Here is a 72089-nt window from a genome sequence, read left to right on the forward strand (position 1 = left end):
GTTTAGCACCGGAAGACTATAAATGGGCTTGCGCTGATATTAAACGCATTAACTCTACCCCAAAGTTTGTGTTATAAAGCATTCTCCCGGGTCTTCCTCGCCTCTGTGCACGCTGAAAAAGAGGAGTAGCAATGCCTGATATCTCTTCCATCTTCAATTCTGTCCTCAAAAGGTCAGACTAGGAATGTCAATTTCTGATTGTATCGCGCAAATTGGGGAATTTGGATGTTACTCTGGCTAATGTTTTTGCCACAAATAATGTCAGATTTTTTTTTTTTAAGTCTTTCAAAATTTTCATGATGCCAAAAGTAAACCTAATAACCTAGGCGAGGACTTTAACACCGTTCAGAATCAGTGCCTGGACAGGTCAAGACCACAGGATACTCCCATCTGTGTTATTGAAGTGAAGAGTGATATTACATTTGATTTAAGTGTAGCCGAGTACCCCTGGCTACTAATTTCTCTGGCCCCAATATTGTAAGTCCCGGTAAGGAGCAGGCAGTTTTGGGGTTAGATCCTTCATGGTCTAGCTCAGCGGTACTCAAACAGGGGGGCGGAGATTCATCTAAGGGGGCGTGGGCAGTTGCAGTGGCCCCGCTCTCTTCCCCCAGGCATTTAATGCCAGGGGATCGCATTAGGCCCCTGCAACACTCCACTTACCTTGTTTCAGCCGGCTGTGTGACGCGTCGCCGTGGCAACACGGCGTCAAATGACACCGTAGGGCCATGTGACGTAACGTCACTTGCGTCAAACGACGCCGCTGGCCACGTGATATGATGTCACATGAACCCGCAGCATCATTTGACGCATCATTAGATACAAGGGGGGGGGGGGCGCGACCGAGAAGGGAGAAGGTAGGGGGGCGTGGGGAGTTTGTGCACCGCTGATCTAGCTCATGTGATGCACCTGAGGATGTTAATTAATACAGTTCAGGATTAGCCTGATAGTACATGTGCCTATGCCTGGCAGGAGGCCGGCTTACAAGCCCCTCCCCTGAGAGGGCTGGGTTTCCTTTAGAGTTAAGTGGTTGTGAGGGAGTTCTGTGTTCCTCTCCCTGCGTGGAGGGAGCATGAGCAAGGCTTCTCCTGGACAGGAGTGGGCTGAACCCTTACCCTGTTAGGGGGTGAGGGAGCTGAGGAGGGATCTCTGCCTCAAGCCTCGGGGATCTACTTCAGGGAAATGGAGAAGAGACTACAGTATACCATCAGTGATGAATAAAGTTCAGTTATATCCTAACCGGAGTGGTCATTGTGAGAAAGAGTTGCCTGTGAGGACCATCCTGGCTACACAAGTATCCTCATGGGATGGAGGCGCTGCGCTGAAGGAAGAACAACCAGCTGAAAGCCTGACCTGATGTCTCACCACAACATCGCGGAGCCCTCAGGCCTTCTGTCACACCAACAGCTATGCACCAGCACCAGAGTACACCAAAGGTAGCTACTACATGATGTACCCGTAAGGGGGGTAACAAGTGCTACATAAGGGAATTTCAAAGCATCTCACTAGTTTCTGCTCGGAGAAACTTGTTCCCTAGGTACTTCCCACCACGACAAAAAGCATATTCTCACATTGATCTTGGTTGAGGCCCAGCTTATATCTGAGGGTGCTAAAATACACCGAATCACTTAGTCAGACCATGGAATGGTTGGGGTTTTATTTGGCTATATAGTAAGATAGTCGTAAATTGAATTGGAAACTTAATGACTCCATTTTGAAGGTGTCAGAATTTGTGTCTGCCCTTGATGACGAGTTGCAATGTTACTTTTTACTAAATAAATGTGAATGCATTTCCCCCTTCTACCCAATTGGATGCCCACAAGGCGGTTTTTAGAGGCGTTATAATTATACTGTGATCCCAAAGCCTGCCAGCAAAATATTATTTTCCTCACAAATCAAATAGCAAAGCTTAGAAAGATCCAGAAGCGAGATCATTTTGAGGGGAGCTAAATCTATGGCTTCTTGATAAGGTTGAAAAGGCGATGTGCTGGACCAAGCAAACATACTATGAATTGAGCAATAAAGCGGGCAGTCTTTTGGCTAAAGATAAAGAGATAAACTATCCACTGGTAATATCTGCTCTATTTGTTCTAACAATGGCGAGGTGACACATGACCCAACTCTAATCTCTAAGGAACTCACTTACTACTATTCTATCCTACATGACGAGTAAAGGGTTTCTGATGCTTCTAAACTTAAACACTCCCTAGTGGAATTTTTGGGGTCTTGCAGTTTACCTACGTTAAGTGAAGAGTCACTTGGATCTCTAAACCAGGTGATTGCTTCTGATGAGGCGGTATTAATCATGAAGGGCCTTCTAAATCGGTTCTCGAATGTTTGGCCGCCACCAAACCACCGCCGGTGCCCCGCCACCACGCATGGTGCCACTGGGACAAGTCACCGCAGTGACAACTCGCCGCTTCACATTTCTCCGCTGCTGCGCCGATCGCCCGACGCTTGATCTTTAAATGTCTCCGCTCAGATGTCCCGCGCACCCGCCCTCCATCTTTGTATGTCCCTGCTCCAATGTCCCGCACGCCTGCTGCTCCGACGCGCCATCTTTAAATGTTCCGTGCAGGGGCAAGGTTCCGTGCGCGGGACTTTTAAAGATGGTGTGGCAGGCGCTCGAAGGGGATCTTCAAAGAGGGAGCGACAGAAACGCAGGACATTGGAGCGGCAGTGACGGCAAAATGTGAAGTGGCGAGATGTCCTGCGGCAAGGTGCCCTGGCGGTGACATGCATGGCGGCGGATCACCGGCGGTGGTTTGGTGGCAGCCCAACGTTCCATTCCGCCTTGGCAATGTCATAAAAAAGATCCGAACTTCGGCACAATTTTGAGCTACCTTAAATATTTAAGATCGATTGATTCCATTTACTCATAGTCATTACCTATCTGTATTTGTTGATTTTACCCAAGAGCAAAATGTTGACATATTTTAAGACCATTAAAGATTTGAGTACATTTCTGCTATCCGCTCACCCTTTTATTTTCTTACCGCAACCCTTTTTAGTCAATAATTTCCAAACATGCAGTGGTATTTTCCCTTTGTATACCAACAAAATGCATAAATAAACTGTTAAAAAAAGTACTGATGTTTCCCACATCAGAGATGCCAGACAGAATCCCAGATGTGGAAATCAATGCTGCAGATTGAGGCATTAGCATAACATAGGTACTGAAGGCGCTTACACGAAGAGGAAATAATCAGCAGATCGCTTGAGATCCCGTCTGGAAATGGAAGGCACTTGATATTTGATAACAACGAGATCCTTTTAAGCTGAATACATTTGGTGCACTCATTTCAAAATACTCATTGGCGGAAGCCATCCTCCAGGCCAGGGGTGCGCAAACGGGGGCGGCAGCGGCAGAGGCCCCGCGCTCTTCCCCAAGGCATTTAAATTAAATGCCAGGGGGGATTGCGTGAAGCCTCGGCAACTATCCTTACCTTGTCTTCGGCGTCGCCATGGCAACGCGGCGTCAAATGACGCTGCGGGGTCCACGTGACGTCATTTGACGCCGGAGACAAGGTGGGGGGGGGGAGGGGCGCAAGCAGGGAGGCGGGCGCAGCGAGGAAAGATTGCTCATTGACTGCACCACTGTTTGAGCCACCTGTGCTGAAGCAGGGATATCCTTAAAAGCTGACCTGTCGGTGTCCCTTGAGGAGTGGAGTTGGCCGCCCCTGCTGTAGTCTCCCAAAAGCACATACTGTATCTGAAGATGTTTATACTGTGAAAGTTTAGCCTCATGTCCCCTCTTTTGCTGCTTCGAAAAGATCAAGCCCCAACTTTCGTGCAAATTTCTCCCAATTCTGGCAGCAAATGGGTTCAAGTGAAAGCTTAACAAATAGTTGAACAAAGAAGATATTTGTCAAACTTGTTTCCCAATGCAAGTGTAGCTCTGAACAAAATCTATTCGTTAACTTTCATTTGACCTTTTGCCGTTTTTTTTCCCCCTCTCTACAATTTCTCCATTCTACGGGTTAACCCCCTCTGAAAACCTAATTTTTGTTGATTGTACATAATGACTTCTTGTTAATGAAATAAGGCACTCGGTCATCGAGAAACAAATCAAGTAATACTGCCAAAGGTGCTTAACTGTTTCAGCACTGGAGAAGACACACATGCAGGAAACTGTATATCACAGATATAGATTGCAGGTGCCTCTAGCATTTCATTTTAAAGCAATAGCATCTCCAAAATGTGAATCACTGTATGGTGTAAAGACACTGATTTTTCATCTGTATGCCATAAAAACACTTTTAGTGGGGTACAGAAAAGGAAAAGGGGAGACAAGGGGATAGGTATAATAGTCATCTTAGTACGTTTGCAATTTCATTCAGGTAATGATATTTAGCATTATGTAGCCGGGGGGAGGTAGAAAGACAACACTGGGGGAGGAGGGGAGGGGTATGGCTGGTCTCCTCGCCTACAACACCATGAGGAACCACCCAACAAGGTCCTCACCAAACCCAAGGCACACGTCAACTCGAACCCGCTGCTGCCAAACATAGCATCAGGGCCGCACCATGGCCCGGTCCTGTCACCCCTTCAGCTATCAGCCATGGTCCTCATATTACTGAAAATGTGTGGGTATTGCCCCTTTTAATAAGGCTGTGATTCGTTCCATGCACATTCCAGGCACATGCCACACCTTGCTCTTGATAACGTTAATATCGGGCACTACCTGTTGTCTCCAGAGAGCCGCTATCACACACCTCGTTGCCAGGAGGATCTGGTTTTCCAGTTTGACTGACATTCCAGGCAGGTCAGGCAGGGGCCCACCCAGCAGGGCAAACTACGGCCAGGAGTGACATGCTCATCTAGAAGTGAGCTAACCAGTGTGAATCTTTGTCTCCAAACTCATGATCAGTGGGCAGGACCACCACGTATATGAGGAGCTATTTTGGCCACAGCCCCGAAAGCATTGAGGGAATACAGAGGGGTTAATCGCATGTAACCAAACTGGGGTCAAGTACCACCGGAACAGCCGTTTGTAGGAGTTTTCCTTCAAGGTTGTGCATATAGAACTCGTGGCCACTGCCTTCCATATCTTTAGCCATTCCTCTATTTCAAGAGCATCACCCAATTCCAGCATATATGTACATTTACAATTGAGTTCAACATTTAGAAGCATCTGAGAGATCTGGCTCCCTTCCAAGTACTTTGACCTGTACATTAGTTTGAAATAAGTAGATATGGAGGGAGATCTTTTGGTGTGGATGGTCATAGCAAAATGTTTGACCTGTAAATATCTAAAGATTTCGTCAGACTCAGTTTCGCAAAGCTCTTGATATTCACACCAGACAATAGTTTCTCAATCCTGGTGATCCTCACCCTAAGCCAGATTTCAAAAGTACCTCTAGATAGTCCTGGAGCAAAATGTGAATTTCCCCAAAGGGTGATCATACCCGAGTTTTCAGAGCTGAATTTACACTTAAATTTAAGTCTGTTCCATAGAGATATTACAGCTTTGATAGTCGGAAATTCCAGAGAGATTTTGGGCCCATTGACATGAGAAATCCAGAGGAGAGAGTCCACACTGACTGGGGAACATATGCTGTCTTATGTGTCAACCCAACTCTTGGTATAATCTTTTGAGTTCCAGAATATAGTCTGCTCCAACCTCGCCGCCTGAAAATACTTGGTTAGAGACAGCTGGACCCCCATCCTGGGGGCCTCTCGAGTACCACACCCTTAACCCTTGGGCGTTTGCCACCCCATACAAAGCGGGAGATGTAGGATTGCAGTTCCTTAATATCCCCAACCTTGACCCACGATATGCAGTCTTTATTCCAGGATTCTAAATCTTTCTTAAGGTCCAGAATAGTTTGGGGGTAATTAGATTTGTAGATGGAGTTGAATGACTTTGTGAGATAAATCCCCAAGTAGGGAAGGAAGTTCACTTGGCAGGAGAAATTGAAGTTCTCCTTTAGGAGTTTCAGCAGCCCCACAGCGAGGTTGATGTTCAGCGATAGTGATTTGGACCGATTTATTTTGAATTCTGAAACGTCACCAAAATGATCTGTTTGGAATACATTTTGGAGTGAGATCAATGGTTTAGAAAGGCTCAATAGAACGTCATCCGCAAAAAGCAAAATGTTATATTCTTTACTCCCCACAGGAGTTCTCGAAATAATAATGTTACTTTTAAGAATGTTGTTTTTATTCTTGGGGGTGACATAGGGAGGGGGAGGTGAGAGAACATCAGCGTCTCTTGATGAGAATGACATTACTGATTGTGACAGGATCGTTCCATACCAGAAGCGTTAGCCAGAAGTCTGACTGTCATACAGAAAACTTTGCAAAGCTGCCAATGGCATTTCCCACAACAAAATGTCTCTACTAATACATTTCAGATTCTTTCATGTGTACACCCAGGCTTAGAAAAGGCAGAATAAAGGCAGAGTGAAGATTTTGATGGAAAAAATAAAGATTACTTTAAAGTTATGACAACGAAGCCGTTAATACTTTACTTCCCCTTCCCTCATAAAACTTCATTTTGATAGACTCCATTCAAGTTTGCTGTGCCTTTCTCTTTTTTACACTGCAATGGTTTGTTCCCTAATGCAGCGGGTCTCAACCTTTAGTGAGTAGGGGCGCCACTGGTGGATTCTCTAAATCTCGGGGCACTCCTGTGATTCAGATTTCATTCGCCCCTTCTCGCTTGCTAGTGCAGTCTCCCACGCACCTATAGCCTCCCCAACACTCTACATTGAGGTAGCGCCCGGGCACTTTTCCATTGTATTGTCCCACACACTTCTAACAGGCCAGCCGCATAGCAGGTATAACCCGCGCTGTATGGAGACACGGAGGCTGCGATCCGCCTCTCCTCTCTTCCGGCCTCGGAGAGGCGGATCGCGGCCTCTCTGTTTCCTGACGGTTCGTGATGTGTCCGCTGAGAAGCTGTTAAAATGTCTATCCCGGGGGCTGCTGCACCCTTGGCAGAGGATTGCAGCACACCTAGAGAATCGCTGCCCTAACACTTTAGCATGTTAGAGATACCTGTATTTAAGGGTTTGGGGAGTGTTAAAAAGTCAAAATATCTTCTTTCTTTTTTTCCTCTGCTGTGATTTCTATTCAGAAATGTAACAAAATAAAAAACTGTAACAAAATACTGAGGTGCATTGACTTGAATGGCAGTTTTCTGAGCATATAGAACCCCCCCCTAAGTGCTAAGTAGTTTAAATAGTGCTTCTATCTCTTCCCTAGGCAGGGGGGGGGGGGGGGGAGTGAGAGATGCACCTTTAATGAATCACTTTATAGCTGTTTGCCACATTTCAGAATGGGAGGTTTACCAACTAATCCAAAAAGTACGTTAAATAACATAAGTCATATTTTAGCCTAAATTATATTCGTCCTTATTCGGCACCACTGAGGCAATTGAGCCACTTGGCATAAAAAAAAGGTTAACTACAATTTTGCTTCAACAAAGCATTGATATTGTGGGAACTAGGACACATTAGATACAATGTTTTTGGGCTACAAGACAGGTGCTGTTTATGAATTAACAGCACCCATCTTGTAGACCAAAAAACATGGTATCTACTGTATCCTGGTTCCCACAATACAAATACTTTGCTGAAGCAAAATAATTATTTAACAATCATTTTGTGCTGGCTCTCTGCTCACTGGACAAAAATCCATATATTTATTTGTGCTAGTGTGGAGTCCACCTGCTGTTGTTTTTAGGGATATGAAGCAACTTCAATTCTGTTGCTGCACCTTGTAGTTACCATATTACAGATACATTTTTTTAACATCTCCCAAAAAAAAGGAAAGAAAAAACCTACTGATCAGATTGTCACATTTTGGAGGAGATTCCCTCTTGTCTTTGTTCTCCCCTAATAATATAATATACGTGTCATTACTGCTGTCACGTAGGTTACAAGATGCAAAGAGCCGGGATCTTTTAGTAAAATTCAGATCGTTTGCAACTATTCCATTTAGTACTATTATCCTTTATATTCCAAAGATAGGGCTGACATATTCCACACACAGCACAATGCGGGGAAAAACAATAACATCAAAATCTATACAAAATAATGCCAAGTGAAGACACCGTGGTATAATAGTTTCCCATAAAATACATATTATCGTTTCCTTTTCGGGGTCTTTCCCCAGCCCCTAAACCCCCATAGCCCCTGAATAGGACATTAGAACCCCAGCCCACTCTCTCGTGCTTGGTTAAAGCGCTTTATAAAATAGAAGCAGCAGTGTGTGGAGAGGCAGACAGGAGACATCACACGCAGCCAGCTCACTAGTACTGTGCATGGGGGTGGGGCGGGGCACACGAGGGGCGGGGAGAAATACACCACTGCTTCACAGACACTTCCCAGAAAGGCTAATTGCTTCGCGAAGTGCAGAGCTTCATCACACAGACACTTACAGTGCATGCAAAGCACAACAGGCTCTAATACACAGGTCCAAAGGAGGTGCCGAAGAGGAACATGATACAAGAAGCCCTCCTCCGAGCTGTAGGCAGAAGCTCAGCACCGCTTGTCATCCAACCTGCCCCATTGCAAAGCGGGCTCTGACTTTTCCCAGGGGTCGGGTCATAGACCATCTCGTTAACTCCAATGCTGATGGCTATTTAACCTGGCAAGGTTTCTAAAATCCCGTTCATTTGTTGCTGGAACTATTTGAACCTACTTTGTTCTTGCACCTGGAGACTGGAAATCCAGGTCAGCGTGGCCAGACTCTAACCAACGTCCAGCTGGGTCCTCTAACCCCTCTGAAAAAAAAACCTCCAGATTTTGGCTTGCCATCTTGATCTCCCTCCAGCTTCTCATGGGCTCAGAAGGTTTTGGGCTTGTGATGCTTGAAGCGATGCCTTGGGAGTGACAGCTGAAAACATCCAACCTGAAGCTGAGGATAAGGATGCTTGGAGCTAGCTGTGTTGTGTAGGAGGCTTGGCTGGTTCTTTCCAACATGAGGTCCTTGGGGATCGTCCTGCTCATCGCAGGGGCTGGTAAATGTCTACCTTAAATAATTAGCCATAGCCAAGATACATAGCGTTAGACTGCTGCACGCAAACTTAATATGTACAACATGAACCTTTTTGTTGATGGGATGGACCAAAAGTAAATGTTCCTCTTGAAGAACAGGACAATCTGGAATAGCAAATGATGCAATTACCCGGGTGGGATATAGAGAAATATGAGATATATTTTAACCTTCTAAGAGGGTTGATGTAAATCTTACCTTCTGAGATATAGGAATATCCTAGATGTTGAGGCACCGCCAGCACTGAAGGGGACTAGAACCGGGCTAGACAGTTTAGGTGTCGCCACATCTTTGCCCAACTATTTGTTGATTTGCTTGGAACGGGATTTCCAGTAATCCGATTTATACTGGGGAAAACTGGATACTTTACATGCTGTAATATTTCTTATTTGAATCACAAGGAAATTCTTCCTAGATTGTCACTTAGCTAGAGCGTACATCAAGACCCTTATGGGTCCAAGTCAGCGTGTGTGTCTGTGTGTACACAAAATTACAATTACGCCTTTAAACACTTCTAGTGCCCCCAAAAGCAACGTTGGTAATTATATGCTATGATGCAAATAGAGATCCTTCAGGGTATTAACTGAGGATATCCTCAGTGTATCTTATTGCACTAACACGGGTTACAGTTGAAGTGAGTATAAGTTCACTATTTTTTAAGGAATGCCTTGATCTTCATTTGGTGTATGTTCTGATACCTGTTGTTGTGCATTTTGGTCACCCAGCACATTGGTTGCTTTTTGCAATCACATATTGCAGGGGTAGCCAACTCCAGCCCTCAAGGGCTAACAGGTCAGGTTTTCAGGCTATTCCTGCTTCAGCACAGGGACTACGCCCCCTGTGCTGAAGCAGGGATATTCTGAAAACCTGACCTATTTGGTGGCCCTTGAGGACTGGAATTGGCCACCGCTGACATATTGGTTGATTAAAAGGGAGTGTGTGGTCACAGCTATGCAATCCTAGTCGAATTTGGCAGTGCTCTTTGTACTAAGTCCCGGTCTGATTCTCCCAAGGGCTCGTTCCAAAAGATGCTCAAGATTCCATGGAACCCCATAGATAGAATGCTCTCGGTTACTCCATGGAACCCCATAGATAGAATGCTCTCGGTTACTCCATGAAACCCCATAGGTGGAATGTTCTCGGTTACTCTGTTGTTGAGATGACAATGTGGGGAGCATGCTGCCTTCCCCGGGCCAATGTTTGGTTATGGATTGACAGACCACATTAACCCCTTCAGTGTCAGAGGTCCAAGCAATGTATTTTTTTTAGTGAGCAACGAATTAAGACCCCCGGGACACTCAGAGTTAAGGATCTGGGTCTTACTCACTGGATTACAAGGAAAGTGAGTATACAATGTATGCCATTACATCACAAATCATTGCACATTAACCCGTGGCTGGCTGCAATCCTGTAAATTGAAAATAGTACAAAGAGTAATTTCCCAAGTGGTGCAATTAATGACTAATGGGGGGGAGGAGGGGGTCACTAATGTGGGGGTTTAAAAAAAACCCAAACCTTTTATTTACTCTTTTAGGAGTTTTCACCCCATTTTTCTTTGCTAGTTGGTTTGTGGCATTATATGGACGATAAACACTGAAATAGTTGGTACAAAGAGAAAACATTTAGTTAAAAAGCTTACATGAAGAGGATGTTTGTTATTAACTATTTAGTAACTGGGTAGGTTTGCCGGACAAGGCAGAATAATGCTCTTTCTGTAACGCAAACAAGGGGATGTGTGTCAAATCTAATGCTAGAAACAAAGAAGTCCAGAGCAACATCCAATGTGACAAAAATACACAGTGAAATACCTATATATCTCTTGAAAAAAAGGGTCATTTAGTTAACCCTTTGGCCAAAGCGTATAATCCTGCGAGCCACTTTCTAATGCTGACAGCTTTTCCTTTGCACTGTAGCAGTCAGTATACCTTTTAGGATAAATATGTCCAGGTTGTAATAAAAAGAGGCTGCAGCAGCTTTGGGGTGACCTCGGAGTATAGGGGCTTTTTAAATATAAAACAACTGGCAATGAAGTCCTGAGTGCAGCACTTTATACATAGTAATTGCCATTGCTGACGGTAATCGCAGTAAATGCACGTTATCGGTAGCAGAGTGTAGCACCGGAGAGAGAAGGGGGATGTTTCACTCCATTAAAAGGATGAGCTCTATCATTTGTGTTTGGCTACAAAAAAAGTTAGGTGCAATCCTGCCGATTTGTCTTCAAATAAGCCCCGGGGAATCTTAGGACCCTGTTTGCATTTGTGTAATCCCTCCCCCCTCAAATCATAGAAGGCCAATGTAATCGATTAAACAGCAAAACCATATGTTCTGAACATGGCAGCCATTTTATATGGCCCCATAACAAATCCAAGGGGATATCAAGTGCTATAGCGTGAAAGGAAAGACTCACTGTAGGCAGCAGAACAAAGACTTGTTAAAAGGCACCGTGAGCAATGGATTACCAAGTATCATTGATTATTTCTGAGGCGTGGTTTCAAAATAGGGCGATTGAGCTAATAGAAAAGCGCCGCTTTGCATGTCCCTCTGGCAGCAAAAGGTTTAATGAGGAATTCATGGGACGTGGAACAGGTGGCTTAAAATGAGACGAAGCGGAGACAACAAGAGGTGCAGGCGTGCCAGGCGCACCGCCCGACTACACGTACCATTCACATCTCTGGAGATGTCTGCTATTAATATTTGATTCCATTATGTTTTCTTATACTGCTGAATCTTGTGCACCTCCTAGTGGGATATTTCTGGATTAAAAGTAATCGGAGGAATGCAAAAAAAAAATAAAGTGCAGTATTGTATGTAGGAAAATAGGAGAGAAATAGCCACGCAGCAGCATCCCGTCAAAATTGAAGACGAGGGTGACCAAATTGTTCAAGAAATACTTGGTTTATTGAAACATGTAGTACTGTACATAGGAAAATGACCAACTGTACATGTTTTGCACTACGCGCTTGTTCACGGTCTCACAGTGCACAAACATGTAGTGCAAAATATGTAGGTGGTTTCCCTATGTACAGTACTACATGTTTCAATAAACCAGGTATTTTTTGAACATTGTGGTTACCCTCTTCTACAATTTTGACGGGATGGTGCTGCATGGCTATTTCTCTCTTATTTTCCTGCATCTACTCAGCGGGAGTATTCCTGCCTTCAGTTTAATCCTCAGAACACCGTTCCCACGGAAGAGGTGAGTAAAAGATTGCTCCTTTTTGGCATATTTATGCATTAACCCAAGAGAAGGGGGAAAGCTGCATGTGCAAAGGTTTAGGCTGCGTCCATGCTAGCGCTGAGCGCGCAGCACTTGTCGAGTTTAGTTTCTGCAATTTAAATTGTCCTGTCCCCGCTCACGCGGTGCGCGGAAACGCTTGCTCTCCCAAGCTTGGCGCGACAAAAAAAAAGAGAGTTTGACGCACGCTCAACATGCCCCCAATGTTCCCCGCGTGCGCTTGCAAAATACACAGGACACCCGGCGCTCATGCTTGGAGAGCTGTTGATGTCACAGCTCTCAAGTGTCAGCGCGGTCAGCGTCAGCGGAGAAAACTTGTGCACCTTTATATCAAATGCTTGGTATTATCTGTTTGTTCAAACATTCTAATCAGGTGCTATCTCCAATTTAACCAGCCCCTTTTTTCACTGTGATGATTACATACTAAAGGAATACTTCATCCATTTATTGGCTTAAGGAGATTTATTAGATATATGGTGTTTAAGCATTTTTTGGAGCCCCAGGTAGCCTTTTCCGGACTGTTATCTACACAGTATTGTATATTTTTATTTATATAGCGCCATTTATGTGCATAGCGCTTCACAGCAGTGATACACGCGACATAATAATATAACACAGTGGGAATAAGCGCTTCAGACATGACAGTAACAATAGGAAGGGGTCCCTGCCCTGAAGAGCTTACAATCTAAGTGGTAAGTAGGGAGAACTTACAGAGATAGTAGGAGGGTTTTGTGGTAAGAGCGTCTGCAAGGGGCCAAGATCAGTGTATATGAGATGTGTAGCATCAGCCAGCGGAACTACCCAGATGCTTCATTAAAGAGGTGCGTTTTTAGATAGTTCTTAAAGGTGGAGAGAGAGGGTGCCAGTCAGATATTGAAGGGAAGGGCATTCCTGACGTGTGGGGCAGTTTTTAGAAAGGTTTAAGGCGGGAGAGGGCTTTAGATACAAAAGGGGTAGACAGAAGATATCCTTGAGCAGAACGCAAGGGGGAGCAGGGATGTAGCGAGAAATTAGGGCTGAGATGTAAGGAGGAGCAGGAGAGTGTAACGCTTTAAAAGTGAGGAGAAGAATTTGTGATTAGATAGGAAGCCAGGAGAGAGATTTCAGCAGGAGAGACGCTGAGAGAGATTTAGGAAAGAGTAAAGTGATTCTAGCAGCAGCATTAAGAATAGATTGTAGGGGAGACAGGTGAGAGGCAGGAAGGTCGGACAGCAGGAGGTTACAGTAGTCGGGACGGGAGAGAATGAGGGTCTGCTTTAGAGGTAACTTTGCAACACAGCGTATAACACCAGTGTAACGGAAGCAGATTCGTTTGAAGAAATTAGATTGTAACATCTTCTGTATAGAGAATCTTTTTTTCACATTGTTTGCATTTACAAACTTATACAGTTGTGTACACTAGTAACTGCCAAGTGAAATCGCACTTCCCAAAACACTTTCTAGTGTTCAGGATACATCATTATGTATCGTTAATGCATTTTTATAAATAGTAATTCTATTGCATGCTGTAAATAGTAGAATTCATAGAACAGAACTGAAGACCATCATCGAAATCCGAATCCATTATACTAGTCTTCGTAAAAGGGCTTTAGGGACAAGGGGTGTCATAATATCCTATAGGCGTGTACGGCAGGAAAATATTTAGGGCAAATTAGAAATCTGCCTGCGTATTTCAAATTAAAAGAAAGAAATCGGTAAAATGTTTACTAAACGCAGCGATTGCACGGAAAACCACGATGTAAAGGAATTAAGGTTGTCACGTGGATTCCTAAAATCGGCTCAGAGTGGCCTTTTGCAAAAACATTTGAGGACTGCGACATTACGCTGATGTTCAAGAGCATAGAGGGGATGGCCAACTCCCGACCTTAAGGGCCACCAACAGGCCAGGTTTTCAGTCTATCCCTGCTACAGCAAAGGTGGCTCAATCAGTGGCTCAGTCAGAATGACTGTGCTGAAGTGGGGATGTCCTGAAACCTGACCTGTTGCTGGACCTACAGGGCAGGATTTGGCCGCCCCTGGCATAGAAGGTAAGCTACACGCAGAGTTGGTGCGAGTGGCACCGGTAACATACTTCCATGTGCACATCAGTCGTGGGGATCTCTCACTTTAGATGCCAACTTCTTTCCCCCTCCTAATGTATCTCTCTGATCTGCTGCACAATTACTCAATGGTTTTATTATTATTATTATTATTAGACTTTCCATTACAGTAACAATTCAGAAGCGAATGTAAAAAAGAAAACAAAAAGAAATGTAGTGCTGTGATTTATGGCACAAATCTCACACCCACTGACTTCAGAACGCCGAGTAATCTCCATGTGTTTATAGCTCAGAACGTTTGGTTGCGATGTATTGGATATAAATACTGTATTCATTATAATATTGATCCCCAAGTTCCACCAACAGGCCAAGGTGACATGTACTTAAGCATTACTTATATCAGTAATAATAAAAGAGGCTAATTGGTGAATTAATTTTTAATTAGTCAGAACCTGGTCTGTTGGTTGCTCTTGAGGACTGTATTCAAGGAGCATTATAAGAGGGTAGAAAACATTTGTTATTATTATGGATCTGTCTTTTAAGTTGCCTCTAAAGCACAGGTGCTCAACTCTAGTCCTCAAGCCCCCCCAACAGGTCAGGTGTTCAGGATATCCCTGCTTCAGTACAGGTGGCTCAATCAGTCCCAGCTTGAGCACAGGTGGCTCAATCAGTCACCGCTTCAGCACAGGTGGCTCAATCACAGGCTCAGTTTTTGACTGAGCCCCTGATTGAGCCACCTGTGCTGAAGCTGGGATATCCTGAAAACCTGACCTGTTGGTGTGGCTTGAGGACTGGAGTTGAGCCCCCCTGCCCTAAAGCATCAAACGTTTTACTGCCTTTTACCTGCTGTCCGGCAGCTCATCCCTGCAGCGCCATGTGACGTCACGTTCCCATGGCAACACGTTGTCATTTGCCATAACGCCGCATTGTCATGGCGACGCGTCAGGAGAAGCATTCTCCACTGGCAATCAATGTAAATGTTGTGGGGAAGAGTGCGGGGCCTCTGTATGCGCGGCAATCCCCTTAGGCCTGGGACATGGTGCAGGGAGCGGCGCTGGGCAGCGCTGACGCTCACCTGCTCACGCAGGAGATTTTTCTTGTCCCTGCATGAGTATCAGCGAGCGCGCTTGTGTGCCGGGCTGGGCTAGGGCGTCACGGCGCCGACGTCACGGACTGCCATTGGCTTCTGGCAGTCACGTGACCGGCCCTGCGCTTGCATGAGCGGCAAAATGTAAACTTGCCTGTCTCCTGCATTTCCACACGCCTCCGCACGCCTGCGGAAGCGCCGTCTAAAGCCGCGCTGATAGGGATAATGTTTCCCCTCAGCACGGTCTTTTTGACCATGTCCGAGGCCTTAGAAAATGTTACGTACCTCCCCCGCCCACCCGTTTGCGCACCCTTTCTCTAAGGGAACTATGGAGGGTGGAAAGCCCAAGAATCACAATTTTGTAAGGTCAATGAGTGCTGAAGTTTTAATATAATGAGGTGTTTTACTACCCGATATGCAGTCACTGTGCTGCATTTATTATAGCATTGTCAAAATAATCTTTTGTGAAGAATGTAACCATCTAAATAACCTTCAACATATGTAACTGTGCTAAAAACAAAGATTGGCCTGCGTCTGTTTCTCTGGAAATGAATTACAAATCGACTTCTTGTGGGAGTATTCGTCAATCAAGTTATTAGAGCCACTGACTGAGCCATCTGCGCTGAAGCAGGGATATCCTTAAAACTTGACCTGTTGGCGGCCCTTGAGGACTGGAGTTGGCCGCCCCTGCTCTAGTTCTTGAGGTCCCTCACAGAGGAAGGTGCTACCGGTTTCTTTCTGGTTGTTTAAAGCCGTATGCGGTGCGGGCCAATCAGAAATTGAGATGGATGATGTTGTGGCTTCCATTGGGCCTCATAACGCAAAATATTTCATCTCCATTTTGTTTCTCCTGGAGTGGATGCTTCTGGCGGGTATCTCGGGAATCAGGGAGTCCTTGGAGCTGAAATAACACAGCTCAGCTCTGTAGAGAGGGCCACCGATAGGGGGGGGAGAGCCGGGACACGTGGCCCGATGGCTGTGGGGGGTCTTGCCGGCCGGCACTGGAAGTTGCAACTTTTGTGTCCAGCTGCCGAGCCTCTGGTTGCCGCCGCCTGCTCTCCCTAGCTGCTGCCGCCTCTTCCCACACCGGACCTGCCTCTATCTCCTGCCGAGCTTTCGGTGCGCACAGTTGCCGGAGAGACAGGCCTGGCATGGGAAGACGCGGAAACCGCTGGGAAGAGCCGGGGTCCGGCGGCAACCAGAGGTAAGTGTGTGTGTGTCTATGTGGGGGGATTGTATTTTGTGTGTGGGGGGGGGAGTACTGTATTTTGGATGTGGGGGGGGGGTATTGTGTGGGGATAGGGGGTAATTAAGGTATAGAAGAGGGGGGTAGAGAAATTCATGGGGAGAGGAGGAGGTGCGAGAGAGGAGGCTAGAGAACGGGGCTCGTGAGGGGGGCTTGCAAGGCCTCCGATGTGGGGAGTAGGGGGCCCTGGTCAATACTCCAGTGTTGGGCCCCGGGAAATCGGTCTGCGGCCCTGTCCGTAGATACCCTGCTTCCCACCCAAGTTTTAAAAAAAACTGCGCAGAAGGAACTTCCCCTTTAAACACGTTTCTAAAAGCCCAGCGAGCAATCAGTGTCAGAATTGCAATAATTAAAACACTCAACTTTGATTCCCCCCCCCCCCCACAGCTTTCAGGGAAAGACAAACAGGAGTGCACAGACAGATCTCTGAAAGGCCATGCCACGTGGCCGTACATTTTGGTAGCCCCAACAAAAATAAAAACCAATAAGCAGTAGAGATCAAATCTCAAATTGGCGAGTAACATGTGAAAACATGATTTTCCAAGTAGCCGGGGCTGCCCCTTTAACAAGCTTCTCACAGTTGATGCAGCTGCCGTGAAAAAGTAAATAAATAAAGAAATTGCTGCTGTCGAAGTAGACTTTACTTTGTTTTAGTGCAAATAAAACACAGTGTATTGTGTCAACCTGCCAATCGTGCACAGCTTTTGCCGGGCGAGCCATATAACAGAATATTCACAGTGCAAATGTGGGCAACAAGAAACGAACTCTAATCTGTTACTCAAAGGGCCCTATCAGCAAAGGTCACTTTCCCCCAAGTACACGACAAGTATGCACAGCGCGCAGATCACAGGTTATAAATTAACCCTATTGTTTTCCTGATAAGGGCAGTTTAACCAATATGTTCTAACGCTAACAGCCGATTCGTGTTTAAGTAAACGAAAGCGTCTCCATCTGGAGTGATGGTGCTGAATGATCCTCCCATCTGGCCCTGTGCGCAGGAGGCCCGGTGTGAGATAGGAATATCGCAGAAAGGACCACAGTTCAAGTAACATAAGGCTGCAGCAGAGAACGTGGCAGGTGCGTGTCAACCTATCACGTAGCACATAGCTATTAGGCAAAGGTGACGTCCTCCTGGCTCGCAACTTCCAGTCTTAAAATAGTGATATCTCATAAACCATACATACGTTTGAAAGCACTCTTCATCGTTACAATCACCTTATTGTTTTAATTACATTTTTATTGCAAGTTTGATGCAATAACAATGAACTAAACAGAGAAAAAAAAGTATGGGTGATGTTAGTTTAAACAAGGTTATGAAAGAGATGGAAACAAAGCTTTGAAATATAATTGAGTCCTTGAGTACGTATCTTAGCAAAGTATCTGTTCTTTCTCCTGTGGTTTGTTTAACAGGAGATTTATGCTTTCTCACAGCACATGACCTTGTTGTACAGGAGCCACAGAAGGGTATAAGATAGTTGCAAGAAACGAATCGGGCCTGAACTATAGTATTTGGATCTTTGAGCATTTGCACAGATTGCTTATTACGTACTACGCCCTCTTTTTAATAACTCTGACTTCCCTGACTGAGGTCCCATTAAAGCCCCAGGAGATTACTGTATCAATGCTGAGAATTAGTTAGACCAGGGGTGCTTAACTGCAGTCCTCAAGCCCCCATAACAGGTCAGTTTTTCAAGCTATCCCAGCTTCAGCACAGGTGGCTCAATTAGTCTTCGACTGAGCCTCTGATTGAGTCCCCTGTGCTGAAGCTGGGATATCCTGAAAGCCCCCCCAACAGGAGTTGAGCACCCCTGAGTTCGACTAACGTCCCTGTGAGCGAGAATGGACAGGTCTGCGTGAATCCAGTCCTCTGTTTCTTACGTGTGAGTAGTGACTTTGCTTCTCTTTTGTTACAGTTGGCTTTTTGTCTGCTCTGGCGCCCGTACTAACTGACTGCATAGAAGCAGAGCAGCATTGCTTGGAAGATTCCCTGTGTAATTCCAGTTACCGCATCTTCGAGCATTGCTCCCATGGAGCTACGCTGGGGCAAGTGGACGAGTCTGAGTGCCGGGAGGCTGCCCTGGGTCTACAGCACAGCTCCCTACTGCACTGCAAGTGTCAGCGTCGTATGAGAAGAGAGGAGCACTGCCTGAAGATATACTGGACTGTCCATCCTGTCTATGTACAGGGTGAGCTTTGTGTTACTGTGTTGTGTTTCGCCATCTTAATACAGCCCCGACACCTTTCTTCCCTTCACAAGAAATAAAGCTTAAAATAACCCCAATAAATATACCTTTGCCAGGTCTGCTGTCTCGGTTTTGTGACGGAACCAGCCACTGCTGAGCACTGGTCTAGAGTCCCAAACACTTCCCTCATTAACGTTGTGTGGAGGTGGTAATTAGGACCAGGAATGAGGTTCAGAATTGAAGGTCCTGATAAAGTTCTTCTCATGAAATGGCGACACCGCATTGAAATGTATAGTCATTCTCTGCTTGTCTCTACATTGCAGCATGTTGATTTTCAGAAGGTCAGAAAATTGAAGCGCTAACTAATACAAGTACTGTAGGTGATTCCTTTTTTTATATTTTTATCACCTGCAACATAAATAGTTTATATACTGTCACTTAAGAAGGTGAGCGGGAGAGTTGTCACATAAACTATTTCGTTTTTGGGGGATTGCTTAAATGATGATTTCTGCCCTAAAGACAACGTTTTACAAGATCACTTGTTCCCCCTCCTGCAGGAATGAATGTCAGTGGGCTCATCATATCACTGTGTGGGCCCCTTTTTTAGTGCCCTGGCTTTGCTTAAAATAAAACAATACGTGTAAAAGTGGAAAGAGGGGCGTGGAGGGGAACTGCAGAAGAAAAATAAATGGTCACCTACAGAGGAGGGACCCACAAATTCTATTTTCATCACAGCTAAAGTAAATGCTACACTGGTGCCTATAAAACTGGGAGCTATGCTCAGTGATAGCTCTTTCCTTTGCTGGGTGGATTGTTAGATATAGGCACCACAGCACATTTTGTGGAATAATCCTAGAATTCAACTTTCCTGGCTTTTGATTCAGTCTCAAATCCATCAAACTATTGCCTATGACTGAGCCTTGAATCCCTGTACAGATCTCCTAGGCCTTCCAACCCAGTGGTTTATAACACCCAAGAAATATTTGGCACCACGTGCTTATATACTATACAGTAGCTGCTGGCTGTAGTACAGCTAATGCCTGGAAGAGAACATAAACTACTTATAGAGATAGAAAAGACTAGAGTAGACTAAGGGTTGCTGATTTACAAGGACAAATCAAGTCATTTTCAGTTCAAAATTCCCATAGATTTCAATGGGGAATTTTGGATGAACACCGTGCCATTTTGTTAAATTTAGAATAAGGCAAAGATCTTGTTTCACAACCCCAAATGCTTTTTTACAGGCTTGGAACTGCAGTTCCCCCCCGGATCTGAACTGCCCTATTTTCAGCTCTAGGACGCCCCCACCCCCGTTCCTGAGATACCTACTAGTAAAGTTGCCTGTACAGGCAGTCCTCGGTTATCCGACACAATGCGTTACTCAAAATGGCGTTGTAAAGCGAAACGTCTTAAAGCGAAACACGTTTTCCCATAGGAACACTGTTTAAATGAAAGGTTCTGTTCCTGAAGGCATTTTTAACACTAAAATACACTAAATATTTTATGCAGGCAATAAGATACGCAGCACACACATAAATTATATAGTGTATGTACTGTATTTTGTATGTGTGTATATATATATATATATATATATATATATATATATATATATATAATATAACATAAAATATAATAATATAATATACAAACAACTTTGCAAAGCGTTGTAAGAGCGTTGGATAAGTTGTTTTGGCTTTGTAAAAATAACATAGGTATGCATTGCATAGCGTTGGATAAGCCATTCGTTGTAAAGCGAAGCGTTGTAAAACGAGGACTGCCTGTATTCCTTCCTGGTTTCGTGTGGGGGTTAAATGGCTGTCTAATTGTAAGCCTCAACCAATGATGTTGCAGCTTCCTATTGGCCTGTGGTTTAGCAACCATTTTGTTTCCCCTGGAGGGAAATTTAAATACAGTAAATATATTTGGAATTGTGGACTCATTTAGGCTGAAAATATCCTCACGTTTCTGTCCCCTAAAAGGGAGGTAAAAAAAAAAAACGTAGGGGTATTGCCACTTTAAGGCGACTCTTTGTCTAAAAACCTGTTACTCCTTCGTCCGGCATATGATGCAGCCATCTTTAGTTTGTGATGTATTCGGTGACACTGGACATGTCAGAGACTGCGATTTCTGTCTGACTAAATGTTACACGTATAAGTAATGATTTATATTGTACATCAGCCACTTTATAATCCTAACTTCAGAAATATGTCATGAATGCAAAATGGCTTCTTCCGGACTCCGTGTAAAATAATGATTTTCTGCAAGATATAAAGAAATCTATATCCTGTATATTTCATGTTGTTTCTGTGTTTTCTACGTACAGGTTACCTGGACTTGGATATATCTCCTTATGAAGACGAGGCGCTTGAACTACTGGGCACTACTGACTACACTCGTCTGGCTGCATTGGTTTCTGGTAAGAATCCTACCTGTTGGTGAAGCTGCAGTTTGGGGTAATATGTGTATTTAGCAAAGATTTCCCCTCCCTACTCCAAAATAGGAGATGACTTCAACACATGGCAAACCTCACGTCGGTATTCTTGGCAGGATGAGGCATAACAAATCCTAGACATTCAATTATGTCCTCGTAACTTTGAACACATTTTGCGACCCTTCTCTGCTCATCTCAAGAAGCTATACAACAAGCGACAGAGAAGCCCAATGCTACATCCAATATGACAAACATACATAGTAAAATACTTATATATTCTCTTGAAAAAGGGTCGTTTAGTTTAATCCTAATAGAGGTATATTAGTATATTATCTGGTAGTGTTAGGACCTGTGAACAGGGTCTGCCTTGTCGTGGCTCACAGGCTTACAATGCTTTGACCAAAGGGTTAAACTAAATTACCCTTTTTCCAGAGAATTTATAAGTATTTTACTGTGTATTTTTGTCACATTGGATGTAGCATTGGGCTTCTCTGTCGCTTGTTGTATAAATTTGCCACACTCAGTAGCTCTCCTTTTTGACACTTATATACATATATATTTTGTGTGGGCTCAAAGGTTCACAAAAAGAGCTTGCTGGGGCTCTGTGTGTTTGTCATCTCAAGAAGCTTCCAGAAAGATACTAACGTTACATCTGTAAGATATAATCTAACTATGGCTGACCTTGTCATCTCAAAAGAGAAATTAACGGGCATGTACAGCATATCCGGCAGAGCAATGCATGTAGGGCCCCAAACAAAGGGGTTAAGTATTTGAGTTAATGCTTTTCTATTGATTAGGCCATTGTGCAATCTTCAAATACATGGTGTAATACAAATAGATGTGTCACAAAGATGGTATATGGGGATGCTGGTGAATAATATACAATTTAATCAAATACTCATAGTTGCTCAAGGTCCACTATTGACAAGGGTAATTCATTATGCATATCACTGAAGAAGAGGAAAAGCCGTGTAGTTTGAGCTCTGGACTCTGAAATGGGAGGCCCAGAATCAGAATCAATTTCAGTGAAACTGCTGTGTGTCACTGGGAGAGTTATTCCCTGGTGCCTGCATTAAATATGAAACTGTAAGGTAGTAGGGCAGGGCCGGCCAGTAAATGTAGCTTGCCTAGATGTTACTGACACGTTTGACAAACGGAACACTGACAAATAAGTTGCAATGTGTGGGATTCTAAGATACTGTTTGAAGGATGAAAGGTGGCAGAGTTGTTACATGGAATCTCCTCAGAAGAAGGGAGGGTGACCAAGTTGAGTACCTAAGGGATCTGTGGTGGGACCGGTGCTCTTTTAAGTATTCATGACATTGCAGATATTATTATTATTATTTTTACAAATAACACAGAGATCTGAAACGGGGTTAACAAAATGATTAATAATTTACACAAACTAGAGGATTTGGCAAGAGTGTGGCAACTACAATTCAATGCAAAATCATGCCACAAAAAAAGCCCTAAAGGAGAAAGCAGGAGCAATGTCAACCACCACAGAGAATAGAGGCTTGTCAAATCATTATTTCAGATGCCATAGAAGTATGCAAGCAATGAGGAAAGCCAGGACGATGCTGGGTTTTATAGGGACAAGTATTGGCAGCACAGGAAATAATTGATAATGTCACTTTGTAGATCATTAATAAGAACTCAACTGTGTTCAGTTCTCAATGTCAGAGATAGATACTCTTTTCTATTAGCAATAACTAGTCAATTGCGAGTCCACTAGAGCAGGGGTGCGCAAACGGGGGGAGCGCGGCGCTTATTTGACACCGCGGGTTATGTGACGCCACATCATCATAGCAATGCGTCGTCTGAGTCAAGGTAAGAGATACTTACATAGGCCTCGCGAAGGAGTGGCTCAGTGAGTAAAGATACTTGACTGACACCGAGATTGTTGCAGGGGAACCTGGTTCAATTCCTGGAGTCGGCTCCTTGTGACCTTGGGCAAGTCACTTTATCTCCCTGTGCCCCAGGCACCAACAAAAAAAACATAGATTGTAAGCACCACGGGGCAGGGACCTGTGTGTGCAAAATGTCTCTGTAAAGCACTGCGTACAACTAGCAGCGCTATTCAAGAACATGCTGTTATTATTATTACCCATCTTGACATTACTTTTACTACTGTAGCTTCCTAGCTCTGGTACGTCCTTTGTTTTACATTCCAAACACCCCACTGAAATATATTGCTACAGACCAAGCGAACATTAGAACACTAGAGTGTAAGGTCTTTTGCAACTAGAAATAACTAATACCAAGCTAAAGCAAACCCTACAATAATAAAGAATAACAGCAGATTATATTATATATATATATATATATATATATATATATATATATATATATATATATATATATATTAATTATGTGCTTAGTTACCTCTCTCCTATCCACACTGGACACCATGCCCACATTTACTGACCTGTGCTCCGCCATAAGATTTCATCTGTGGGCTGTAAGGGATCTTATGGAATAGCACCACTTAGTAAATATGGCACCATATCTCTAGAAGGACATCAATAAATTAGAGATTATTTCATAGAAAAGATACAAAAAATGACCAGGAAACACTAAATAATCTCAATATGCACAGTTTGCAGAAAAGTAGAGAGGGGGATACAATGGAAACTTTCAAACACATCAAGGTATCAACAAGGTACAAGAGGGAAGTATATTTCTGAGAAAGAGAGGTGCTGGTACAAGCGTCCCTAGAAGCTGCAGGATGGAAGGGAGGCAGTCATTGCATATGGTGGTAAATTCGTAGCCTCCCACCAGAGGTGGTATAACGTAATAAAAACATGCTTAGGATAGACTCAAAGCTATCCAATATAGGAAATAAACTAAAGTAATGAGTCAAAGGTTTCACAGCAGCTAGGGAAATGGGCAGTCTAGGTGGGAGAAGTGGTTCTTATTTGCTGTCAATTTGTATATTTCTATTATATGCTCTTTGGAGCAGCGATTATTTAATACAGTGGGTCCCAATCTTTTTTACATTGGGAACCACGGGCTAGAAAGTATTTGTTCTGCAAACCGCTAATACATGTTATTGCCTAATCACCAGATTATTGTTAACAAAACGGTGTGACCGATCCCACACAGTGTAGTGTCCTGAGTTTGGAGTGGTTACACATGCTTAATAGGGCCCCTAACTGCACCTAGCACCATAGATATCAATCACTGCAGGAGCTTCCCAAGTCACGCCCACAACGCCTTACCACTGTGCATACAAAGCATTATGGAGAGCGACTTTGGAAGCTCATGTTCTAATCCAGGGGTTCGCAAAGTGGGGGCACGCGGCTACAGAGGTCCCGCGCTCCCCCCCCCCCCCCAAGGCATTTAAATTAAATGCCGGGGGACCGCGCGAGGCCTCTGCAGCTTCTCCTACCTGATCCTCTGCGACGCATCGCCATGGTAAACCAGTGTCGAATGACTACGCGGGTTCACGTGACGTCACGTTGACATCACATGACCCCGCAACGTCATTAGATGCCGGAGCCGAGCAGGCAGGGGGGCGCGAGCCGGGAGATAAGCAGGCAGGGGGGCGCAGGTTTAAAACTTTGCACACCCCTGTTTTAATCGCCAGCTATACCACCCATGCTAAGGTGCACTTTGGGACCTTGCTTAGTGCCCAATACCCACACAGTCTCAGGAACCCACTATATTGCTTGGGATCCACATTACATATTTTGGGGGGCAAACTCCTTGGGGACACCTAACTCACCCCCTGTTGGAACTCACTCCTATATTATATTATTCTGTTATGCACACTAACAACTATCTTTTAAGATAAATAACATTAGAACTATTTTGATCTTACTTTTCAGACTCAGACCTGTCAATTGACCCAGCTAACGCCTGCTTGAACGTGGCTAATATCTGCAGTTTGAACAAAAAGTGCAGTCGGCATAAGAACTCTTATGTATATCACTGCAGAGACAAACAAAACTCTGATGGCTCGTGCGACCGACGCAAGTGCCATCGATATGTGCGTCATTTCTTTGAAAAGGTCCCCGAGGAGTTTACGAAGCGCCTCCTCTTCTGTCCATGTCAGGAAAGTCACTGCGCAGAGCGCCGGCGCAAAACCATTGTGCCCGAGTGCTCATTTCAGGAGAAGTCCAAGCAAAATTGTCTGCAACTATTTGACTCCTGCATCAAGGATAACATTTGCAAGTGAGTGTTGGAGAAGCCATTTCATCCACTCGCACCAAAGGGAAGCTGGCAACCTGTGGTTCCCAGGGCCTGAAATTATGTACTTCAGGGATTATATAATACAGTAAAATAAACCCAATGTTTGTTGTTAATTTGATGTCAGTTTGTGATGTGTTGGCTGGTTATGTAGAGCAGGGGGGCGCAAACTTTTTTCCCTGCGCCCCCCTGCCGGCGGTCCCCTCACCTCCGCGTCCCTCTCACCCGCGCTCCTGCGTCGGCTCTGGCGTCATGACGTCACATGACCTTGGCTGCGTTGCCATGGCGACGCGTGTGAGAAGCCGCCGGAGCCAAGGTAAGTTAGGTTTACAGAGGCCCTTCAGCTCCCCCGGCACTTCATTTAAGTGCCGTTGGGAAGCGCGCTGGGCCTCTGTAAACCCCATGCCCCCCCCCGCACTCAGTCTCGCGCCCCCAGTTTGCGCACCGCTGATGTCGAGCGTAAAAGGATTTAGTGAGAAGTGATGCATTCCATCTATGATAATGACATTTTGCAAGTACCCCAGAACGTAGTCACTATGTCATAGGCACTAGCACTCTGGGGACTCCATGATGTAGTGACTACGTCATGACCAAAGAGGTTTGTTTTCCCTGCTTAGATTGCATCCTGCGCTGCCATGGAGCGCAGAACGTGATCTGCCCAGCAGTGAAACAGGGGCGGACTCCTCTTCCGGTTGCTGAAAAATGGCCGCCGCTAACCATGTGACTGCTATTGAGTGGAAGGGCAGTGGCACTTGGGTACCGCAACCCCTCAGGCACTGAATGTTGTACCCCCGAACCAAACCTTAAAATTTTACATGCTGCCCAGGTAGCAGGACATTTCCTGCCATTACAAAGTGTCTTACAACAAGAGGATATACCACTTTAAAGTAAGCCCATCACCTTGAACCTTGGCAAGTCCAGCATGTTGAGTTAATATGGTGCCCTATATTCTGCTTTAATAACCCAATAAACCACATGAGTCTTTAACCAGACCTATGGGCCTTATCACAGTGTTTAGAGTTGGTTAGAGGGACCTTGGTGTAGGGGAGTAATTTCTTTTCAGTTACCACTTTCACAAAAGTCACTTGTAGCCCTTCTTCTTTCAGATCACGTTTGGCAGATTTCCAGAAACATTGCCACCTGCTTGACAAAACCCCCAAAGGTTGTCCTGTTGAGCAGCATGGTCCATGCTTGCAGTCCTACATGAGGATGATTGGTAAGATGCCCTCACTCTTCTTTTGTCTGAGCTTATGGAAAACTCTGTAACCTAATATGGGGGAACTTGAGACGTCATAAAAATTGGAACCTCAAAAATAAAATTGAGATTCCATTGATCACATTCTATTTGTACATGTACAATATTTAGATTTTGTGTAAAGGATGATTGACCTTCAAGTCAGTTTCTTCATTACTGGATAAAACCTGATTTTTACATAATTGTTTATAGTATACAATAAAAACGAAACACAAAACACAGTGTGTGGGTGATGTCATCAGATGATGAGCTCAACAGTTAATGATCAACCTTTTGTCTGATTACATCACATCGAGCTAGAAAATCTTCCTAGCTTTCTATTTATAGATAGTGCTGTTATTGATTGTTTAATAAAGCTATTCCAGACACTAAACTGTGCAGACATCACCTGGAATGTCAAAGTACAGTCACACACAGATATATTAAAGGTTTGATCTTTACAAAGTGGGTGTCCACTGTGACACTCCTTCCTGAGCTGATCAAAAATCTCAGAATCTTCATTTCACCCTTATGGTTGTTTTGTTGCCCTAACCACTCAGTGCAATGATGCTAGAGTAAGCAATGCTGCTGGCACAGCTTACAGATATGTCCAAATGGACCAGCACTCTTGAAAACAAGTTTTCTGCAGAGCTTGGAAAAATCATATACTCTGTCAAATTACGAATCCCTCGGTTTAATGTGATTCAATACAGTTTCTCATGGTATAGGTTCTGTAAAATAATGCTCACACCCTCGATTCAACCAGTACAAGTCCTCACAATTCATAGTACAGGTATAAAATACTCAAAACCGTGATTTAATCCCGTTCCTCATAATACAGGTAAAAAAAAAAATCTACCATAATTGCTCACTGATGCTACGTTTCAGGGTCCCCTGGCCCTTCATCAGGCTTGCGCTAGATCTAAATAAGTCACACTTATACAGACCCCGTTGTAGGTGGTCTACCTACTTCCACAATGCACTCTGCCTAACGTCACTATTCGTGTGATTTCTGTAGCAGTCTGTGGACAATTATGAGAGATTTTTCACCTCTATTTTGAGGTACTGTATTGAGCTGTACTAAATCAAGGTAATAAGTATTTTTTTCCCTATACTATGAATTGTGAGGAATTGTACTGAAATGGATTGAATCGAGGATGTAAGCATCTCTTTACTAATACCACGAGGAACTGTATTGCATCACATTCAACCTAGGGATTAGTGATTTAACATATAGAGTATGTGATCTTTTTTTTTTTTTTTAAAGCTCTGAAGAAAACTTTAGGGAGTGCCGGTCCATTTGGACCTTTCAGTATACGTTTATGTACCAGACAGTGAGGGTACAGAGCACCAAAGGATTAAGATCTAGAAAAAACAAAACAGAAGCAGTGGGTGAGTCCTAACTGTTCTTATTTTTGATGCTGGCACAGCTTACTAAATCCGGTTATTAGTTGGGTCTTTGGTATTTTTCTGTGACTTGTTTCAAGAGACGGCTAATACGTGATATGAGAGACAAATCCATGAAGGTCTCTACCTACTGTTTTCTAGCAATCTTGTTGACTTCACCATTATTTAATGACTGCGTTTCTTTGAATAGGTACCACAATGACGCCAAACTACATCAACAACTCTAGTATGGACATGTCACTCTGGTGTACCTGTGAAGGCAGTGGTAACCAGCAAGAAGAATGCAAGAGAATCCTAGGCATGTTCACCAGCAACAGGTGCCTCAGTAAGTTAACGTCAAACTCTCACTCATACATGAATTTATCATGGATTCCTCTAGCATGAACTTCATGGTTACATGACCTTATAACCATTTATTTCTTTTAACTTGTCTTTTTGTAAGTGCATTGTGCCCCGAAGATGTGGGTCAAGTGTCAACGTGCATCAGCACTGACGGTGTTTCAGCAGTAGTGCGGTCTGCTCAGTTACTTTCAGACAAGAAGCTAAGTAGGCAGAACTGGTAAATCAGCCTCATGCATTTCAGTGCTGATTCTGTGCACAGAATGGTGTCACAGGATAACTCAGAAGTACAGTTCCAAACCCTTTCACCTGCTGTATGCGCTATTCAAATTCTGCTACACTGTGAAACTGTATGTCAGTCACGTACAAACAAAACAACCTGTCAGACTATTAGTGTGTGGCCCGTAATAAGCAATGAATCATTGATGAAACCCATGAAAAATTCCCTGTTGTGAGATAGCCACAGGAAATGTCATCCTGTGGATGGACCACTTTCTGTTGGGGCCAATAGCAAGCCCACAACAAATAAGACCAAGGTAATAGAAAGTCATTTACAGTATAATGACCGGGCACCCCGCTTATAGCTTCTGTTTTATCTCCAATCCTTATTGGTGCATTGGGTTGGGGTGTCTTAGTGTAACGGGTGCTCACCACAAACAAGACGGGACTACGAGGCTGAGGTGGGGATGTTAGTGTACACCGACCTCCAGCCGCGAGAGCGCGTCCGGAGTGCAGAGTGATAGTCGTATTGCCGGGTCAGGGTTGGAGAAGTGAGAATAGTTGTGATACTCGCCGTGGTCAGGGGTTGGAGAAGTCGGATGGTCGTAGAGGGTAGCCAGGGTCCAGCGGTAGAGAAGGCAGAGGTCCAGATGCAAGCAGAGGTCGAGGTTTGGAGAAGTCGGGGGTCCAGGTACAAGCCCAGGTCAAAACACAGAGACAAGACAGGATTAAAAATGCAGAAGGCAGCAGGATGCTTGGGATAAGCACTACGTTCAGCAACGAAGAATTATGCTCAGCCAATTTGCCAGAGGGCTGGCTGAGCATGAAAGAGTAGGTGGCCAATGAGCAGCCAGCAAGTAGCTGCCACAAATTAGCATCAACCGCCCACTCGGTATGCAAGCACCAATAGTAGTCAGGAGGCGGAGTGTGCCGCAAGTGCAGGTGATCCTGAGTTAGTGTTGGGTTGGGATTAACCCCTCTCATGATCTTCGTATAGCGACACCTGCGCGTGATTTCCTCCTCGCGTGATGTGTCGGAGGTATCACCCTGCCTAGTAGTGCGGCGCCTGTGAGTAGCTTTCCTGATGTGAAGCGCGTCACCCGTGTCGTCACGGGGCCTGTCGCAGGGGCGCGGCCCAACTCCGATCCTCACACTTGGTTACTGATGGGTTGAATCAATGCAACAGCTGTTTTGGCTAAAAATATTTGTCAAACAAAATGGTGACAGCACTGTCTACAATGTGGGAAACATGGATTGAGGTCCAGTGAAAGTTTATCATGGCTGAGTCTCTCTACCTCCCTGTCCCCGAAGCACACAACATAAATTGTAAGCTCTTTGGAGCATACATCCGTGTTCCATCAACATCATATAAAACATAACCATTGCATAGTTAATCGACATTCATGTATATTATTCAAGAGTTATAACTCTTGACTCACATATCACTTGGGTTGCAAAGTGTGTTCCCCTGTGGTGACTTTTGCTAAAGCTTTTCACTGTTTTTAAGATGTGTGTTTTTCTTGGATATATGGTGTAGCTTTTTTGCCCTAAGGAATCTGTCATTTATAGCTCTCTTTTGTGTTTGTGCATGTGCTGTTTTTCACTTGGCTTGTGATTGTAAATACGGCTCCATGTTTGTGCTGCCAAAGGGTTGCTAAGCCACAAGACACCTTACCGCACCGGAAAATACCTAACAGTCCATTAATTTGAGGTGTATTATGGTGCTATAAAGGCCCATATTTACTAAGCAATGCTAAACCATGGGATACATTGGGCAAAATTTACTAAGAGGTACCAGGCCATAAAAACTTTACATGCCATACAGCACCTGTAAGGACTCGCGTGTAGGGACGGCTTATTTCATGCAGGCCCTCAGTAGTGGCGCTGAGAGCCTGGCCTGATTACAGCACCTGATCTCCCCACGGCCTATAAGAAGGCGCCCTGGTCTAGGACTGTTACCGTGTGGGCAGGTTGTGTCGCTCACCTGCTACTGATTCCTCCTGACTCAGATTCCTGCTATATCAAAAACCTGGTTACGATTCTGGCTCGTCTACTTACTTTCCTGCTTGCTGCCTCTCCTGATCTAGGCTCACCCGACTACTCTGCCTGCCGCCAGCCCTGACCCCTGCATACTCCTCTGCCTACCCGGATCCTTGGGTTCGATTCCAGCTCTCGCCCGATTTAAGGTACTTTATCTGTCTCTCCTCGTGGCTAACCAAGTACCCCTGATAGATTGTGAAGTCAAAAAGAAAAAGGTTTCTAACCCACCTGGAGACGAAATGGCGGACATGCAGGAAATCCGCAACATGCTGCAGTCTCTGCAAGGCAAAGTCGCTACCTTATGGGCAGAAAATGGCGTCCTGCAAGATACCATCCGCCCTCTGCAACATCAGGTGGCTCTAGGAGTGATGGCCGCATGCCTCGCTGGCCCTATCCTGACCGTACCAATGCCTGATAGCTTTGATGAGAAACCGAGCAAGTTTCAGGCCTCCTTCAATCAATCAGTACGAAATTAATTTTAGTTTCCAACAAGCTATCTTTGTGTCAGAGCCAAGATCTGTTTCATCCTAAGCAACCTGAACGGTGATGCCCTGCTGTGAGCCGCTCCACTTCTCGCTCAGAACAGCCGCTCTTGGAGGCACAGTACATATAGACTTTAAGGCACAGTTTAAAAAGCCTTTTGACCTCAGAGCATCCAGCCAGACTGCTGAATATTCTCTCTTCAGACTGCAGCAAGACTCCAACAATTTAGCCACCTACATATTCCGCTTAAAAAATCTGATGGGCGAAACCGTTTGGACCGATAATCCACGTAGGAAGATTGTGGCTTATGCAGTAAGAGTCGTCCGCCCAGAGATTTGCTCCGCGATGATTGATCTTTCTAACCCGATTTGGAGGATCTGTCTCTGTCACTAGTATTTACTCTGGACTTGTGAAGGAGAGGGAGCCGATGTAATCCACCAGATAAGACCGCTACCACGGTTGTGTTTGTCCCCTGGGAGTTCCTCAGTGGCTTCCCACACTCGGCTTCAGGATCTGGAGTAAGTGTCTGTGGTTTAAGAATAGACTTAATATCCCCACCAACTAATTACGTCTACAAGTCCTTCAATGGTACCATCATCTAGCAACGACTGGTCACAAGGGTGTCACAAAGACACTGGAATTTCTCCTTTCACAGGAGACCAGGACAATTACACGGGATCACAATCACCAGACAGAACGAAGGAGTTAAATAAAACAAGTTTATTTTCTCCAGAATGAACAGGAGCAACACAATACAAGGTTTTAGGTTCAAGCTCGCCAAAACGGTGGTTACAGGGGGAATCTTCGCCCGCTAGGTGATGGACGCAACTTCGGTAGGCTTCACCAGGATATCTTCCACACGCCGAGTGTCTCTGGGTACCACGGTACCGTAGGGATGCTAGTTGCATCCTAGCAAGTTTAAAAGTCCCGCTTGTCATTGCCACCAAGCCTTGTTCTGGATCTGTGCATATCTAGCAAAAACCTCGGAGTAACACACCAACTGTCTCCAAGACTGAATTTGAATCTAATCTAACTGTGATCGGCAGGGTTTTACATAGAGACTGAGAAACTATCTAAAAGCATGCTACATGCTGGCCAATCACAGCATGGATGCTATGTCGACCAATCACAGAGCGGGGGATCGTCTGTGGTGGGCCAATCAGTACCATGGGAGGTGACTGCTTTAGGACAGCCCATAGCGGTGGGCTTAAGGTGAGTGGTAAATTCAAACAGTTGGGGCCAGGCCCCCATGCCTCAGTATCTAGTTTCAGCCTGACCCCTCCTGCAGAGATAGATGCCTCAGTCTGGGATGAACAATTGCTCTGCTTTCGGAGTGACTGTTCCCCAGGCCTGAGTCACCACCCCTTCCCAGTTCTCCAGTGTCCCAAGCACTTCACCCAGCCCACATTTATATAGCAGGCCCAGATTCCTTTGTGTGCTGACTGGCTAAGTGAAGTACCTGTCCAGCACACAAAGGAGTCATTCAAATACATTATATTATATGTGTATGGAGGAATAAACTGCTACAGGGGCACACACTGTCACACAAGTCAGCCATTTTGGTTGCAATAAGATGGTCTCTTTAAGCCATTAACTTGGTACCCATCTTGACTGGTAGGGGCACTGGCCGGGCTTAACCTAGCCAGGTTTTCCCTTCAGTCATAGCTCTAAAGGTGTCTTTGGTGGCCACATCTCCTCCAGGACACGATTCGATTTAATTGTTCATGTGAGACTTGTCCGCGAATTAAACAAACACGACAATGTCCAGCAAGACTATTACACCCTATTGATTGTCCTGCTCAACCTTTGACCTGTATCTCCATTAACTTTACTATGGAATGACTCCCCTCTCAGGGTGCTACGGTACTTCTAAGCATCATCAATTCCATTTGCTAAACTAGCTCACTTCGTGCCACTTCCGTATTTGCCCACAGCTCAAGGGTCGGCCGAAGTTTTCTGGAAAGAAAGTATATCGTTTGCATGGCCTTCCCAGTAAGATAATTACGGATAGAGGATCTCAATTTGTTTCCCGCTTTTGGTCCGAGTTGTGTCGGTTACTTCATATTCAAAACTTCCGTCTGTCACCCCCAGTCTAATGGACAGACTGAATGTCTGAACCAACCCTTGGAACAGTATCTTCTGTGTTTTATTAACGCACACCCGTCAGATTGGACTACTTTTCTAGCAACCGCAGAAGTTTCTTATAATAATTCCAGACATGCGTCCATTGACCGTAGTCCATTCTTTTTCACCTTCTCCTACTACCAGAAAATTCTTCAGAACAGGAATGGTCTCCAGTTTCGGCCCTTTCCTTCCTGGTGTCCGGCTACAAAATATTCACCACAGTTTAGCAATTCGATTGCGTCAAGCAAAGACCAGACACAAGACATTTGCGGATCGTCATCGGACACCTGCTCCTGTGTATCAATTGGGTGACCGGGTGTGGCTTCCATCTTGGATTTAACTTTAAAGAACATTCCAAAGAAGTTTGCTCCTAAGCTAATAGGGTAATTCTCTGTCATTCAGAAAATGAACCCCATGACCAATTCTCTCCAGTTGGCAGCTTCCTGGAGGATACACTCGGTGTTTCATGTATCTGTGCTGAAACCTTCCATTACAAACATCTTTCCAAATAGAGTCTGGAGTCTTTGAACGAACTCCATTCAGATCAGAGGATAACCTGAGTTTGAGGCTCAGGCAATCTGCGACGCTAAACGAGTTGGCAGACGTCTTTTCTACCTGGTAGATTAGAAAGGCGGAGGAGCAGTCCTGGGAACCGACCACGCAATCCGTCAAGCAATTCCATGCCCGATACCCACAGAAACAAGCCCGTGCCCTGCCCAGTAGAGAAGGAGATAATGTAAGGGCTCACACGTAGGGACGGCTTATTTCTTTCAGGCCCTCAGTAGTCCGCTGTGCTGATTACAGCACCTGACCTCCCCACGGCCTAAAAGAAGGTAAACGTAACTAGTGAATTAAGATGTACTGTATTCATTTTTTTGAAACAGGAAATGTATTGATTTTTAAATGATTGTATTATAGAAGCTTTATTTCAGATAAATACATATCTGGAATTCTTATGCTTTGACTGTGTTGGACTGTTGAATATATGACATGATCCCTGAATGGTATTTGTGATATGCTTTTAGATGTAAAGCTACAGCACAGGAGGGCCAGTTCCAAACATGTGATACATAGGCCCCATTCAATATGCAGTGTAGATACTTGCCCGTGCTGGAAAAGATTTTAGTCCCATTCATTGAAATGGAGCTGATCTCTTCTCTAGTACTGGGAAGCAGCTTGAACAAGGGGTGTTTGCCTAATGTACCATTTTGTTTTTGCTAAAAAGGCGTTACCAAATATTTAAATAATACGATTGAAATACAGGCATACCCCACATTAACGTACGCAATGGGACCGGAGCTTGTATGTAAAGCGAAAATGTACTTAAAGTGAAGCACTACCTTTTCTCCACTTATCGATGCATGTACTGTACTGCAATCGTCATATACGTGCAGAACTGATGTAAATAACGCATGTGTAACAGGCTCTATAGTCTCCCCGCTTGCGCACAGTTTCGTTACAGGTAGGGAGCCGGTATTGCTGTTCAGGACGTGCTGACTGGCGCATGCGTGAGCTGGCGTTTGCCTATTGAGCGAGATGTACTTACTCGCGAGTGTACTTAAAGTGAGTGTACTTAAACCGGGGTATGCCTGTATGCATCTCTTTCCTTCATCCCAAGTCCGAAATAGTCCATAGGAGTCAGAGGTTACAATTGTAAGAACGAGACCCGATGTCTCTTCTTGGCAAGAGTACAGTACAGTAAATCCGTCAAGAGCCCACATTGTGTAAAGTATTGGCAACAGGCTGCATTAATCCGCACTCTGTAACTCTGTCCCATCCCAGCAATAGAATTTATTAAGACTTGAATATTTAATGACTATAAAAGCTTCCTTTCTTTAAGACAGAAGTGAGGAAAATATAAATGTTTAATTTTTATATCTGTTCTGCCCTAAAAATGTATGTCACACACATCACTCCATAACTTGAATGGCAGCAGCTTTGCAGAAATGCCTACAGCCTCCACATTTACCCCATTTCTGTCTTGGCGTATACATAGATATGTAATAAAAATCATTTGCATATATAATGTCGCAGTCTTTGAAGTGGGAGAGCACGATTTCAGTTCTACTCCAGCATCATGTCATTTTCTATCCTTGTAACTCATGCACCACAAATGATTGCAGGCTCTTTAGGGTATGGATTTTTTGTTCCAGCACTAAAATGCTACGTACAGCATTGCATATTCTTTCTACAGTGTATATACACACACATTATTGTGCTGTTACAATGACTGGCCCTCTGTGTACTCAAAATGTGTCAAATCTCACCTTTAGAAAAACACTTTTAAGAAAATAAACGAATGTTCCTAATATACCCTTTGTCTTATGCCTACAGAAAATGCAATTCTCTCTGAGCTAAGCCATAATAAGGAGCTACCATTAGATGCTATACTGACGATCTCCAAAAGTTTTCAGCAAAATGATACTGATGTCCCAGTTCTTTCTCAGACTGACCAGGTAAGAGCAGATTCTACATGTGGTGAAAACACTCGGTAATACTGTAGTGATATAAACATTGAAGAGCAACTAGTTTAATGTTGGCTTACAATACATGCTTTAAAAAAAAAGTTGTTTTAACAATTGGTGTAGTGTTCCTCCACACAACTCATTGTAAATGCATATTTGCTTATAGGGATCATTTTTCAATACTTTTCTCTTACAGGTGGAAAACAAACATAAGATTCGGCAATATGAAGAGAACGTAGGAGACTTCATGGTTCACACCAAGATGTCCTCAAGTTCAGCATCAGGTGTTTCTTGTCCATCCTTAGCTTTAACACTGCTAAGTCCAACATTGCTGCCATGGCTCTTGCAATTAGTGTATTTAATGTGAGAAATTGGTGCACTTCATGTCAAAATATGCTCTTTATATCCAAATCTAACACAGCAGCACACGATTCATAAAAAAAAAAGGTCTGGTTATGGCTCTTCGGCTGGTTTTCTTGATACGAGGCTAAGATAAGGGACTTCTGTTTTCAAAGTCTATTGTTAACATCCACCAAAAAACAAGGGAATAATAGAGGCCACTACAGCTGACAATGATATCTGAGGTGTGTTCACATGCCTTAGACAGACGGACAGACTGGAGATGAGTTCAAAGGACAATAATAATAAAGATGTTATGCATCCTAACTTGGGAATGAACCATCTCACACATATCCCCACCTGCAGAAACTCCTGATAACCTTTCTTAATTCCTGGAGCTTATGGATATTTATGTGAGGGAATACCTGCAGGAGCATTACCTTGTGTAAAGGGCACAGAGCACCACGATGCTCACACTGGAGTGATGTGGAAGTTACTGGTGTGGTGCAGATAAGACCAAAGGGAAAGGAATCCTTTTAATTGCTACCAGTCGATACAGAGCAAGGGGCAAAGGCCCAAGTGACTTGAAAACACCAAAGACAGAAATTAGTACGTCAAATAAATAAGAAACAGGTACAGTACTGTACTTGTTACCCTGGTACTGCACCTGCCGCACATTGGTTGTACAAATATATTGTAAAGAGCTGCTACTGACTCGTTTGTACTTTAACACTAAAATCATTCTAAGAGAGAGAAATTAAAATGATTCATTCTGCTTGATGGGTATCCTCGATAAGGAGGTAAATGGGGGGGAAAACACAAGATTCCATGGAGTTTTCTCCTGCAGGTATAACAAGCACGCCCCAGTCTCCGAACCAACACACGGTGTCTGAAAAGCAGATGTAAAGGAACAAGAGGCAAATTCTTTGCTGAGATGTAAAACCTGTATTTGTGGTCTTGTGACTTCTGTCCCCTGCTGGACTAATGCATTGTTATACATATGGTATTGCTTCCTGAACACCAATTTAAAGTGAGTTGTGCTTATATATGTACATTCCTATGTATGTGTAAAAAATATATGCAGCATATTCTGCGGAAGAGAACTATTTATTGTGAGATCTGTTGAAATTGTTCACATGTATGTTTTGTCATTAAAGCAGTCAAAACAATAGTAAAATTAGTGTTTTGTTCCATGCTTCATGCTGCTCCATGAAAGGAAAGACCAGTCCCTGTCTCTTCCTTGGTTTTTGCCCTCTGCACTTTCAGGCTTGCATAATATCTCTCAGGACGAGGCACCCGTCTTCATTAAAGCGGCAATGGGATTTATTTAAATGTTGTATTGACTTTTATGCATAATTGGAACTGTGGGGTCCTCTGGAGCTGTAGCCATATAGTTTCAGCTATAGGTCGAGGTCACTCCTAGGGAAACAATATGTTGTGCAATATCTCGCAGGATCTGCTGGCCAATAGGAAAGCACAACGTCATTGAATACCGATGCCTATTGGACAACAAGGGGGCTATATTGAGTTCTCCATTAGGCAGCACAGGTACCTTTTACAGGTAAGTATCTCAGAGCTGAAAATTGTGTCGAGTCATAAAGATGAACTACTAAAAGTCAGCTGCTTATGTGGCCCTGCACTTCAATATCCAGGCTATATTATATATACGTTGCATAGTGCAGTTGTGTAAAGTTTCTAGATTTGAGAGATCGAGAATCTAAATGTAGTCCTTTCAATGTCTTTACCTAGAGTCCTTTGTGTCTTAAATTCTACACTGCATGGTCTCCCTGAAGCTGAGGCAGGCTGTAAAATGCTATATGAGGGGAAAAAGTGAGTTCTGAGGGATTTTTCTTTAAATTTGCACTCCAATTCAGATTTTAAAGATCAAGACTGGGTAAAGTCCATTCTCTGGCTGACACGCGGCACAAACCAGACATTTTAGTTTGACTATTCAGACTGGAATGACTGATGAGGAAATCTGTAGCCAAGTTTCATCCATCGCAAAGTTCAACAAGCTCCATATCAGTGTATAATAATTATAGTTAAAACCAGAGACAGAACATAAAACACAGACAAAGCTCAGTTTTAGCACATCCAGTGAAACTCATACACGGTACAGTGCCTAAATATATATGTATAAATATCTATTAAGTAAAATGGTCTTTTAGTTTAACATTTTTGGCCAAAATTGTTGTAAGCCCCTGAGCCAACTGCACGGCAGACCACAATTCAGGGGTCCCTAACGCTAATATAAATTCTTAATAACCTGTGTAGTAACAGGAAGAATGATTTATAGTAAATCTGTCAATATTAGTTGCAAAGTTCTAAGTCTGATTGAAGCTTTTATTAACCTGTACATTACCAGGAAAAGCACTCTGTAATAGATTTGTCACAATCACACTGCATGCAGGCAAGTTCCCCTGAGTGGGAGATGCTATGGAGTGAGCCCTTAACCATTTAAATGTGGGAGGGGGTGAGCTACAATTAGGTAGGAGGTTGCACCCTCCAATCAGCCATGACTAGCTGAACAATTGTAAAACATACTGGACACCTAAGGAGCTTGTTAGGTGTCCAGTATATAATAATTATAGTCCTGAAGACAAAAATAAATAAAACCATAGCCTTTATCCTACTTACACATATATATATATATATATATATATATATATATATATATTTATTTATTTATTTATTTTTTATGGACTGCCCGTTGGGGGCTATGGGTTATCGGAGCTCGATCCGTGTTAACGACAATGCCAGTGGTCCGAGCGGTGATTTCTCTTATAGAAGCTTTGTAAGCCCCAGCGATTGTTCCAATATGTATTCCCCTTTTATGAACTATGTTCATGCTGTAGTACTGTATACGACAATAATAAGGTTATCGTTTATGAAGTTAATATATATCACACATCTTATATTTGCTCTTTGTAAGTCTGTTTTCTATGTGTTGGCATTGCTGTGGTGAATGTGTGTTATTTGGACAAACCTTCAAGAGGAATAAAATCTAATTCACATCTAATATAACCGTGTTCTTTATTTGTTTTTTTCATCCTGAATTCGTTTTTCTTTTTATTGTTCTTCACTATATATATATATATATATACCATAATACTGAGTTAAGTTATGGTGAGTAAAAAAAGTGACAAAAACCCTCCACAGGAAAGCATATTTGCATATATATATATATATATATATATATATATAATTTTATTTTAGAATCCACCATGGGCTGTCTTGTTAAATGCCTATATCTTGGAGGGATCTTCAAAGCCATGGGTATCTAGTAACACGCAGTGTCTACAAAAAGCTTTAATCTAGAACAAGGGAGCAATTTATGATGGTGTAGAAGGGAAGGCTCAGGGGAAATATGTTAAAGTGTCTATTCACAGGAGGGTATGCAAAGGCATGCACCAGCCATTAAGTTATAAATATATATATAAATAACTAATCTGTGCTTTCAGTTAAGGGCTTACCAAGCCTAATATTGTTTCAAAATAACACGGCTCAGTCTCACATGATAGGTGCTGGATGTACATTGCCAAAATGTAAAAATAAGAGACCTGATATTGAGAGACAAAAGATTAAAGATCATCAAGGATATAGGGCCATATTTATGATATGGCACTGAGCCTAAAGGCATCTTACAGTCTATTTTAATGGGCCATAAGGTGCCGTAAGGTTTAACACTATGGCCAAAAGGTTTTATAATAAATATGCAAAAAGAGCAAATCAGACGAAATAACAAAAAGGTTCTAACCTGTTATAAGTGAGTCTTATTTGCAAAGTATTAATGTGCCATTTAACTAAATGACCAATAACAGGTTAAGAATGATAAATATTTTCATGTTATTCATAAAATCACTATCAATGCGTGGCAAGACCCTCTAGCACTAACTTAAATTGTTTGTAGTCCTTAGGACATCAGCAGGACATAACAATTCTCTACATGTACTTGTTATTTGGGGGGCTCTGAATGCTGTTTTTCTTCTGTATGTTACTTGCACGCATTGGAACAAGCATCATGACATAGCCTTGCTCTCCCTCTGCACCCGTGTCTTCTGGGCTGAGAGAGAGGACCATTACTTTTGTTTCGCAGCTAATTTGTCCCACCGTAGAAGCATTGTTTCCCTCCTTTGTGGTTTGTATTTTTCAAGCTAAAAGAGAATGCTGTCTGAAACTCAGCAAGTTTTAGTCTCCTAATGGAATCGGTCCTAATTGGCAATATTAGCTCTTATCCAGGAAATGATTTCTGTGTCTTGTTTTTGTTTTCTCACATAAACCATAAGGTCAGTATAGGTTGGTGTCTCCAGCACTTTCTCCATTTACAGCCTACACAATGTGACCCCCCCACATCCTTTCCATTTGAAGCTGATCCCCGTGCATTATCTACCAACCACCACCAAGGAGGGGGGTGGCCAGGAATGGTTAAGTGCATTAATCAGACTAACAGCTCGGAGCTAATTCCCTTTGTAATGTGCTCCTGAATTCCTGGTAAACAAGGCTTGCGTTTCGTGCACAGGGAACCAAGCCAAAAGCCTTCCATTAGCGATGCAGAGATAAGGCTCTTAGAGAAATTGTGTCCTTTGAAAGATTTTAATGACATTAAAGTGTGCACTAAATAATGAGAGTATGAGAGCCCAGTTTAAATTAACGACATATTTGATAATTAAAGTAGAAAAGGCTAGACTGCTCAGCTTTACTGCACTGCTGCTCTGTCAGAGACAGCTGGGGCACACTGTGAATGGGTTAAAGATGGCTGTGAATTCAGCTCACGACATGTTACCTTCAGATGTGCGGTGTGTACCGGAGACTGCCAGAAACAAGCTCCCTGTGGTTTTGGCAACTGCCCCAGTCATATGGTGAAAATAAAGAACACATTTCTGGCTTGGCCCCAATCTTCATTCTATTTAATTTAATGTATTGGTATAAAGCAATGGTGTTAGAAGTCATAAGCAAACTAAACAGGAGACAAGGTAAGTAAAGTTACAGAGGCCTCAGTAACCCCCCAGCATTTACTTTAAATGCCTGGCAAAAAGCACGGGGCCTTTGTAAACCTTGACAATCTTCTGCCCCCCAGTTTGCACAGCCCTAATCTAGTACAAGGGGTCTTAAACTCTCCAAAGTGAATAACTGTTAATAATCCCATGCTTACCTAAACAACACATTTAACCTCTTTGCTGCCAGTGGCGGCTGCAACACTTTGCAAGACTCCTACAGTATGTCACCTCATTACAGAATAAAGAGATGTTTTCTCTTTGTTTTCTTACCAGACAAATTTGTTGAAAAGGAGCCTCACTTGTCCCTTAGTATAATACATTTTTTGTGCAAGACCATTATTATTCTTTGAGAGAAGCACTTTGGCCAATGGGTCATATGAAATGTATTGCTAACAACCAAATCTTTATAGGTCACTATGAAAGTTGCATTGAGATACAGCATTGTGTATTGAGATTTCGTTTGGAGTTTGTCTGCATGTTAGTGTAGCCCTGTGTGGTTTGGGCTATAGGTCTGCCCTCCTCCTGGTAGTAATTCCTGCATAAGGGCAGGTTTGCCAGGATCAATCATGGGTTTTCCCCACTTGAGGAAAGATGAACTTTATCAAGTCCTCTAGGAAGGATGAATCGTTGTGTTTTTTTTGTGCTGATTAAATTCCTTTTGAAAAATCCGAAGTTGCCCTGGATCATTCATCTTTCTCCATATACTGGATTTTTTTTAGGCAGATATCCCTGAACCAGGAGCACCGGTCTTTGCAAGTATCTTTAATTCTATTTATTGTGATGTGCAGCTTTTCCTCAAAAAACAAAAATGCCCAAAGCTACTTCCATTGTGCCAAAAATACACAGTGCAATACCTATATAACTCTTGTAAAAAGGGTCATTTAGTTTAACCCTTTGGCCAAAGCGTCTTAAGCCTGCTGCCACTTTCAAGGCATGACCGTAGCAGGTCCTAACACTCACCTGGGTTAAAATTCTTATTTACCTGTATAATTACAGGAAGAATGATCACATTGGAGCTGTCATAACCTGGCAAAATGAAACTGACCTGCCAACTTGGAAAGTGGGGTGGGGCAAGCTTAAACCGTGGCGGGGGAGGGGCCACTACCCTACCATAAGCAACTGAGACCAGCTGCACACAGTTAGCAAAATATACAGATTCCCAACAAGCTCTGAGAAACCCCAACCATTACCACATAATATATATATATATATATATATGTATATAAGTGTCAAACGGAGTGCTAGTGGGCGTGGCTAAATGTATACAGCAAAAACAAAAATGCTCAAAGCTACTTCCATTGTTACAAAAATACACAGTGCAATACCTATCTATCTCTTGTAAAAAAGGTAATTTAGTTTAACCCTTTGGCCAAAGCGTCTTAAGCCTGCTGCCACTTACAAGGCATGACCGAAAGCAGGTCCTAACACTCACCTGGGTGTTTTTTTGCTGTATACATTTAGCCACGCCAACTAGCACTCCGTTTGACACTTATATGCATATATATATATATTATGTGGTAATGGTTGGGGTTTCTCAGAGCTTGTTGGGAATCTGTGTATTGTGCAGCTTTTCCTATTATTTTGCATTTTCCCCACTTGAGGCAGTACACGGAGGCAGTGAAGGCAGGTCATCAGGTCCGGGGTCCAATCAGAAGACACAGGGGCGGTGCCTGTTGGAGCTACTTAGGGTATTGCCGTTTTCTATTTAGGTGAGTCTGTCCCTGGAGTGGAAGGGACAAGGGTGACACAAACCAACCTGGCAGGCTTGAGGCTTCCCTCCGGGGAGTAGAGAGTGCACCCCATACCTTCTACCCTGCCTAGAGGGTAGGGGAAGAGCTAGACCCAATCTTGGTGCCCTAGGCCGGGACTGAGGTCAGGGACATCCTGAGGGAAGACAGCCTGCGGTGTAACTGTCTGCTGAAAAAGAGAAGAGACAATAAAGAGCTTACACTTTTATCTAAACTTCTGCCTGAGAGTGAAATGTATCGGGAGGAGGGGAAGAGAACTCTCTTGTAGGTACTTCACCCCATAAAGCTGTGGGCTGCAGGAGATGGAGGCGCTGCACCAGTAGAGGAAACGGAGGCACAACCCCAGAAGCCTGTCCTGTTCTCCCCCATGTCATCGCGGGAGACTCAGGGGCCCCTGTTGCCAGCAGGCACGCACCACACTTGTAGCCTGAGTAAATAGGTGAGAGGTGTTTTTTAGTTGTTAGCATCTTGTACTGCTTCTAAAAACCAGGTGGCTGCTAATCTGAAACTCAGTGAAAAGTTTCTTCAATGCATCAACGCAGCATGATAAATTCAGTATTTAATGCAAAACTGGGAACACACAAAAAAAACCAACACTGGTCCTTTTATTATTGAGGTATACAATGTCCTCCTCTGGCTGTTAATACTACAGGGCATGTTTCCGACTGGAGCATTTGGTCAGGATAATACATAGACACTGCAAGTTCTGGCTTTGCAGGTCTTATTCTCTATGGAGCGCAGCACAGTTTCAGACATGGGAGAAGATCCTGTCGCTGATTATCTGGAACCACCTATTCATACGTAATTAGAATACAATATAAGACAACTTCACATGGCTAAACTCTAGCATGCTGAATGGAGCATGAAATGAGTCCAGGGCTGCTTAGCACTTTGAATATTGAGGCAATGCCGATGTGACTTCCACTGAACTCTCACTCAGACATGAATGGTCTAGGTCAGAGGTGGCCAAAACGCTCAGGTTTTCATGAACACCCTGCTTCAGCAAAGGTGGCTCAATCAGTGGCTTAGTCATAATGAGCCACTGCCATAATGACTAAGCCACCTGTGCTGAAGCAGGGACATCCTGAAAACGTGACCCTGGCCCTTGAGGACTGAAGTTGGCCACTCCTGGTCTAGGTAAGTGTATGGAAGGGGTGTATGTCAGCTTGAATTAAGCATCCTAATCATGAAGCTTTGATAGATTATTATATTATTATCAACACGAGCGAGCTGTGGGATACTCATTAGCTGGTGTACAGGAAGAAAATGGAAAAACAGGAGTGCCCGGCTTAATGGGAAGTCATTATAAATCATCATGAAATTAAAATTCACTGGTAATATAATGAGGTAAAATATGCATGAGGTAAAGATTTGTATATTGCCTGCAGTGAGTAAATGCCCCTTCGCACGGTATTACTTGCCTCAGTATCCTGAACCTATAGCACCGCATGAGTTTATACTGGAGGTCAAACGCTGATCATTTTGTCTGATGACATCACGTTCAGCAACAAGTAATTCCGGCTAATTAACTGAAAAGATATCACGTGGGTGTCATAATAAAGCATAAGTACACAGACTAAAAGCTAAATAAAAAGAATTGGCCATAATTCATCCAAAGCCTAATACAGATCCATCAGGAAAACCCAACTCCTCACTGGGAGTGTCCACAATCATGTAGGTTGTTTCCAGTGTTCACCTTTAAGAAGGACACGCAGATAACATACATATAAATTACAGCTGTAAACGGGTCAATACTTGTAACACACTGAAATAAATAGAAATGGTCTATTTAACAGTGTGGCAGATTTATAGCATATTGCCTTCTGTTCTAATCGCAGCCAATGTGCACTAAATGTGAGCAGCAGCAAGGAAGCAGAGCACCAAACCTACACCGTGTGATGTCCGGCAGCAGTGGATAAGATAGGGTTGTAGAAAAATGTTCTAGTGCGTTCATACTGTAGAGAAGAAATCCCTTGGTGGGGCACTCCACCATAAAAAATGCTTATCTATTCCCACGAGACCTGAGCTATACCCTTTCTTAACTCCAAGCATTATAAATAGGCAGAGCACTAGTACTCTGATTGAGAAAACAATTTGGTGGGGAAGGGTTCAATCTGACAAGAGTCCCCTATAGCAGAGTAATTACTATACATAACACTAATTGTGTGGAAAACTGGTGTGTCTGCCCAACTTTATAAGTGTGAAAGCAAACAGAGGTGATCTTGGATATAAATAGTTAAGAACCCTGTGAAAAACAATGTGGTGTCTACAATATTTTGCGTGTAGAAGGAGAGAGGAAAGAACCCTATATGATGCACTCAGCCCTACTAATGAAAAAAATAAACTTTTATTTAATGATAATTGAAAAAAGCAAACATAACAAATATATTTAAAACCTAAAAAGTGTACTGTTCACTTCTGGTGTGCAATCACTCTAGATGACCAGGTAGTGTCATAACTAGTGTGAAGCACAGTAGAATAGAGAAACTGTTGATTCTCACAATACTGATATAAAAATCGTTTAGTAGATGCACAGTGAATTTAGCCCTGTCAGGGAAGTAACTGGTGTGCAATCTACATAGGTATTGTGATACACGAGCACTGGGAGCGTTGATAGTGCAGCACTGTGTTACAAAGCTGCAGTAGGGCACATAGCACTGCTGCATACACGAGAAGCCAAATGCAAACCCAGGCAGGGAAGGACCCCCCTGATGATAGATCAATGGGAGCGCTGCTGGGAGGTGGGTGCAGGTAAGTATACCCCGTGGTTAACCTCCTGAGGGAACCCCAGACTAATAGCCAGACCTCACGCTTTTGCAGCTCCTGCCAGGGGGGGGGGAGTAATCACAACCCTACTGTGTATATATACTCTTTGGGCTAGCCAGTGCCAGCAGGAGGTCTGATATACCTGGTTTCTAGCTAGTGGGATCCACATCTGTGGCCCACATCAAGGTATTAAGCTAATCTACAGAGCGTAAGCAAACTCCTATGAGTTTGACACTGAAACAGTACAGCCGGCGTCGCTATGACGTCATCCCGACGCGCGTTTCGTTCCAACAAGGGAACTTCTTCCGGGGAGGGAGGGCGCCCTGCACAGACCTGCCTTATATACCCTGCTGTTGCCATGGAGCGCTGGTAGCACATTCAGAGGAAAGCTCCTCCTTTACATAAAGCTGTCAGCGCGGCCCCTGGTATCAGTTATGCAAACAAGGTCTGTGGCACGGGTGTCCTGTGGTTAAAAATAAATGTGGTGGTTAAAAAGCTTTAATAAAGCAGATGCACGCAAAATGACTGTTTGCCTTATTGAACAATATGATATAAATGTACCCTTTTATAATTGCTGTATTATTAAGATCTGAGTACTTATACTGTGATTATGTAAATAGTACATACATGTGCCCTCTGATGATTATAGTATTATGAGAGTCTGGGCATATAAATAGATGTGTACCTTAGCATAGGTGTACATAATGGTTTTGAGGTAAGTATTGGTGATCCTATCCATAGGTGTGTTAGAGGGTTGAGAGGTTAGAATGGGCACATGGTGGAGAGGATCTCACAAGAATGCACTATAGTTGAAATCCTCATTCAAACCATGAGGTGCCTGCGTGCCAGAAGAAGTTTTGCCCACATACATCAAACCGCATCTACATGTCGCTAGATAAATCACAGCGCTTGTTTTACAGTTGAAGTAGTCCCTGATTGTATACGTGGATGAACCAGTGGCATTCTTGAATGTTTTTTGTGAATTAATGAAACTACAAGCCTTACAGGTCCCGCATTTGAAAGTGCCCTTTGTGGTGTTACTGAGCCAAGTTGTTGTAGTTGGAGTTTTGTAGTGGCTGTGTACTAGAGTATCAGACAGGTTTTTGGGTCTCCTGTATGTAATGGATGGAGTATCAGTAAGCACTGACTTGTACACCTCATCCTCCAAGAGGATGTGCCAGTTTTTATTGAGAACCCTTTTGATCTCTCTCCACTGTCTGCTGTACGTGCCAATTATTCTTACTGTACTTGGTTCTTTCACCATTTGTTTTTTGCCATACAGTAGCATGTTGCGGTCTGAATATTTGGCTCGTTTATAAGCTCTGTTAATACAGCTCTTACTATAGCCTCTATCCATAAACTTCTGGCTCATGATTTGACACTGTTTCTCAAAGTCACTACTTGTGGAGCAGTTTCTTTTAGCTCTTAAAAACTGTCCCACTGGAATGCCCTCAACCTGCGGTCTGGGATGGTGACTATTGAATAACAACAAGTTATTGGTGGCAGTGGCCTTGGTGTGGACTGTAGACTGTAGAACGCCATCGTTATCTTTGAAAATCACCAGGTCCAAGAATGTTATCTGGTCCTGGTGGATTTCACTTGTTAGGCGTAAGTTGTGATCATTACAGTTTAGTACTGTCACGAAGGCATTAAATTCTGCCACTGTCCCATTCCACAGACACAGCACGTCATCAATGTAGCGTGACCATAGTTCGACGTGCTGTGTATGTGTCTGCATCTCCTGAGAGAAGACTGTCATCTCCTCCCACCAGCCCAGGTAGATATTTGCATACGTGGGGGCACACGTGGTGCCCATTGCAGTACCCTGGAGTTGGTGATAGAAGGTGCCCTTAAACAAGAAATAATTGTGCTTTAGGACATGATCCAAGAGCTCAAGTATGAATTCATTATGATTATTGTAATCAGAGCTGCGAGTTCTCAGAAAGTGTGACACAGATCTAATTCCCACATCATGTTGGATACTGGTATACAGGGATTCCACATCGAGCGATGCCAAGAATGTATCTTTGGATACCTGTATACCGTCTATTCTCCTTAGAATGTCTGTGGTGTCTATTGTGTGGGAAGGAAGATTGGTTACGTATGGTCTCAAAACCTGATCCAGATAGGTACTGGCAGGTTCATTGAGGGATTCTATGCCGGAGACAATAGGTCTTCCAGGGAGGTTAACGGCATTCTTATGTAACTTAGGGATACTATAAAATGTGGCTATTTTAGGCCTATTGTCTCCGGCATAGAATCCCTCAATGAACCTGCCAGTACCTATCTGGATCAGGTTTTGAGACCATACGTAACCAATCTTCCTTTGTGAGATTTGTGGCCAGCTATGTGTGCGCGGGGGGGCGTGTCGGGGGGCGCAGCCATGACGTCACAGAGCAGCGTGAGTGAGCGAATGAGCCCTCATTGGGCGAACCACTCACGTGACGCGCCAGCGAGAGGCAAATTTAATTTTGCTTGCTTCGGCAGGCAGCTAAGCGCCGAGCAGGCGCTCACTCACGCTGGGCACACACATTGCTGCAATGTGTTTCATCGCGGTCAGCGTGAGCCCACCCGCTCAGCGTCACCCTGGCCGCAGCCTTAGCTGTATTAATCCGTTGTATGTATGACAGTCAGCAAAAGATATAATTATTTATTTGCTCCGGTGACAGAAATGGGCACTATATGAGGGATACTGGGGTAGCCTCCAGGGGAAAGTGCATCAACAGCATTGCAAATAAAATACAGCTGAAGAATAAGCACAAAAGTCCAAAGAAAAGCTTGTATATGGCGTGGAGTGTACTATTTACTCGCGATCAGTCGCCATGTCCCTTATCCTCGTGGCCACATGTTAGCAGTGAAGCTCAGCGTTTCTGTCGGCGTCTTGTCCAATCCTAGGGGTAGCAGCAGAGTGAAGGAGGATCGGTATGACGTCCAGACCTGAACAAACGATGGAACTCACCAGCCAAAAATTGAATAAAAAAAACTTTATTAGGCTACATAAAAAATGTGAACATCCACATGGAGAACCTAGCTCCTCCTCCCACGCGTTTCATGCCGTCAGTGGCGCTTTCTCAAGGAGATTAATCACTGTGCTGAAGGGCTGGTACTTTAGTGCATAGCAGATTTCTTTAGCAACAAAGGGGTTAAAAAACAGCTTCTGAACAAACAAGACTTCCATATGTACACAGCAGGTGATTAAATAGAACAAAGCAATTACTGGGCTCTGCATTTATATGCACTGATTTCAACATTCACACTCTGTCTTCAACCACCTGCCCAGTATTTCCATCGGACACAAAAACAACAGCAACATCTCAAAGTGGAGCTTTTTCAACATCTTATCACTTTTCCAGCCATGTGGTAAAACAGTTAGCTGCAAAAGGACTAAAACATTCCCCGGCCTTTACTTAGGAAGGCTGTTAGATATGCAGCCCCTCCAAGGACTAAAATAAACGAATAGCAGAGGTGTGTTCAATGGGGCTCATTTATACAAAATACGGATGTACTGTAGCAAGACTCGCTGTACACAGCGGTACGGACAAAAAACGCAAACGTCCGTGGCGCTGGGGACAGTGTCTGCCACGATCGCGCTCCAGGGTGGGGGGTCCATGCATCTGAATGGGACCGCCCGCAGCGTTAGTCCTTCCGGGCCACGGCGGTCACGGTGGCGTAAACTTTTACTACATCAGTATATTGTTACATTAGTTTGCAAACATGATAATGTGTCATTTCAGACGGAGTTTCATATCATCTACCTAAGGGGTGGCCAACTCCAGTTCCCAAGGGCCACGAAAAGGTCAGGTTTGCAGGATATCCCTGCTTCAGCACAGGTGGCTCAATCAGTGGCTCAGTTAGAATGACTGAACTACCTGTGCTGAAGCAGGGATATCCTTAAAACCTGACCTGTTGGTGGCCCTTGAGGACTGGAGTTGGCCACTCCTGCTCTAGCTAAACCCTGTTGTCTTAGTCGGAGCTTGCACAGATAAATCTTCCACTCTTTCCCCCTCCTTTGGAGGTTATTTACTAAAGTCTCCCATGTGCAAAACAGGAGCAATCCCAGTGCAAGAATGGAGCAATCCCATTGCAAAACAGGAGCAATCTCAGTGCCAAACAGGAGAAATCTTAGTGCAAAACAAAAGCAATCCCAGTGCAAGAATGGAGCAATCCCAGTGCAAAACAGGAGCAATCCCAGTGCAAGAATGGAGCAATCCCAGTGCAAAACAGAAGCAGTCCCAGTGCAAAACAGGAGCAATACCAATTTTTTTTCCTTTAATCATTTTCCCCACTGGTTTTCTCCAGTTTTGCAGCTGGAGATTTAAACCCCTTGCCTTAACTTGCTTTCTAAGAGGGACAGACTAGGTTTAGTGTTTGAAAATTCTAGATTTATGTATGTAGGAATATTTTTGAAGTGAAACTTCTTTGCTGGCACGTAGAAATTTTTTCCTAGCACACGTCTCCATCATGGTGACGGAAGTAGTGTAACAGAAGTGACGTGGGTGGCCTGTGTTAGCTGAAGCCTCGGGGACACACGCGCAGAAGCAAGGACACGCACACATACACACACATATACACACACCCCTTCTTTTTGTGTTGTCACTGAAATTGTAATTTTATGTTTTTGATTTCATTAAAAACGTTTGAGAGTGTAATTACAATTTCAGTGACAAAACACAAAGTTTCACTTAAAATGCGCGTGCTCGCCAAACACACCCTTTTTTTTTTATAGTGCCCACCAGGTACACAGCACAGGGCCGGTTTTTATAACATTATAATACAATTACAATATAGGGAATATAATAATACAGAGGGGATAAGTGCATCGAGATATAAATATAATTGGAGAAAAAAAAGTTCTTGTCCAGAAGAGCCGATGGGGTCTTAAAGTTAGAGAGAGAAGGCGCTTATTGGGCATTGAGAGGGAGGGAGCAGCATGAGAGAAGGTTGTAGGTGTGAGAGAGACACAGGGTATAGAGAGAAGTAAGACCTGAGCAATGCGCAGAAAGCATGTAGGGGTATAGTAAGGGATTAAAACTGAGCTATATGGGGGGCAGAGGACTGGAAAGCCTTGAAAGAAAGGAGAAGAATTTTTGAAGTGAATGTAGAGTTTAATACATGGCCAACAGCGAGTTTTTAGAAGGAGATAAGCAGATACTGATCTAGAGGAGAGGGAGGTTATCCTCGTAGCCTCATTTTGAATAGACCAAAGGGTAGAAATCTGCGATGTAGGGAGGCCAGTAAGGAGAAGGGTGCAATAGTCCAGATGGGACAGACTGAGGGCATCCATTAACATTTTAGTAGAAGAGAAATAGAGAAACGGGTGTATTTTAGCAATATTAAGGAGGAAGAACAGACAAGATTTAGCAATAACATTATGATGCGAGCAGAATGAAAGAGAAGACTCAAATATGACACGTATAGAATGGGCTTGATGAACTGAATGGATGCATTTTAACTGTGATGGGAAATGGCACAAAAAGGCCTGATTTAGGTGGTATTATGAGCGGCTCAGTCTTTGATTTATTGAGTTTAAGGTGGCATCCAGGATGAGATTTCCATGTGACAGCTGGAGACCAGGGACTGTACTGCAGATTTGAGGTTCAGTGTGTCATCAGCATACAGGTGATATTTGAAGCCAAACAAATTAATAAGATCACCAATGGAGAGACTATAGTGAAAAAAGAGGAGATGTCGCAGAACTGAGCCTAACACCAACAGATAGATCAACAGAGGAAGAAGAGGCTGAAGGAGCGGCTCAGTGAGTAAAGACACTGACTGGCACTGAGTTTGAAGCAGGGGGAATCTGGTTCCATTCCTGGTGTCGGCTCTTTGTGACCTTGGGCAACTCACTTTATCTCCCTGTGCCTCAGGCACCAAAAACATAGATTGCAAGATCATTTACAAAATGTCTCTGTAAAGTGCTACATAAAACTAGCAGCTCTATACAAGAACAAACTATTGTTATTATTTAGCAATATGTACATTAAAGGAGCAATAAGAGAGATTCAGCAATGAATCCGTGAATTGGCGTCTTAAAATACACCGGCGGATTGGATTGGTAAAATCCACCGCCGGATTAGATTAGTAAAATCCACTGGCGGATTGCGGATTGGATTGGTAAAATGCACCGGCGGATTGCGGATTGGATTGGTAAAATGCACCGGCGGATTGGTTTGGTAAAATGCAGCGGCGGATTGTATCAAATTGTGTTTTTTTTTCATTATTCCCCACGGATTTAAACTGGCATAATCTGCCAACAGATTTGACCCCGTGGAAAGTATTTTGAATGGAAAGCTCAGGGAATTCAGCGAAATGGATGCTGACAGTTTCACCCACCTCTAGGTAAGATCAGTATGTGGTGACAATGTTAATGGTATAAAGTGAATTGTTATACAGGGCTATAATTAAAAGATATGAGAGATTTTGATTTGAGCAGGTGGTTTTAAAAAATTAAAAAACAAACTACGTGAAAGATTTATGTTTTGGAAAAGGGGTGCGCAAATGGGGGGTGCAATTTTCTGGGGAGGGCGCGGCGCTTACAGAGGACCCACTCTCTTCCCCACAACATTTAAATGAAATGCCGGGGGAGCGCCATCAAATAACACCGCAGGGTCAAATGACCATGCGTTGCCATGGCAACGCGACGTCACATGACGTCAGATGATGCTGGAGAAAATGTAAGGAGGGGGTGAGAGAGAGAGGGGGGTGAACGGGAGGGTGAACAGGCAGAAGGGCGCAGACAAAAAAGTTTACGCTCCCCTGGGTTAGAAAACCAGAGTAATTATAACCTGTTAGTTTGGTAGCGAAATACTGTTGTTAAAAGAAATTGAATTCTTCCTCACATGGGGATGTGGACACATTTTTATTAATTTAGTAATGATCTAAATCAGGAGTGGCCAACTCCAGTCCTGAAGGGCCACCAACAGGTCGGGTTTTCAGGAGTTTCAGAGTGGATTTCGTCATTTTCAGTCTCTTGACCCATCTCTGATAAGTCGGACTCACCGTTGAGCGGTGTGGCCAGTATTTCTGCTTCTTCGTCTCCCACTTGGGGGATGGGGAGAAGGTGATTACGATGCCAAACCTTTACCCGGCCGTCAGTGTCTTTGATGCGATAGACCGGGAGGCCGGGCATCTGTGACTCTACCTGATATACGCTGTCTCTCCATCGATCCGCCAGTTTATGTTTTCCGGGGACTCCCAGATTACGAAGCAACACAGCGTCCCCAGGACATAGCTCCCGATACTTGACTTTATTGTCATATCGTCTCTTATAGCCAGCATTCAGTTTAGCTGTAGACTTCTCAGCCTGTTGGTACGCTTGCTGCAAACTGTCCGTTAGCCTTTGCACATATTTGAAATGGTTAGCTTTGTCTATCCCATCCGTTGATACTCGAAGACGCACATCTATTGGTACCTTTTAATCTACCATCACCGTTTGCTACGTTAGCCTTTTATATACCTCTGCAGTATCCAATATTGGCCTAGTACGTTCCGTGTATACTTTGGACGCTACCTGTGATGTCACTGAGGTGCGCGAGCGCCGGGACTGTTTGCCACTGCTGCATACCGGTTGATCGGTACACGGAGAGAGTGCCTCAACTCGGACGTGCACTGCTGACTCCACGGAATTCCGCATTGGCGGTTTGCACAAAGTGCCTCACTCCACATAGATGCTCCGGTTGGTGTGGTAAATCCATCGACACCAGGACCGCAGCTGCTGATTGCAAGGACGTCCAGGCTGTGAGAGACGCTGATGACGTCACGCTAACGACAGCTGCTGATCCATTGGGCCCACCTTCACCCAGATGACTGCAATGTGGTAACTTCGTGCTATGTTGCACGTGAATGCTTATATTGTTCTACATTAATGTACGCAGAATACTTACCTCCTTATCAATAATACATTTGTAATTGATTTACTTCACTATTTGCGTTTTGCGCTTTTCTTGTGATTTTTTCCTAGTTTGTGTGAGTGCTGAGCCACTCTCTGATATAGCTGCACACGCCACAACCAACGGATAGTATGGTTTGATATACTTTTATAGTATAATAGCACTGTTATATTTGCTTTGTATGGTACACTGTATCAAATATTTATTCACATTTACAAGGTGTTTTTTGGGTTGCGCACTTATATTTATTTTATACTTTTGTGGGGAAGGCCTGAGCATACCGGGTGTAATGATCCGTGATGACCACCACGTTACAGATTCCTCGGGTATTGGGTTCAATACACAAAAAGTCCATACACACCAGGTCCATTGGACCAGAACTCTTGAGATGGGCCATGAGTGCTGCTCTGGTAGGCAAAGTCTTGCGTTGGACACACCGGGAACAACGGTGGCAGTGTTGTTCCACCGCTTCCCGCATCTTGGGCCAGAAGAAACGGTCTCGGACTAACCCAAAAGTCTTCTCTACACCGAGGTGCCCATGTTCATCATGTAGAGACTTCAACACCATATATCTCAAGTTTTGGGGTAGAACCAGTTGTCGCCTATCAGGGTGGTTGTGATATTGAACTACACTATAGAGCAAGCAATTGTCTATCTCGAACTTGTCCACTTCACGCATTAGCAACGCGATCAGGTCTCGGGGAGCACTCTTCAGTAGAGCTGGATTCTTTCTTTGAACAGCTTGCCAAATGATGCTGATTACTGGATCTCTCATTTGATAGTCCACTAAGTCTTTCCATCTTATGACTTTGTCATGGGTTATGTTCATTCCCTTGGGATCGCAGTAAGCGGCGGGAATAGCCTGCGACTGGCACCCTAACGAATCTGCAACTCGTAGTTCGGAGAAGGCCACTTGATCATTGATGACGGCCGCTATGCTACACATTGCTCGCATCCCAGGCCCGGGGATCTCTTCCCATTCATCATCATCGGGAGTAGCACTTAATCCTGGTCGTCGTGATAGAGCGTCAGCTCCAATGTTCAAAGGCCCCGGCTTGTACTTCAGAGAGAATCTGTAGTTACATAGGGTTGCCAGCCATCGGTGCCCTGCTGCATCCAACTTGGCGGAAGTATTGATGTACGTGAGGGGATTGTTATCCGTCCTTACCTCAAACGTAACACCATAGAGGTAATCATGAAGTTTCTCTGTGATCGCCCATTTGAGAGCCAGGAACTCTAGCTTCTGTACTGGGTATTTCTGTTCACTGGGTGTCAGACTGCGGCTGATGTAGGCTACAGGCCGCAGACTCTCGGGGTGCTTCTGATGCAGGACAGTGCCCAGTCCATTGAGACTGGCATCCACATGCAGAACGTATGGTTGTTCTGGATCAGCATACGTAAGCACTGGTGCTTCAGTCAGGCTTTTCTTCAAGTTCAGGAAGGCCCGTTCACACTCGGGCGTCCACTTATTGCCAAACGGTTGACGGGCCAACGTGGCCTTCCTTTCGGTATCTTCAGGGTATATCTTCAGCAGATTGTTCAGGGGTTTAGCTCGACTAGAGTACCCTTCCACGAAGCGACGGTAATACCCACAGAAACCCAGGAATGATCGCAGTTCCGTGACATTCTCGGGACGCGGCCAGTTCACTACCGCTTCTACTTTGGCTGGATCGGTAGCAATTCCTTGAGCAGACACGATGTGTCCCACGTAGGTCACCGAGGTGTGACAAAACCGACACTTGTCGAGGGATAACTTCAATCCTTCTTTTCCAAGACGGTTTATCACCTTCAACAGCCTCTCTTCGTGCTCTTCCAGGGTCTTCCCGAAGACAATGATGTCGTCCAGGTAGACAAGACACTCCCGAGGGTTCATGTCTCAGATAGTCTTCTCCATCAGTCGCTGGAAGGTAGCAGGAGCTCCACATATACCTTGGGGCATACGTGTAAATTGGTAGAAGCCCAGGGGGCAGACGAAGGCTGTCTTTTCCTGGTCCTCTTCACTCATAAGTACCTGGTAGTACCCAGATCGTAAGTCGAGCACACTAAACCATTGGCTCCCGGTTAGAGCATTCAGGATTTCTTCAATGCGAGGAAGGTTGTATTGATCGGGTACTATACGATTATTCAGAGTTCGATAATCAACGCACAATATTACAGATACATTCTTCTTCCTTACAACCACTATGGGTGATGCATAAGGACTCTGAGACTCCGTCAATATCCCAGCGGTCTCCATTTCCTTCAGGACGTTCCTTACATCGTCCACATCCCTGGGGGCGATGCGACGAGAGCGTTCACGGAACGGAGTGGCATCACTCAACCTAATGGTGTGTTGGGCGCTGCGACTGCGGCCCACATCCATCTCGCTGGTGGAAATTACCATCCTTCTTTCATTCAGCTTGATCCTTCCACTCAGTTGGCAGTGTCGAGTCTCCGAAGTTGAAGTCCAGATCGACTAACTGCTCACCCACTGCAGCGGCGTTCACCTGGAGCACTGTTTCTATCGGGCTGACGGGATATATGCTGCCCAGACTTTGTCCTGCATCAATGTCCATCGGAAATGGAGAGATATTTTGAACATACACGTAGGTTCGTAGAGGAATTCAGGTCGTCCACTCTCTCACTTCGGGTATTACCCTATACCCTCTCTGGGTCTCTGCCTCAGGGGCACTCTCCAGAGAGAACAGATGATCGGTCTCATCTCGATCCGGATAACAGCACCAGACGGCCATGCATTGCACTCCCCCTGGTAAAATGGTCGTCAGTCTGCGTTGACGATTGCAGAGGTCCCCGTGACGCTCTAAGGCATATACTCTGTTGCACTCCTCTCTCAGTACAGGGTCAAAGAGTGAATTGGCCATTGGCAATTCATTGGTCTCTTTCAGGTAGGCTCTGATTACGGCTCGCACTATATCCGTATTTGTTCCCAAGATGACCGGGTACTGACACTGTCCTTGAGGCTTCGGGCATACCATTGCCTCCACATGCATGGGATGTTTCTTACCGGTATTCAATTGAAGTATCTCCAGTTGAATTCTTACAAACCCATCAATGGGGTAATCTTCATTGCTCAACCCCCTCACCTTCATATGTTCCGCCGACCGCAGGGGACAGTGCTTAAAGTGTTGGTCGTAGAATTGTCGGTATATTATGGTCATTTGGGACCCGGTGTCCAGTAAAGCAGAGGCATAGACTCCTTCTACTACCACACGCACGATGGCAGAGGGGCCTACCTCACAGTAACCATCTCCGGCCGGAGTTCCATCGTCTGGGTTTAGGTCAGTAGGAGCTTCGGGAGGCGCAGGGGTGGCCTCGGATGTCATGGCTTCTGTGGTCTGTATCCAACAGATCATGGACCTAGCCGGGCTTCCTTTACTGGGCGTTTTCTTTTCTTGGGTGACTCCATCAGGGCACTCTCTGGAGAAATGGCCTCTCTGTCCACAGCCATAGCAGACGATATCTTTAGGATCCAGTCGTCTTGGGTAAGTGGCGGAGGATCTCCCCGAAGTCCGGCCTTTCGTTGAGGGTGACTTGGGTGGCTCTTCTTCCTCTTTGACAAGTTTCTTGATCCGGCGAGCGGAGACTCCCGGGATGTCACTCGCAGGGGGATCTTTGACCTTGGTGCCTGTATGCAGCTTGGTATAGGCTTCATGCCCTTTGACAATCCCCAAAATGTCCATGAAGGTAGGGGAAGGCCCCTCCATTAGTGAGCACTTGATCATGATCACTATGTGATGCGTGGGAATGGCCCCTCGGAGGAACTGCTTGCGCCGGTAATCGTCCATCTCTGAGGCTAGGATGAGGCCGCAAGTTCGCAATTTCCACAGAACCAGCTGGATTCGATGAAGGAAATCTGACAGGTCTTCCTTCTCCTTCTGTCGGAGACCGTAATATTTGAACCACAGCTCACTCTCCTCTTCATCTTTGCCATAGATCTGGACTAACAAGTCTACATCTGATGAGCAGAGAGATCAGGGTCTTGGTCGCGCTGTGCACTGACCATGGTGGCTGCTGGGGGTCGGAGGCTTTCCAGGATTCTCTGACGTCTGACCGTTTCAGAGCAGGGCCATTCATCGATCACCTTGAGGGTGTGTTCCTTCCAAGATTTGATGCTTTCCTCGCCTGCAGGGACAGGAACCATTCCTGAAAACGCCTTCAACTTCCTATAAGTTTGGGCTTGGGCGGATGTAGTTATCGCTTCCACAAGCTGCGGGAATGTCACTCCTAACATGAAGCCGCCACTGTCTGAGGAACTTGCGATCCCCGCTCCCTGACTGTTAGGGGTTGGGATGAAGCTGTTCACTAACCGGTTAGGGACCTGTGATGTTGGCGGGCTACCGGCCCAACTGGTGGCCCCTTGCCTAGCATCAGAAGAGAAGGTCACTCGGGATAGAGATATGTCTGATCTGATGGGTGTACTGGCGGCCATATCTTTGTCTTCCCAACCCGCATGTCTGGTAAGGGAAGTTACGTGACTGGAAACGGTTCCAGGGTAAATTTGAGGGCACCCTTGCTGTAAAGTCTCTGGTAGATACACTATTCGTGGGTCTCTATCAGGGGGTATAGCTTGTTCGGTGGCCAGCAATAGGGTGTTCTCTTGCCGGTCAATGTTGTAGTGCTTGCTGATGAGGCGGACGCCCTCCAGACCAGGTAATGTCCTTACTGCGCTGCAGACAGTAAACATGGATACATCGGCAGGTACCCCGTCTACGGCGACTACATGTCGCAGGAGCTCTCCTAGCTTTTCGGCCCAGTCAGCCACTTGTTTGGGCGTGAGCGCAGATATGCTGACTGATAGGATACTACGTTAACTACTGAGTAGGGCACCCCAGGACTTCTCTCAGCAGCGCCTCCAAATGTAACGGGGATTCCCTGTGAATACAGACGCTACTACCTGCTGTGTATACCTGTGTGGCTCTCAGGAGCCTAAGCCTCCGCTCAGGGAGCCTGGGGTACATACATATAAAACAATGTCGTGGTGCAACGCCTCCACCTGCGATGGCTCCCGCCAGAGGAGGAGTGGTTCCGCGCAGGATAAATATATATATATATCACTCCACACACCGCATGTAAAATAACCAATGACTTTACTGTATAGCATGTACTTATTCATAAATCAACAGGTGTCCCTCTCTAGAGGAGACACTGACTACTGCGTCTCGCAGGACGCTCCCACCTACACCGGGTGATCCCACCCCGTGTCCAATACCCCACACCATATGTCCCGCACCCTTAAAGGGAGATGATATGTGTGACTGCGCAGCCACTAGTCCCGTATTAATAATATATAGGATCGTTGGTGAACTTGTTGATGGTTACCTGACGAGCACTCCAGTGCCCGGGCCTGCCAAGGAGCTTCACAAAGGATCCGAAGGCTGACGAATCCAGGAACTACCGTCCGGGGCGATCCCACCCAGATGGCTGCTGCAGCGGCAGCGGAGGTCTGAGCACAAACCTCTGGATGCACGCGCGGCTTCCGCTGTGTCCCTAACTGACTCTGTGTAGTAAGGGGCAGGGTCCCTAACCTGGGGCCTGTCCCTACAACACTCAAACTACTGGTGACTCAGAGCTATCTGGGGCCTAGGGGGCTGCTGGCCTAGTGCAGGGAGTCACTGACTCCTGCACCCTACCTCCTTCCCCTAGCTGCTCCTGACGCCGACTAACGTGCTCCTAAACCCCGCGAAATGTATCTATCCCTGAGCAGGGAGATACTACAGGACTATTGGCTACCTGGCGTCACCTGACTCTGTCCCTGTGCACCCTGGGGGCTGTATCTCTTGGGAGCTATTCTCCCCTATGGCCGCCTCGCGCGCACTTCCTCTGCGCATGCGCCAACCTCCGCAGTGGCCACCAGCTGCCCAGACCCATTGCGCATGCGCAACTACATAGACAATGTCGGCGCCCCTCGCGGGAGCCGCCGGGGACCTTCAGAGCACCGGAGTGCTCCCTGCTCGGCCCCACCCTCCAGGAACGCCGGCGGGGCTGCCGCTTGGCTCCGGCAGACCCCACCATCAGCGGAGGTAACGGGGGTTGCGGAGCAAATGGGGGAAACTGGTTACATATGCATTGGGGCTTTTTTATATGTATTGTGTTTTTTTAATATGCATTGGGACATTTTTTGATAAGCATTGGGGGCCTTTTTTATACAAGCATTTGGGGCCTTTTTTATATAAGCATTGGGAGCCTTTTTTTATATGCATAGGGGTCTTTTTTTATGTGCATTGGGAGTGAGACGCAGGGGAGAGAAAAATATGTGAGGTGGTGGTGATTGAGTGAGAGTGGGGTAATTGAGGGAGGGAGAGTGAGAGGTGAGACAGAGGAGAGAGAAAGAAATACATGGGAAGAGGGAGAGAAATAGAGGGGGCTCGCGAGGTGTGAAATGGGGCTCACAACACTGCCGATGTTGGGTGGGGGAGGGGCCCGGTCAGAACTGTAGTCCTGGGCCCCGGAAAATCTGTCGGCGGCCCAGAAAAACAATATTAACATCTCCCGGGCTCCACAAAAAACCCACTGTGACCAGATATCCCTCTTACATACACTGTATATAATACAGGCATACCCCGCTTTAAGTACACTCACTTTAAGTACAATCGCGAGTAAGTACATATCACCCAAGAGGCAAACTGCAGCTCACGCATGCGCCTGTCATCACGTCCTGAACAGCAACACCGGCTCCCTACCTGTACCGAAGCTGTGCGCAAGCAGGGAGACTATAGAGCCTGTTACAAATGCGTTATTTATATCAGTTATGCACGTATATAACAATTGCAGTACAGTACATGCATCGATAAGTGGGGAAAGGTAGTGCTTCACTTTAAGTACATTTTCGCTTTACATACATGCTCCGGTCCCATTGCGTACGTTAATGCGGGGTATGCCTGTATTGTGTTTCTGTATTTATGCCACACCCGATGAAGGACCCTGAGAGGTTCGAAAGCTTGTAACATATCAACTACTTGTTGGTCCAATTAAAGGTTTCATACCACCTACTCTCTCTCACTCCTTTGTTACTACATGGAAGAAAGAACCAACACGGCCCCCCACCCTTTGCTAAAGCTAAATCTTTGCTTTAAACATTTACATTGGCTTAAAGAAACCAAATTATACTGTTAAGTTTTCAACAAAATTGTGTACATTTGCCTTTGCTTGTCAGTATCCCATGTGTGTTACACAGCGGGCTCATATTAAGAAGAGCGGCTTAGAAAACTAGCCTGGGTTGAGCAGCCCTCTTGAGCTGGCTACAGTATATGTAATGGTATATAGTTCACAGCTCGGTGCACTAACGATATTTGGTGTACATGCCACCGGTGCTCAGCTACAGTGGTCCCGTGGTCAAACAGCTACCACTGACAATCCAGAGGTACAAGAGGAAGTAGCTGTGGTCCTGTGAAAAAAGTATCAAATTAATTTGATAATGATCAAGGTTTTGGTCCGCTTGTGGGCCTCTATCAAGATGTACTGTATGTCATCTATGTATGCAATGGTGTAGACAGTAATGTTACCAGGAATAATTGTCTGTAATTACTGCATTAAAGGTACTTCCTGGGCAGCCCATTTCTACCTTTCACTTTTCACTCTATGACCCCTCGAACTCCATGTTCACTTGTATCGGCATGCTCACCTTGTCACTCCATGGCCAACCTTTGTGTCTTCCTATGACAACCCTCCGACTCTCCATATCCATGGCTTTATAACTAGACATCATTATCTACATCTGAAAGCGGACTATTCATTAGAGCAATATGGACATTAGTAGGTCTTCTTGGTGCATTCAATGAGGATTTCTTCCTTTAATGAAGACTTCCTTCAAAATGTTTCTGCAAGATGCCTGTCTGGCCTGTCTAAACCTATTGACTACCTTATCCCTTGGCTACAGTGCCACTTTGGTGTTCCGATATGAACCTTGCGGAGCCTCAGGCACAGGAATCACTGAGCTGTGACTCGTATCTGTCTGCCTCTGTCTCCTAAATCTGCAGGGCACAGAATGGAAATCAGGTCACATGATCAGCACACTATGACATCATGGAATATTACATTATTACTACTAAGAAATGCATCATAAGAGCTCTGTGTCTGCCATTAACCTAAGGTGACAGGGTGATTATGTCCCCTGTCTCTCGAAGGAGTCAAATGTGATGGATCCCAAATTGAATCAAGTCTGGTTGGGTTTGCTATACGTGCTCATTGACCCTGTAGCTGTGTTTAACCCCTTTGCTGCCAGATGGGAATCTAATGAAGTTAGACAAAAATATTGCTGTCGGGAGTGGGAAACGATTGTAAGTTACAAGGTTACCAAGAGAAAGGGGATCAAGGAACAAAAAAAGACATGTTTAAAGAGAAATATAGTCTTTCGATTTGCATGTGTTTTTTTGTTCAACGAGCATATGTTACATTCATTTTTTTCTTCTGTCTTTTTGTCTAACAGCACCCCCATAAAAGGAAAACCATAATATTGGGAGAGGAAGTATCCATAGGACTAATGGGAGATCACATAGTAGACATTTTTTCCATGTTCCTGAAAAACCCTGGCTATTACTGTAGCTCTCTGTCAATAACGTATTATCACAAGTAATGAGTGTTCTCTGGTGTAAAATACAGCATACGTGATCAGAAAATGAAAACATTACTGTTATTGTTATAAATTATTAACTCTAAAATGTTAAAACATTAAATTAACAGCAAATTATTTGTTGGGGGTTTTAAGCTTCCACACTGTACTGTGTATCACTTTTGCCCCTCTCGTAAAGCACTAGGAAGCAAACTGAGTGGTTATCTGGAGTAACATGACAAATTAGTGGAGCAATATACTGTAATAATGGGATGTGTCAATTCCTGAAAATCTCACCATCCATTTCCCCCATTTTTGTGCATAAAAATAAAAATAACTATGAGCTGCCATAAACATTACTGACATATGGATTTGCATTACGCGTGAGTAATATGGTTAGCAAACTCCTAGTGTCTGATGTAAAGGCAAATTAAGCAAAGCTTGACCAGTGGCAAACACAGAGCTTAGAGTATTTTTTTCCTATAGCAAACTGTCCCCCATTTCCCAGACGGGAACGTCTGAAAGTCAGCTGGAATATAACATGTACAACATTGGGGGGGTGGGGGAATGGTTACATACTGTACTAGTCCTTCCACCTTGTAAATGCACTTCTACACTAAGACCCCTATTATATCAACTGTAATAGAGACAATCTGGCGCCAGTCCCATTGAAATCAGTGGGGTTTTCTGCACAGCACTATTGCAATTTATAGAATAAACTTGTTTCACAGTAGAAGGGTACAAAGCTATTCTACTCGACTGCAATGGGACGATTTGCCCATCAACTGCTCACCGATGATAGTAACAGTGTAGATCTGCATAACTTTGTGTAACAAGGTAATGTACAAATGGTAACTAGTGGTGCAGATTGCTTAATATTTTGCTGGTGTTTCCCTCGCCCCCCCCCCCCCCCCCACACCTGTACTGAAGCTGGGAGACACCTGTACTGAAGCTGGGGCTGATTGAGCCATCTGTACTGAAGCTGGGACTGATTGAGCCACCTGTGCTGAAGCTGGGACTGATTGAGCCACCTGTGCTGAAGCAGGTATATCCTGAAAACCTGACCTGTTGGGGAGGGGGCCTAAACCCTGACCTGTTGGGGAGGGAGGGGGGGGGGGCTGAAAACCTGACCTGTTGGGGAGGGAGGGGGGGGGGGGCTGAAAACCTGACCTGTTGGGGAGGGAGGGGGGGGGGGCTGAAAACCTGACCTGTTGGGGAGGGAGGGGGGTGGCTTGAACACCTCTGCTTTAGGGATACACCATATTTTTAGGAAGGAAGCTGTTTGCCACAACAGGATTACTTGCACGGACCCTCGTAACAAAACGCCATCTATACATTATTTTATACCCATTCCCCATAATGTTGGTGAACACAGTGATCTAGTCATTGCCTCCTAAATGTCAGCTCAGTCATCGCTGGAGCCAAGTCCCTCTCCCATTTTTAATGTAATTAGGTTTCATGTCTGATTCAGTACCTCAAAGTACTTTGCAAATAAATTATATTATCCCTCTCTATAACCCGCATTAGTTTTTTTTTTAAACTTGTTCAGTAGTTTCATGCTGTGCATCTTGATTACAGTAGAGATACAACTGTGTATATAGTATAAGTACTGTACTTCAGGAATCCTCATTTCATTTGGCGTATTAGACACTTTTAAATCTATGTTACAAACGTCTAAAGAGACGATTCCAAAAAATAGAAAATCAAAATAATGTAATGTTTGATCGGTGGTGTTTTTATTTATTCTTAAAAAGGGGGTACAAAAGGGGAGTGACGTATTTAATTCCGTTTCAGATCAATATCAATGTAAAGTATTACAAAGGTAAGACATTTTGCATTTCAAAGGAGGGAGCGAGTGGACAATTCATTTAGTAGAATGGAGATGCAAGTTGACATTTTTAATAAGAGAAGTATCCATCAATCAGTCAATTTGCTTTGTCTCGTACATTATTCATGGTCTCGGCTGAGTGTGCTCTGGGGGATTCCTTCACTGCGCATTAAAAAGTCCATGGGGAGCAGGAGAAACACTTGCTGTTTTGACTGATAAGTGTTAAATAAGCTTGTGACATGCACTCACGCCTGTGCCTGAGACCAACACTTGACTAGTGAAGTCAAATAACATTAAACACCCGGATTCTCTGAGGTCTGACCCTCTTTGACAAATGATCCTGATCCGCAATGTAACAAGGGGTTACATTGCTCAATTTGTCAGGCTCCTAATTTTCCATGCCCAGCTATTTACATTTGAGCTAAATGTGTCCATATGCATTTACTTTATCTACAGCCCATGTTCAGTATGTCTAGAAATGGTCTTCCCTGGGCTGCAGAAGAGTTCAGTCCCATTCAATTAAATAGCGGTGACCTCTTCTCCAACACAGGGAGGACCGCTTCAGAACTTAATATATAGGGGCCATGGCCTCTAATATGTTACAATAAAAGTAATAAACATCTTATTTTTCTTAATCATTCTGCATTCCAAGAGCAACATTAGTACTGTACACCCTTGATTTTGTCTCATTATACTCCCAGTTTTTTCTATCTCTCTAAATTGATAGTACTACTTGTAATATGCACTTTTCTCTGAGAAGAGCCAGCCATAAAACAATAAATAATGGTTGGAAAACATAATAATAGCATTAGTAGGTAATTTAATGTCCAGAAAGCATTTTGTTTTTTTTCAAACTAGTCCAACAGTATTATTATTATTATTATTATTATTATTATTATTATTATTATTATTATTATTACCATTTATTTCAGTCTTGCAAATATGAGTGCATTTTTATTTGCAAAGCTGATTTAATTATAATGTGCCAACGTGTTCCACAGCACAATAACAAACAAATTAACATAAATTCACGCACGATAACACAGTAGGTCAGGACGTCCCTACTCCAAGGAGCTTACAATTTAAGAGGTGGGAATGAGAAAGGGGTGGATACAATCAGTGGCGAGCGAGGGCTAGTTTCCGTGCCTGCACAAAGCTTTTTGGCAGTGTAGCGAAATTCTATTTTGACGGTCCCTGGCTCAGACGCCTCCTAATGCCCCTTGGGCAGAACTTTGCAGTCACTCCCTGCTGAGAAGAAAGCAGAGTCCCAGAATTCATAGCATGACGGTTGGTCCCCTCCTGCTTTGCCCTCTAGTCTAGCACATGCCTTTTTTAGCACATGCCTTTTTTAGCACATGCCTTTTTTAGCACATGCCTTTTTTAGCACATGCCTTTTTTAGCACATGCCTTTTTCTCTTCTTTGATGTGATTGACAGTACCACCGAGAACAGGAAAGTTGTGCCGTTTCTGGAGACTGCATGCCGCTTCTGCATACCTCCAACCAGTTTAGTGATTCAAAGAGGGCCACAGGGGAGTGACGGACTGGCATGGAGAGGGGCAGGGGAATGAGGAACTGAATTGAGGGGGGGCTTGGGAGTCAAGAATTGGATTGAGGGGGCAGGGAATATTTATGGTCTGTGGCGGAGGTCAGTACCTTTTTTGGGGGGGGGGCGGGGGGAGAAGACTTCTGCCTCTTGCCTTTCTCCTGCGTTTAATAGGGAATAGAGAGGGATAAGCAGAAAGTCCAGTAATGGGAAGGTGGCAGTAGTCGAGACGGGATATTACAGGCATCCTTTCTACTCAATATCTAGCTGCTTATTTGACAAATATTTGACAAATATTTTATTGGCAATACCCCCACTCTATTTACCTCAACACTAAAAATCTGATCACTCAGAAGTTGTATGTAGGGTTGTCAAGTGGCTTCTTAAAAAATACTGGACTCAATGGTGAAAAGTGCGATGCGCTCGAGACACACACACCTCTCTGCTCCATGCGGTTTCCTCCTCTCCTTGGCCCCACCCCCAGGCTTCTGATACTCCTTCCTGATTGGCAGCATTACTCAGCAGCAGCCAATCAGGATGGAGGAAGCTGCCCAGCACCTAGCAACAGCCCTGCTCGGGGAAATCCTGCAGCCCAACAAGCCGGTCAGGTCACTATGTCCAGAGAGGTAATACCGGACACATACATGTCCAGAGAGGTAATACCGGACACATACATGTCCAGAGAGGTAATACCGGACACACACATGTCCAGAGAGGTAATACCGGACACATACATGTCCAGAGAGGTAATACCGGACACACACATGTCCAGAGAGGTAATACCGGACACACACATGTCCAGAGAGGTAATACCGGACACATACATGTCCAGAGTGGTAATACCGGACACACACATGTCCAGAGAGGTAATACCGGACACATACATGTCCAGAGAGGTAATACCGGACACTTACATGTCCAGAGAGGTAATACCGGACACATACATGTCCAGAGAGGTAATACCGGACACATACATGTTCCGAGAGGTAATACCGGACACATACATGTCCAGAGAGGTAATACCGGACACTTACATGTCCAGAGAGGTAATACCGGACACATACATGTCCAGAGAGGTAATACCGGACACATACATGTCCAGAGAGGTAATACCGGACACATACATGTCCAGAGAGGTAATACCGGACACTTACATGTCCAGAGGCAATACCGGTATACACAAATGTCCAGTATTACCTCTAATTTTTTACTGCAGTGTCCAAATACAGGATAGTCCGGTTCAATACTGGACACCTGGCAACCCTAGTTGTATGTATGAAACATTTTGGGGCCTGTTTAGTAACAGGATCTTTGCGAAAAAAATTGCATCAGGATTATATTGCCAAAACAATAGTACAAACCGTAAAATGTGTGGGTATGAAACTGTAACACAATGGATTCAGGGCTGTGCTGTATACTGTATGCCGACTCCACGCAGGCAGATACTTTAGAGTAGCTTCTAATGCAGTACAAACATATTTACAGAAAGCAAAAACTACAAACAAATGAATGCAGATGGTGCTACCTTGCACGTCCCCACCTAAATGCTCTGTCTGAGCCTTATACACATTAGTGGCTTTCAGCCCTCTCTCCATCCAGAATCGGTCCATCCATTCCCTCTTCAGACTTTAGCCCCAGTGTTGTTTTTGTCAACCTTTTTTCAGGTCTTGCTACTATGAACCTGTGTGGTATACTAGCAGCCCAGCACCACACTTATTGATCCCCTCACTACCACATATGCCGCCCCTTGAAGATGGGCACTGTCCTCACAGGCCATACCACAGCCACCATATGACAAGAAGTCGGATTGCCATTTTTCTTGCCAGTTTTGTGTTATACTTTTACGGTGAAAGGCTGCAGTGCCAAGTTCCACCTAGTTACTCGGGCATTTGAGTCTTTTATGGTTTGCAACCACTGTAGAGCAGCATGGTCTGTCTCTACTATAAACTCCCGCTCCAAGAGAGAGTTACATAGTCTCGTGCAGGCCCACTTTATAGCTAGGCACTCTCTCAATGTCGGAATAGCGGGTATCCTGTAGATACATTTCTGGGGCTGATATAGGACGGGGTTCTCTTCTCTGTCTATCTCCAGGCAGAGCACTGCACTGAGACCCACCTCTGAAGCATCGACCTGTAGTCTAAATTCCTTTGTGAAAAAAGTACCCCATAACACAGTCAGTGCACTTCATAGCAGTGCACTGACTGCAAGCCCATTCCATGGACATAACACAGGTCTACTGCAAAGAAAGTCAATTACATTCACAAAAGAATCCTGGAAGGCTGCTGTCCATTGACCCACATTTGGGGCAGAAGCTTTAGTGAGATCTGTTGGAGAAGCAGCAATAGTTGCAAAATCCGGTATAAACCGTGTAATTCAAACATAGGCTTCAGTACCCCGATTGCTGACCACTCAGTCTAGGTACCTCTCGACCACCAAGGAAACACTTTGGGCTAGATCCGCAGACTTCTATTAAATGTTTTCTCATGACGTTACCCCCATATAACGTATCGATAGTCGTAACGCATATCCACAAAAGGTGATTAGTGTTAGACCGCGTTAACCAGTGAAATATCGTATCGATACATTTTAATGGATGTCTGGCTTACTCATATGCAAATGAGCTATTAACCTAACAATGCAGATCCACAAACCTCTGTTAGTGTTATAGCATGGAAATAACGCTACAATAATTAGGTCACCCCGCATCCTGCCGGTACTCACATCCAGACCATGATTATCATAGCGTTGTTTCTGGGAATAGCCTATAAGCAAAAAGGGCAGGTCTAATGTGGTATTCATGATTGTTCTGAGTATGGGACTTAACCCTTTCATTACATGTGTCATACAAAGATATATATTATGGATCATGTGAATGTCTGAAACACATCAAGAGATGCATCTATTATGTGTCATGTTCATATAATAAACTATACTAAGGCCTCGGTCCCGCTGCGCTCGTTGGCGCGGGCGGCGGGTCGCGAGTTCCCCACCAGCAGGGGAATCCTCGCGAGCCGGTCCCGGTCCCCCCTGGCTGCACAGAGCACTACACGCTGTAGCGCGTCAGCCGCTGGAGACACCAGAGAATGGTGTTTCCTAGCGTTGACGCGTGACGTGTGTGGCTGTAAGCCAATGGGGAGGGGAGGCTTCGGGAGGAGGAGAGGCTTCGGGGAGCGGGGAGGAGTGTGGAGTGAAAGCAGGTGAGTGCCTGTCTGTGTGTGTGTCTGAGTGCGTGCGTGCGTGCCTGTCTGTGTGTGTATGTGTCTGAGTGCGTGAGTGCCTGTCTGTGTGTGTGTGTGTGCCCGAGTGCCTGCCTCTGTCTGTGTGTGTGTGTGTGTATGAGTGCGTGAGTGCCTGCCTGTGTGTGCGCGCGTGTGTGTGTATGAGTGCGTGAGTGCCTGCCTGTGTGTGTGTGTGCGCGTGTATGAATGAGTGCCTGCGTGTGTGTGTTTAAACTTACCTTCCAGCTCCAGCCCGCGTCCGTGGAGGGAGGGGGAGGAGAGTAGCGGGTCCCTCCGCTCAAGCCACGCCCCCCCTCCCTGTCAAACCGCCCACCTCCCGCCCACCTCCCGATCAAACCTCCCACCTCCCGCTCCGGCTCCCGCTCCCTACAGACCGCAGATCGCGGTCTGTGTATCTCAGCGCACCGCCTGTCAGCAGCGCAGGTGCGCTGACTCTGGGAGCGGGGCCTTAGCCTTAGGTTAGTGATTAATGTGAAGGTAGCATATCTTTGTCTGACCTAATATGGTACAGTATGTATTCTTGACTGTATTAAGGATGGGTGTACAATAATGTGTCTACATATTATATTAATAATTACCAAGAGATAGAAGTAGTAAACAAAACTTTCACTGTGTGTGAAAAAGACAAGCAGAAATACTTAAAAACAAAAATAAAAACCATAAACATTAACCAAAAAAAAACGATATACACAAAGTCATCCCCTCCTTTTCTTGGAAGCAGAACTGCAAGTCTCACTAGGCCCCGTGGTGTGAGGCCTCAATCTTGCCACTGGCACTGGAGGTTGTGTGGCCGACCCCACAGAGGATGGAGGAGAAGTAGGTGGAGTGGCTAGCACCAAGGAGACCCCTGATGAGGGCAGGGACTTGATGCTACGGTGTTGAAATAGAGGGGACTCGCAGGCTCTCCATCCCCTGCTGCACTGCCCATGTCAGGCAATTAACTGCCTCCATCAGCTGCCCAATGCTATTTGTTACAGCACTGTTGTGTCTGCACCGCTCAGGAATCCTCTGCAGTCCTCCACAGGCATCTCCGCTCTCTACTCTCCTCCTTTGACTGACTGCCACTATTCCCATCACCAGTAAGACACCCTACGCGTTTCACGTGTGCCAGCTCGCTTCCTCTCTCTCTCCCTTTCATATGTCATCCATCTATGTCATTGGGCAAATCCTTATTAATCGTAGAGCTAAGTATTTATAATTTATCACCTATTCCTTCAGATTAATCCCTCACGTTTGTCTGGTACTTCATGCACATACATGGATCACTGCATGTAACTATCCACACCAGTGTGTGGAGGATTTAACATCATTCCCATTACATGTCCTGGAGGGGATTTAAAGGGTACAAGTTGTTATCCCGGTCATTATTGGTGCCTTGATATACCATTATTAATGTACAAGTGGTGATATTGTATTTGTAAATTAGAAGGTTTACACTGATTTATTTTTTGGTTGTTTCCCAGGACTTCAGCACAATTCTAAAAGGGATTTGGGACAATCCACGAGTCATCCCGGCTGCAGGACTTCCGTCACTTAAGGTGTCTTTAGCTGAATTCGGTCATTTGTTTGTTATCACATTTTTTCCTGTTGGACTTGGTGCTAGGTTGTGTATCTTCAATCACAATCAATTTGGGGTGGTTGACCAACACTCCATTGTTGAGGATGTCCAGCATCAGAAGCAGGAGCAGCAGCAGAAATAGATGCCTGTTCAGCCATGTGTACACTTGTAAAGTCTAGCTGATAATTATAAGTAACTTCAGTATGTAATGGGTATTTATTTTAATTTTAACGTGCTCATAGGTGTTAGCTTTTGGTAACGCACATGCGGAATGCGTCAGCAACACGTGCATTAATTAGAACGGACATTATAGTATTGGCAATGCACATTTCTATGCAATACAAATCCCCATTAATACAGTTAATAGGCAAGGCAGAAGTGAATGTATGGCAGGCAGCAGACAGGATAACGGTTAAACAAGCCAGGGTCATGGCAGGCGGAAGGCAATAATGTGGTTAAGCATGCTGGGTTAGGACTGGCAGAGGTCACGAGCGTAGTCACTCAGCAAGCAAGTCAGAAAAATAGTTGCCCTGGTAGCAAGGCTGGATGCAATCGCACATTGATCTGGCAACCAGGAAGTGGAAGTGATCCGTTTATAAAGGAAGCCAGGGAGCAGTGAGCAGCACAGCTTAAAATAATGCTGTGGCGGGGGAGATTTCCAGCAGCTGGTTTAGCTCACACTACTAGAGCTGCTGCCCTGAACAGCAGAGGTTGTGGGTTCTGGTCCCATGGGGCCGGACACTGTACAGTGATTTTTAGGTGTTCAGGAATTCTCCTAGACTTTAGTTTGACCTATACACCAGGGTCTGTTATAGACAATTGATTATGGATTATGTTCAATTCATTGTACCTTTCCAGGAATCTCTATAAAGATGCCCCAAAAACTTTTTAGTTGGAAAGGCTCTTATCCATCGACACCTGCAATTCATTATCTACTAATTGGGCTTCAGAGCCCAAGAACTCTTGTGATTTAGCTGGCTGGAAAAGGAATGGTTCATGGGGTTTGCATGAAATGCCTGTGACCCTTCCCTATGCACGTTTCCTATGGAATTTTCGGAGGATGCTAGTAACAGCAGAACTCATCTGTCTGTTATTCCATGACAGATGTTCCTGTTGTAATAACAAAACAAACCCTTATATACACACAGAGGGCTAGATTCTCATAAATGGATGCACTCTAAAAAAAGAAAGGAACATTTTATTACAAAATATTAAATACAAAAAAAATCACCACATATGACAACCTACAATCCTGCATAAAAAGTCCTTGGAGATACCTGGAGTAATGAATCGTAGAATATAAAGGGAAATATATTCTCAGTCCCTATGGGTAACACAGATCCCAATAAGAATAGAGTATAATTAAACATGACCTCAGAAAAAAACCAATATATGAAACAAAAAAACAAAAAAAAGACAGAATTATATATATGTATATAGAGCAGTCACTAATTTAAAGACAGCAAATTATAATACAAATTATGATTTTCAACAAAGGCGTTCTTCTTATTTGTATCATACATAAAGTTCCTCCGAATAAGTTAAAAAAGATCAAGCAGCATTTCCTCTGACCATAATAAATATGTATATGAAATGTAGCCCATCTACCCCTACCCCTAAGTGAGATTGGGGTGGGTATGCCTTCTTCAGCTGCTTCTAGGTGTTGGGCTGTGTACCTGTTGGCAACAGGAGGGCTGAGCGCTCCGCGGTGTTGTGGTGAGAAACAGGACAGGAGGAGCAGGTTACCTTGGTCTCTGTTGGTGCAGCGCCTCCAGCCAGCAGGGATCCTCTGGGGATATTCAGGGGATGGGCCCCTACTGTCCATACACAGAGACAGTAACAGACTGTCTGGTCTTTTCTGGTGGTTTTTATTTCAGGAAGATACACAGAATATAACCCAGGCTCTCTTC

At 44.6% G+C, this 72089-nt stretch overlaps 1 protein-coding gene across 1 annotated transcript; it reads left to right on the forward strand.

Annotated features, from left to right (window-relative positions):
• The first annotated feature begins 8302 nt into the window (after positions 1-8302).
• Positions 8303-39067, forward strand: GFRA3 (GDNF family receptor alpha 3). Its single transcript, XM_075600742.1, has 8 exons — positions 8303-8965; positions 18521-18793; positions 21114-21206; positions 25052-25397; positions 26519-26628; positions 28244-28378; positions 35593-35714; positions 35920-39067. Exons 1-8 carry the CDS (start codon positions 8926-8928, stop codon positions 36088-36090), a joined length of 1290 nt encoding a protein of 429 aa, XP_075456857.1. The 5' UTR covers positions 8303-8925; the 3' UTR covers positions 36091-39067.
• Positions 39068-72089: the final 33022 nt, after the last annotated feature.

Source organism: Ascaphus truei, chromosome 5 (genome assembly GCF_040206685.1).
Source record: "Ascaphus truei isolate aAscTru1 chromosome 5, aAscTru1.hap1, whole genome shotgun sequence".
Lineage (NCBI taxonomy): Eukaryota > Metazoa > Chordata > Amphibia > Anura > Ascaphidae > Ascaphus > Ascaphus truei.

Bases quoted from the DNA above. Each gene is read 5' to 3' on its own strand.
- GFRA3 (XM_075600742.1), top strand. From the start codon at position 8,926: ATGAGGTCCTTGGGGATCGTCCTGCTCATCGCAGGGGCTG. The intron at 8,966-18,520 runs GTAAATGTCTAC...CTTTTGTTACAG, and splicing joins CCTGCTCATCGCAGGGGCTG to TTGGCTTTTTGTCTGCTCTG. The intron at 28,379-35,592 runs GTAAGTTAACGT...TTATGCCTACAG, and splicing joins CACCAGCAACAGGTGCCTCA to AAAATGCAATTCTCTCTGAG.